This window comes from Schistocerca serialis, chromosome 9 (genome assembly GCF_023864345.2).
Source record: "Schistocerca serialis cubense isolate TAMUIC-IGC-003099 chromosome 9, iqSchSeri2.2, whole genome shotgun sequence".
Classification (NCBI taxonomy): domain Eukaryota; kingdom Metazoa; phylum Arthropoda; class Insecta; order Orthoptera; family Acrididae; genus Schistocerca; species Schistocerca serialis.
Genome location: NC_064646.1, coordinates 395466777 through 395538865, shown reverse-complemented (window position 1 = coordinate 395538865; position 72089 = coordinate 395466777). Strand labels below are relative to the sequence as shown.

Genomic DNA, 72089 nt, shown 5'->3' with positions numbered 1-72089 from the left:
GTAACATCTGGCCAGAAAGGAAAAGGCCGAGAGAACGAGAATTTCAGAAGTCATACAACAGCCTCTGTTGCTCATGGAACTGCTGAACAGATAGTGCGAGAACAAAAAACACTGGGGCCGCGAAGTATGAAGGAGCAGGGAACTGTGGCATCAAATGACTCCGAGCATGGGCGTCCACAGAAAGTTTCGCAAGAGGAGGCAAGATCGTAAAACTGCCACTTCCGATATAACTGATTTAGTTAGTTTGAAAACATGTCGTCCCTCATGAGCTAAATATGAGAATTACCTGAAACTTATCGTATCTCAAACGATTGATAGTTGTCGCCTTAGTATGTTGTGCTAGGAATCTTCGTGTCAGGGGCTGGACCAATCACTTTCAGTAACTCACTTAGTGCTGTATGATGGGGAGTCAGCGAAAAGGTTGAGGACACTATTTAAGACTGAGGGCACTGTTTCGGCGAGGTTCTGTTGAGTTTCGCAAGCATTTTGACTGCAGAAGCCGAAACCGCCGTCTTACCAGGGAATCAGCAAAAAATTCCCACGGAGGATGTGACAACCGAAATGAAAACAAGTTATGCAGGGTGATTTACCTGCTCCGGTCGATGACGTTTCATGCACTCCGCAATGTTATAGGTGGCCATCAAAACAGCGCGAGACGTTCATATTCTATCGCTCGCCACGCCCAAACTGTTATCCCTGCAGAAAAAAATTAACGATGCTTTTTTGTAAGAAATTTAATGCAATTAAATTTTGTACTGGGGTGCGTTTTCGCTAGAGGCTGTAGTTTTTCAGTTATTCGAAACAACGTACAAAAACGACCTTCAAACGAACCTCCACTCCCACGCTCAGCCCCCAACGGTCAGGATTACCAGTATGTTGTTCATGACAATCCGGCATTTCACCATACAAAAAAACTGCGACTGCAGGAATTATTTACCACATTCGATCTCTTGTGGTCTTCATTGGCCTTATTAAGCCACAGGCTTATTCGATCACTAACAAATTGTAAAACTGACTTTCGTGTAAATTTAACGTAACAATTTTGTGAATTTTGACAGCATAAAATAAACATTTACATCACTGTATTCGTCTGGCCTTCTGAGTACGGAAGGATTAAATCTGGACCGAGTTGTCAACGTAATTAGTTCTAGCGTAATATTTACAAAAATCGCTTTCTTTCACTATCCTCGTTGGCACGTTTAAATTAATAATATTAACGAAGTGGCCGATTATGTTGATTGACTAATAGCCCAATAAGTAGAGACAACAACAGGTCAACATCGGAGATAGCTCATGCAGTCAGAAACTTTTGTACAGCAGTAGGAGGGAGTGCCACGAACAACATACCAGAAATTCGACTGGTGAGGGAAGAGTGTGTTCCTTGTGTGAAGCGGGGAGGGGGGAAGGGTGCGTTAGAAGGTCTATCTTGTACGTTTTTCTTGAATAACTCGAAAATCTTGGTTTGCAGCCAAAACGTGACCCAGCAAAAAATTTAAATACATTACGATTCCTACAATAAAGTTTTGTTCATTTTTTTATAGAACTAATACACTGAAGAGCCAAACAAACTGGTACACCTGCCTAATATCGTGTAGGGCCCTCGCGAGCACGCAGAAGTGCCGTAACACGACGTGGCATGGACTCTAATAATGTCTGAAGTGCCCGCCCAGCTAGCCGCGCAGTCTAATGCGCTGCTTCCCGATCGAGAAGGCGTGCCGGTCCCCGGCACGAATCCGCCGGTAGATTAGTGTCGAGATCCGGTGTGCCGGACAGCCTGTGGATGATTTTTAAGGCGGTTTTACATCTGCCTCGGCGAATCCGGGCTGGTCCCCCTTATTCCGCCTCAGTTACACTATGTCAGCAATTACTGCGTAAACACTGACTCCATGTATGCATACACCATAATTACTCTACCACGCAAACATTTGGGGCTACACTCGTCACATATGAGATGTTCCTGGGGGGTCCAATGGGGCAATAACCCTGGGTTCGATGTAGGGCGGCAGTGGGGCACGTGGAGTGTTGTAGCCTGTTGTGGGGTTGTGAACCACTGAGGGCTACAGTGGGACAAAGCCCCTCCGTTGTTTCTAGGTCCCTGGTTCAATACACAATACACAATGTCTCAAGCAGGGCTGGAGGGAATTGATACCATGAACCTTCAGGGCTGTCCATAAATCCGTAAGAGTATGAGGAGATTTCTTCTGAACAGCACGTTGCAAGGCATCGCAGATACGATCAATAACGTTCATGACTGGGGAGTCTTTTGTATCCAACGGAAGCGTTTAAACTCAGTAGAGTGTTCCTGGGGCCACTCTGTAGCAATTCTGGACGTTTCGAGAATCGCATTGTCCTCCTGGAATTGCCCACGTGCATTGGAATGCACAATGGTCATGAATGGATGCAGGTGATCAGACAGGATGCTTACGTACATGTCACCTATCAGATTGTATCTAGACATATCAGGGGTCCCACTGCACACGCCCCACACCATTACAGAGCCTCCACCATCTTGAACAGTCTCTTGCTGACATGCAGGGCCCATGGATTCATGAGGGTGCCTCCATACCTGTACACGTCCATCCGCTCGATACAATTTGGAACGAGACTCGTCTGACCTGACAGCATGTATCCAGTCATCAAAAGCCCAATGTTGGGCTCAGGCGAGGCGTAAAGGATTGTATCATGCAGTCATCAAGGGTACAAGGTAGTGGACCTTCGGTTCCGAAAGCCCATATCGATGTTCCGTTAAATGGTTCGCATGCTGACACTTGTTGACGGCCCGAGATTGAAAGCATCAAATGGCTAATGGTTCCACTTCTGTCATGCTGAACGATTCTCTTCAGTCGTCGTTGGTCTCATTCTTGCAGGATCTTTTTCCAGGCGCAGTGATGTCGGAGATCTGTTGTTTTACTGGCTTCCTGATACCCATGGTACAGTTGTGAAATGGTCGTACTTCATCGCTACCTTGGAGAAGCTGTGTCCCATAGCCAGTGGGCCGGCTGTAACACCACGTTCAAACTCACTTAAATCTTGATAACCTGCCACTGTAGCAGCAGCAACCGTTGTAACAACTGCGCACCTGCTCTTTTCCTAAACGACAGCCCTTTCTTTCTGTGTTTTGTGCAGTCTAAGTTTTTCCAACTGTTTCTGCGTTTCCTCCTTGTGTGCTTTCTTACCCTAACGTCTTTGTAGTTCCTCTTAGCGTCACGTGCCTTGATGCATTTCTGTTACCGCCTAACTCACTGCCGAAGCAGGTCGGGCCATCTGGTGGTCCGTTGTCAGTGCTGCTGGTTGCCAAGACTTCGAATGAGCCTACTGTTAGACTGCAGCGACGCTTCACAGAACCGTAGGGAAGTCTGTTTTATTCGGTCTCTAACAATGGTGATCACTGTCTATTCGTGCAAGACCCTGGTCGGGTAGTCTCGCGGTAGGTGTAGGACGAGTCGCAGAGCTCTCCCTTGCATCCCTTGCAGCCGATGTATGTGGGTATCGGCTGCGTTCCATCCACACTACAGACGCATATTCTAGCACTGCTCGGATCACTGCCAGATATAGCGTAATTCCGCAGTGAGGAGGAAGCGTCGATTGTGGGTTGAGGAGGGATATAGCACCTTCACACGACCATTCGCTTTCCCCCAGACCTCACGGATATGCAGTTTCCAGGTAAGGTGCCTGTCAAGGGTTACCCATAGATATTTAACCGTGCGAGACTGGGAGATGGAGCCTCCCATGATTCGCAACGGCTGAAGGTCCATTGGTGCTCTACGTCTCGTTATTACGACGGCCTGACTTTTAGTAGCATTGAATTTCAGCCGCTATTTCGTTGCCCAAGCCCCCAGGGCGTCGCATGCCTCCTGCAAGTGGCTGCGAAGGACGTCGATGCTTAAAGAACGAGCGTGAAGTGTCATCCGCGTGAAGTACGAGTGATACTTTGTTGGTGCGTGGCACGTCGGATGCGTACAGGGAGTACAGCATGGGGCCGAGAACCGACCCCTGTGGTACTCCCGCTCGTATAGGCCTATCTGTGGAGATGTCGTCTTTGGCTCGAACGTGAAACGTCCGGTCGCTCAGGTACGACGCGATGAGTCTCACGTGTGGCGTCGATACTCCCAATACAAAACGCTTGTAGAGGAGATCCTCGTGCCCCATGCAGTCAAAGACCCTAGAGACGTCAAGAAATACCGCCCCTGAGTTCTCTCGACCCTCCAGAGCTCCCATCGCGTCCACGACAACACGCACTAGTTGGTGTTACGTGCTGTGGCGGCGGCGGAAGCCAAACTGCTCCGTGGTTATCAGCCTCTCCCTGTTCACGTGCTCCAAGAGCCGATTAATATAGAGTCCTTCGAAGACTTTGGATAAAACAGGGAGCAGACTTATCGGCCGATAGTTTTGTGGGAGCCTCGCGTCTTTGCCTTGTCTGGGAATTGTTTCCACGCAGAGGGGTTGTCGCTAGTCTGCAAAACATCTACATCTACATCTCCATCCATACTCCGCATGCCACCTGGCGGTGTGTGGCGGAGGGTACTTCGAGTACCTCTATCGGTTCTTCCTCCTATTCCAGTCTCGTATTGTTTGTGGAAAGAAAGATTGTCGGTATGCCTCTGTGTGGGCTCTAATCTCTCTGATTTTATCCTCATGGTCTCTTCGCGAGATATACGTAGGAGGGAGCAATATACTGCTTTACTCTTCGGTGAAGGTATGTTCTCGAAACTTTAACGAAAGCCCGTACCGGGCTACTGAGCGTCTCTCCTGCAGAGTCTTCCACTGGAGTTTATCATCTCCGTAACGCTTTCGCGATTACTAAATGATCCTGTAACGAAGCGCGCTGCTCTCCGTTGGATCTTCTCTATCTCTTCTATCAACCCTATCTGGTACGGATCCCACACTGTTGAGCAGTATTCAAGCAATGGGCGAACAAGCGTACTGTAACCTACTTCCTTTGTTTTCGGATTGCATTTCCTTAGGATTCTTCCAATGAATCTCAGTCTGGCATCTGCTTTACCGACGATCAACTTTATATGATCATTCCATTTTAAATCACTCCTAATGCCTACTCCCAGATAATTTATGGAATTAACTGCTTCCAGTTGCTGACCTGCTATATTGTAGCTAAATGATAAAGGATCTTTCTTTCTATGTATTTGCAGCACATTACACTTGTCTACATTGAGATTCAATTGCCATTCCCTGCACCATGCGTCAATTCGTTACAGATCCTCCTGCATTTCAGCACAATCTGCCATTGTTACAACCTCTCGATATACTACAGCATCATCCGCAAAAAGCCTCACTGAACTTCCGATGTTATCCACAAGGTACCCTCCGCCACATACTGTCAGGTAGCTTGCGGAGTATGGATGTAGATGTAGGAGGTCATTTATGTACACTGTGAATAGCAACAACGGTCCTACGACACTTCCCTGTGGCACACCTGAAATCAATCTTAATTCCGAAGACTTCTCTCCATTGAGAATGACATGCTACGTTCTGTTATCTAAGAACTCTTCAATCCAATCTCACAATTGGTCTGATAGTCCATACGCTCTTACTTTGTTCATTAAACGACTGTGGGGAACTGTGTCAAACGCCTTGCGGAAGTCAAGAAACGCGGCATCTACCTGGGAACCCGTGTCTATGGCCGTCTGAGTCTCGTGGACGAATAGCGCGAGCTAGGTTTCATACGATCGTCTTTTTAGAAACCTATGCTGATTCCTACATAGTTGAAGGCATTTTTCATAGACCGCAGTGCATCAGGTGGCAGTTGTTTCAGCATAAGTGCTTCCACCTGGTCATAGCTGCAGGCCTTCCTGATATTTAAGGAGCGAAATTGGGCGTCTACCTTTTCCTCAGTAATGAGTTCTATAGCGTCACTGCGTCTTCTACGAGGAAAGTGGGCAGCCGTCTTTGCACAGTTTGTGTGTGTTCTTCATCTATGTTGTCCTCTATCGGCGTGCAGTTATCCGCAAAGCTGTCACCCAAGACATTGTCCATGTCGTCAGACTCGCAGACAACCCCTCTGCCGACTTGTATAGGAGGAAGACGGTGCCCTCTTCTTAAAAACTGCTTGGTTACGCGCCAGGCAGAGCCATCTTCAACCTGAAGAATGGCTGTTTTACCTGCCCTGTTTATGTTCCTGCTGCTTTCCACGGCCACCTCTATCTCACGGCGTAGCCAGTTTAGGTGGTGTTTGGTGGCAGGATGGCGCGTAATGTGCCATTTTTGTCAGAGATGGTCTGCAATATCTCAGGGGGAAGCTGACGTGATCTGTCAGTAGGCCTTTGTGTACCCCTGGGTGTGGCAGCACCTACAGCACGGAGACTGTACACTCCGAGCTGCCGCAGTGACTCGTCTGCGCCGACGATATCAGTTGTCTGGGATGACAGCAAGTGTGTCCTGTAGCTACTCCATAAACTGTTGTGGGGGTGGCGAGGTGTCCGACTCCGCTCACCACCGCGATGCCAAGCACTTCATGCGGCCGCGGGCATTGTTTGGGTAGTGAGTCGCGTCATATGGCCCAGGACTACCGCATTGTGTTGCCACACTACGCGCAGTAGACGGCGACCATTGTTATTTGTGACTCTGGAATGCCACTCAAGAGTGTTTTGCATTAACGTACCCCGCGATAAAGTGTTTACCGCGGAGAGAAAGTAGTGCATCAACATCTCTGGGTTCAAGTGGCCTTCCAGGTGGCCGATAAAGTGAGATGAATGTAATTCGTCCTGACAGTGTCTCTACCGCAACAGCAGTGGCCTCAATTGTTGCTGCTAGTTGAGGAAACTGCAAAACATGGTGTTTCAGCGAGGTCTTAACGTAGACGGCAGTGCCCCGCCCCCCCCCCCTACCCCACCCGCTGTTGGCTTATCAGTAAGGTGGCAAAGGAAATTTGCCGCCCACGCACGAACGCCAAATTTAAGAAGGTTCCCTGGACGAGGCAGATGTCAATTGCCTCGTCACGAAGGAACTGACGGAACTCTCCTACGTGGGTACATATGCTGCATGCATTCCATGTGCATATCGACAAACCATGGATTGTATTAGGTATGGTGCGCCTGTTTTCCCTGTTGGTGATTGGCCGCAAGGGCCGTCTGCACTGCCGTCACTAGGACGGAGCAACTCTTCCACTCTCTTAATGAGAAAGCGATGCTCATCTCTTAAGTCATCGTTTGCGCCAGGCGCGAGTGTCCTCGTTTATGGAGGCTTTCACGTTTCGCGAGCGTTTTCGCTCTGTTACGTTCCCGTGAACGTCTATCGCGGCCTGTTGGCTAGGCGGGCGTTCCCCATTTGGTCCGTGCCCGTTGGCGACTTCAGTAGCGATCATTTCAGCTCGCTGGCTGGAGTGATTTACGTCGGCGCGCGAGCTGTGACCATTTACACGCTTTGCTACACATGGCTGCGCCGGTACAGCCTGAGGAAGGGGAGTGGGAGGGGGGAGGTTGCGGTACCATTGTCCTTGCCCTTCGTGACATTACTAAAACTAAGGTCAGGAGTAACTCATCTGCCAGGGTTGTTATTTGCACGCTACTTAGCGTCAGCCTTTCGGAGCATGTCACATCTACGGTAGCTGGTAACATGCTTTTGGGTGCAGTTGCAGCACTGGGGCGTTCCCTCTGGCTTTGCTTTGCACTCACGACTTTCATGCAGCCCAGCACATTTCACGCATTTGGGCGGCATAGTGCAGAACCTGGCTACATGGTTTAGGCCTTGGCACCGAAAACATTGTGCATTCTAACTCTTGCCTCGAAACTTTTTGACCCGTATTCCAGTGACATTCGCAATGCTTTCCAACTGGAAACCATAAGCAGTTGGGTCTGTTTACTGGTGTGCGGCATTTTCATGCGGGAGACCGCTGGACGCCGAAGTCTAATTCTTCCAGCTCCTCTTTGAGGTTGGCTGGTTCCATTCGAGAAGGTAGCTGGCAGATGACTAGCTTGGGCGGTTCAGACGAATGGGTATAGTATGGCAGACCATGGGTCTTAGCTACACCCATAACCGCATCGTAATCCTCACGCGATTTTATTATAACCTTGGAAGTATCGCAACCCGTTCTTTAATCACGACAGACGACTTACACTGGACCGCAGTATTTAAGAGCTGTTGAAAGCTCTTAAAATCACTCGACCATTGTATAACAATGGGAGGAGGTGCGGCCGTCTTCGGTCTACTCGGCTATCCTGTGAGGTCATCCGCTGGCACGTCAGTGAATGTAACGTACCTGTTTACAGTTGGTAACGGCTGTGCCTGAGTGAGCACAACTGTTATGGCATTGTGCTTTCTGCCTGGCACTTGGAAACCGTCCTCCATGGGAACACTGCCCTTGGCGGCCTTAGTGCCCACGGCAGAGGACTTCTTCTTCGGCCTTACTTTTTGAGGGAGCAGGTTTCTTTGCGGAGGTCTCTTCGCCGAAGACGCCGCTGGGCGTTTCCTCGTGGATGCGTCCGCGTCCGGTTGTCCCATCGCAGTGACATCCACCTCCATATCTTTCTGGTTCCCGGCCGGGATTAACCCCTTCAGGAATGACAGACTTTCACTGAACGCCGCTGTGGTCGTAGAAAGCTCTGGGGCGTCAGTGCAGCTATTAACTCCGCCATTCGCGTGCAAGAGAGATGTCTCGTCCGCGACGCACTGACGGTGCAGGGGGCAAGTACCACCGGAAAACAGCCAGGGTACGTCAGAGGCCTCCCATCTACATCTGAAGCTCATGCTACTGTGTTTGAGAGCAATCTCCCGCCCACCACATTCGCTGAACTACAAATCATGTCGTTTGCGTGCGCGTCCGAAAAAAAAAAAATTGTGGTAAGGTCTTATGGGATCAAAACTGTTGAGATCATCGGTTCCTAAGCTTACACACTACTTAATCTAGCTTAAAATAACTTACGTTAAGGACAACACACACACACACACACCCATGCCCGAGGGAGGACTCGAACCTCCAACGGGGGAAGCCGCACGGGCCGTGACAAGGCGCCGTAGACCGCGTGCTACCCCGCGCGACCGAAGCCGCGTCCGCCGACCTAGCGCTCTTCGTATTAGCGTCCCTAACAACTGCGCCAGACACTTGTTGTCTTATACATGCGTTGCCGACATCAGCCACGTATTCTGTATTATATACATATCTCCGTATTTGAATATGCTTGCTTATAACAATTTGTTTGGCGCTTCAGGATAGTTTGCAGGTGGCAGGCGATAGAATATGAAAACCTCGCGAGTGGTTTTTGAAGGCCAGGTAAAACATTGCAGGGTGCATAAAACAACATCGGTAGGGTCATCTTGCGAAGTGCCCGGGCTAGCAGTGTATTTAACACTAAATTCTTCTAGAATGTTCATATGGAAATGATGCTCTAAGCACCCCCTTTTCTAACTCCGACTTTTGCTGTTGCACCTGCATTAAGAAGAAAAGCGAACTGACTGTAATCGACCCTGCAAATGGAGTAGAAAAGAGTTTGGCACCTGCAATAATTTAATTGGATAGCAATTAATTTGATAAAGGAAAGTTTCATTAACGTAGTGAGAAATGAAAGGGTTGCTCTACTGATCAACAGAATGAAAGTTCTGTCCAAAATAACAATTTGATTTATTATGACTAAACTCAAAATAATAAACAAAACTCATGAAACATTTACAATATGTCAAACTGGATACTCAAATAAATGCTGTGAAAGTGAAGTTGTCCATAAACTAGATTGTGACATTTATGACCAAGTGGTATGTGGAGCCAATTCCTTGCAACTCAAATCTTAAGAGAAACACCCAGCCAAGCGAACATTAATTTCTGCTACAGTGCTGAGAACTAAGACAATGAACACCCAAGACAGAACCATGTTAGAAAAGACGGGAACAGGCGCGCTCTGCTGAGCTCTGATTGTCACATAGCAAGATTCCCTAATCTTCTGGTGCTGCAGACATACATTACCAAGCTGTCTTCTTAACTGCAAGGACACGATTTGGCATACCGGAGGCGATGGCTGATTGCTTCGACGTCCCGTCGTGACGATGATAATGTCGCGAATACAGCCCGAAACAAATTATCCTGGTCTGGTTGTTCCAGACTAAAGACTTCCTAGCAACCCAAATGCGCCTCTGAAGGAGACAAATAAGGCTCGCTACACAACCACTGACGGTACAGTGATTGATTCTAACAAGCGAAGTCACACCGTAACTCCGATGCAGTCAACTTTAGCCAAATCTGCTCAAGACGGACAACATAGGCCGTTTGTACGCAGAACGCTCAATTGCCAACTGTACACGGAAAGTTACGTTGAAGTCGAAACTTCAGCAACTTCGTCAAACAGGTACAATTAAATGAAAGTATATTAGACAGCCAACGGAAGGCAGGCAGTCCAGAGCAGTGAGAGCTCAGTCTTGTAACCTACTTCGACCGAAAGGCTGGAGCCGACTCCTTTAAGAGCACCTGTACAAGCCGAACACAGAACATTCCTGCCCCCACGACAGTGGCCATGGTTAAACGTTCCAATCAGCAACTCGAAAACCGGCGGAAAATTCCACTCTATTGCCGAAGCACTACTATTCCACCAATGGAGATACTTGGCGCCAATTTCTGCGCCGATTTTTCTACGTCACGGAGCTATCCCCTGAGCAAGCCAATCACAGTTATGATTTTGCAGAAAACGCTGGAATTTGCCTGCCAAGACTGCCTGGGAACACAAGTCATTCCCACGCCTAGCTGGTAGCCCGTCAGAAAGTGTTTTCACTAAGTTTCTGTGAAGTAACGCCCCTGTGGGCGTGTCGCCCCCACTCTTATGACAATGTCGGCGTCTAGACAGCATCCACTCAACTCCCTCACACCCGTCAGCATAGCCCTTTGAAGATCAGCAGACCCCGCCTGTCACCGGACCACCCGGGTGACGAGAGATGCTGCGTGAAAAGTCCGCGTGTGAAGCAATAACAAGTTTTCACCACATGCAGTTAGAGAGGAAAATATTCATATCTTCTGAGTTCTCAATACTAGCCTTGTAATGACAATACTCGGCCATACTTCCCCAAATCGAATTACTCAGAGTAAGATATAAATATGAGAGGGGGCAAGTCACTGTGTGCATCTTAAAGGCATGCAAGCTCTCAATCTGAATCAACCTGTATACTAATGTTACTGTATAACCTCGCGCTCGGCAATGTTAAATTGCAGTTTAGTAGAATCACGGACAATTCATCGTCGTAAATTCGTGAGAATTCTGCCAATGCATTAACATACTGTGCCCTGATTTCAGTAGGGGGTACAGAAGAGAGAGACATCATTATTGCTACGCGCTCGGCGGTGATCCAAGAACATAACCTCTCAAAAAAAAAAAAAGCACAGTGTAGTAAAAGTATTTATGTCACTATTTCTATAAATCTGCAAATTTCTCAATTAATGTTCGCGGAACAAATTAGCTTGACAGCCAACCATTCCGAAAATGGCAAGGATTCCACAATATTATGTACCTGGTATCAACAATAAATCCTATATTGTTGCATGTGTTAGAGCTAAAAAATGAAAAGAGAGAGAGAGAGACACTTCCAAAACGAGGCGTAAACGATGGAAAGAAGAGCATACTCACACAGCCGTATTCAGTAGACCAGTGTTCACAACCGTAGCCCCGAGTGAGACACAGATAATGGTGAGTGCACAATTATGAAGTTATCAAGGATGTGAGAGTTTGTTGCTCTTGCACTTCTTAAGTCAACTGTATCACATAACGGGAAAAACGCTTATTACTAGTATAAGGAGCCATAGTTACGTGTTCCATAGATCATTTCAACGATTCTTTTATCGAAATGACGAGGAACAAGTCAATTTACATGATATGCATACATGGTTAGTATTAACATTAATGAACACAGTTTTCTAGTCATACTCATACGAATACAATTTAAAAAAGTTTTTAGAACTGACTAAGTTTCTAAATAGAAATTCTTCAATGCTATAAAAGATGTCCTGGAGAATGATTTGTGCTTACATTTAAAACTTGCTTTGTTACCTGTCAGCCATTTTATGATATTGAGCAAATGACACAAATTTTTGTAGCTTCATACTTAACTTATTTCATCAATTAGTAATAAAGGTATTTTTTTCCTCTAGTGTTGTAGTTGTGAACATAACTCTTCTCAAATTGTGATGGAACAATTAAAATACCTAGCTTCTTGAAGAGATAACTTTATGACATCCTTGGGTGAACATCACATATTAGTTCTACTGCTCGTTTTTGTGCAATCAATACTTTCTTTCTCAATCCATACTCTCTTTCTAAGTGAAGAGTTACTTCATAAAATTATTCCCCAAGACATTATAGAGTGACAATGCGCAAAATATGCCAGGAGGTTAATTAGTTTGTTTCCAAGATTAGCAAATATACGAAGAGAAAAAGTAGCATTGTTTCAGAAGCTCAGTAGCCTAATATGCTTCTTCCAATACACCCAAAAATTTGGAACGTTCTGCCGTATTTACTGACTCCTATTCATGTGCTACCATAATCGCTGTTATGATTCTGTTAGTTGTACAGAATTGAATATAGTGTGTTTGAGTTTCAGAAGTTAGTGGGAGGCTATTTTTCCAAATAAAACATCATTTATAATCACTTCTGTTGCCTTCTCTCTAGTAGGATTTAGGATAACACTAGTATCGTCTGCAGAAAGTACCAATTCTGCTTGTTAAATGTTAAGTGTAAAGTGATTCACATACATAATGAGTTTTAGTGGACCCATATTTAAACCCTGTCGTATTCCCTTTGCAATTTCACCTCAGTCACTAAAATTTTCTACCTTTCCGACATCGTATGAATTTTTTAGTACAACTTTTCGCATTTTGTTTGTCAAATATGAATCAAACCAGCTCTGTGTAAAGCTATCAATTTCGTAAAACTTGAGTTTTTTAAGAGAGTAAGATGGTCTACGCAATCAGGCACCTTGGAAAGATCACAAAAATAACAACTGGCGATTTTTTATTATTGAATTGTACTGTTTGTTGAGTGAATCCATAAATAGCATTCTCAATCGATCAACCCTTCTGGAATCCAGGCTATGATATTCTAAGTAAACTCTTTTTAATTAAGTGTGAAACTATTTTTGAGTACACTCTGCCATGCACACTTAATTTCTTTGGTTTTAAATTGCCTGGAAGTGATGGGAACGATGTACTAATCACTGATGTAAACGTTAAACGTCTTATTATTAGAGCTATTATTATTATTAATTCTCACGTTTGGGCCCTACTGCACCATGCAAAATACAACAAGGGGCATTTTCAGTGTTTTATTTTAGGTTTACTTGGTGCCCATATTCTCTCACAAATGAACACTCTTCCGCTGGTCAGACGATGAATTTTCTGCCAGGCTAACTTCCCAGTCATGAAGTTTTTGCCTACAATGCTTACTGCCTGACACATCAAGTTTCATTATTCCAGCTTGCTTGAGATCTTTTCTTACTGCATTTTGCCGTTTCAGTCTTACCTGTGGTGTCTAAAATAATCTTGTAATATATGCATAGAATATTAGACTACTTTTTTGATATCCGATGAAATATTAGTATATCTTTCAAATTCTTTATTTTCCTCTTAGTCAGTATGTTTCTCTCCAGTACAATTTGGACCTAAAATATTGTCTTTTACATTTCTTCACTGTCTCTCCCTCTCTTCAAAAAGAGTGTCCAACCCCATTAAGGCACTATGGTTTGATGTTTTTTAGTGTCTCAGTTTGGTGTAAATTTCGTTAGAGATGTCTGTTGCAAGCCTGAGAACTGTTTCCAGTTTGTGACACCGAATCTCGTAACCAATCTTTAGCATGTTGTTTCCTGAATGGTTCCAGCTAAAATTTTGCGCCGAGACTCAATTTTCCATTCATTAGTCTTTAGAATTTTGGGTGTCACGATTTTGTTAGACACATATTTTGCTTTTTAAAATAATATTTGGAGGCGTACTGTTTCTGCTGTTTATTTACGAATTTTATTTGTTTTTGTGATGTTTGAATGTCCTGACTTAGGCTCACCAGACCTTCTACAAAAGCTAAGCAGTCGATCCATATTTTAGCTTCTTCCTAATTTGAACGATCCGGCAATTTTAAGCTATGATTTTAGTTTTCGCCACTCTGATTACTATTTCTAACACACTGTTGATCTGAAAAGTAACGAACTGAGTCCACCATTTTGTCTCACTCCTGTTTTAATTTTAAAATGTTCTGAAATTTCTCCCTTGAGTTTTCCCGTATACGCTGGTGTCCCAAACTAATGCAACAAAAGGAAATTTGGCAAGGTTGCGTTTATTTTGCCACAAAACAGTGTAAACAGGAATAGTAACGCAGAAACAATGTCAAGAATACAGGACACAAACAACTGCAACATGCACAACGGTAGACAAAAATGTTCTTCGTTTTTTCCAATTAACAGACTTGCACACACATACAACTGGTTAATGTGCTCAGTACGGGATGTGACCACCTATGGCAGCAATACAGGCCTGACAACGATGGCGCGTGCTGTGAATGATGTCATCAGTCTCATGTTGAGGCAGTAAAGCCAGTTCCTCCTGCAGAGCTGCTCGCAGTCTTGGAGAATGGTTGGTGGATACTGACGTGATGCAACACGTCTCCCTAGTGCATCCCAAACATGATATATGGGATTCAAATCGGGAGAGGGGGCAGGCACGCCACAATATCTTCCATTTCCAAGAAAACATAAATCTCACGTGCTCTGTGAGGTCGAGCATTCGAGCATTATCGTCCATCAGTACGACGTATGGGCCCCACAGCATCGCACGACAACCGCAAATGAGGTTCCAAGATCTCGTCACGATATCTGACAGCAGTTAAACCTTGCCGCTTCACCCGTGCAATTTCAATTTCATGAAGAGGGGGTTCGAGTGGTAAACATAATCCCTGCACATACCATTAGGGAAATTCCTCGATCTCGGTTCCTTTCCACAATGTTTGGGTCCCGAAATCATGTTCCACCTCCCTTCCACAGGCGAATCCAACGAGAATCACTCTCCAGACTTCTCCGCGGAAGATGGCATTCAGTCAACGGACAACCATGCCAACGATGACGTCAGGGCTCCTATAAAACGAGTTAGTGTGTGCCGGGTAGCCTCACATGAACAATCGCTGTGTTCAAGTCACAGACGGTAGAGTATGGCACAGAGAAGATCCCTTCCAGACTATGCAGTGAAGGCCATAGAAAGAAAGAAAGAAAGCAGGACGGTCGCAAACTGAGTTGGTCCGATGGCTTAATGTGAATCGTTCCATTGTTTCTCGGATGCGACGACGGTTTATAGAGACCGAAACTGTATCTCGACTTCTAGAAACTTCTATCGATCCAGAACAAGAAAAATTTGACGAATAGCACTTCTTAAGAACTCCCGACTGTTTGTGTTCATGATTTCTCCTGTTGCAACAAAATGATGATTTAACACTAGAAGTACCACGTGGGGTCACTATTGACCCACTAGGGTTTTTTGAGGGCCCTACTTCCCTCCTTAATCATCGCAGGGCCGGCCGAAGTGGCCGAGCGGTTCTAGGCGCTACAGTCCGGAACTGCGCGACCGCTACGGTCGCAGGTTCGAATCCTGCCTCGGGCATGGATGTGTGTGATGTCCTTAGGTTAGTTAGGTTGAAGTAGTTCTGAGTTCTAGGGGACTGAGGACCTGAGAAGTTAAGTGCCATAGTGCTTAGTGCTCAGAACCATTTGAACAATTTTGAATCATCGTAGGACCAAACGCTCCCGTGACTTTTCCATCATTTACGGGGTTGTACAATTCACCAAAATTTCATTTCCCTAGCCCACCCAGTAGTTCGAAAAATGTATTTGTTATACCACTATTTAGTACCATGTGGGTCATTTTTGACCGATATACATTTTAACGCACTTTGATATCAGTAATACCAATTTTCAGAAACTAAAAAGTTTCTGAACGTACCTTGACGTTATTCGCGAGACGTTGGAGTAGATTACGACACTTAGGGCCTAAAAGAACGTGAAATACGAAGAATTCGGAGGTCGGGCGATACTTTATACCAACGCGGTTTTCCGTTTTCTATGGACTGACGACATGCAAACCTATGGAGAGACACTGGGAAGCTACAGAGTAACATATTACACAGTGGTGAAGCCCCCTCCCCTTCCTCCTACACAGCTGTCTGGTGCACTGCTAACAGATCTCTTACACGACAGCAGATGTCAGGCGCGTCGCCCGTAAGGAACGTCACGGCTGACAAATTCTTCATCTCCGTGAAACTGGCAGATGAGCTGAAACAAAAAGGAACAAGTTTAGTTGGCACCCTTCGGAGATCACTCAAAGAGGTCCCTCCTGCAGCGCGAAGAGGAGACGAGGCATTGTATGCAACAGTGAGGCGACCATCTTGTCACAGTATACTAAGGGAAAAAGAAAAAAAAATCCTTATACTGAGTAAAATGCATGCTGGACGTCAGGTGAATGAGTACTGAGAAGTTTTATTATGAAACAAAGGGTAGAATCGATATAATTTACCAAATGACTAGAAATTACAGTGACCGAGCTGGCATCCACCGATGACCTGTGCATGTCTTTTACAATATGCTTGCCCTTGCCATGATCAACGCTCACAGCTTTTAAGTTACTTACCTCTAAGAAGTTTTCACGTCGAGACTTCAGCTTCAGAGTAGCAGATGAGCTAGCTGCCCTATACAAACTGCAGAGAGGAGCCAGTTTACCCTTGCAGGCACTAGATAGCGGCGCTGGGCAGTGTGGAAATAGAAGGCGTTGTCAAATTCAGGACTTTAACCTCAGAGGAGCAGATGAGATTGCTGCCCCTACAAACTGCAGAGAGGAACCAGTCTCCCCCTACAGGTACTAAATATTGGCGCTGGCCAATGTGGAAATAGAAGGTGGTGTCAAATTCAGGTTTCCTGCGGACAACAAAGAGAAATAAAAGGTCAAACGTATGCTTGAAGTGCAACACGTATATGTGCAAAAGCTGCCAAGCAAAAACTCTTGTCGAATGTTTGAACTGTGAACCCATTCCAGCTTAGGCAATTCTGTCAAGTCTTTGTTCTTACATATTTTCAAATATTTATAATTATAGACTGAAAATATTTGTTCTTATGTTTAATTTTCTTGATTGCAATAAGAAAGAAAACACGCGGAGCATTTTAGTCGCTTACTGCTTTTTAGAATGTTTCACAAATATTTCTTAGTTCCCTTACTTGTCAATAAAAGTAAAAATACTATTAGTTCTCACATAAACAATATGTTTTGATTCTGTTTCAATTTTTTTTTTAGAAGAAAAACATTGTACCATTGTTTTACTTACTTGTTTTAACGATGATTGGTGCAAGATTATGGAATTTATTTTGTAAAATTGAAAATTAATGTTTGGCAGTTACTATCCATTTTAGAAACCAAATTATCCTTTGGTTACACTTTAGAGTCTTCTTGAACGTATTGTCAACATGGCGACACTCAAAACACCACCCAAGTACGAATAAAACGGAGGTTTCCTACTGTAGGTCAAAAATGACCCACATGGTACTACTACTAGGGGTACGGCGAAGTCCGGTACTTCTAGTGTTAAATTAAGATCTTGGATTACGATGGAGGACGCTTTCGATGGAGAGAGATTATTCTCTGTCAAGCCGAAATAACAGACGTGTGTAGACGTTTCTTAGCAAACTCAACGAATACAAAACCCCAAAGCCATTATTAATTTCCTGCAGTGCGCTGAAATGCACGAAGCATTCAACAGTAGCTCGTTTTGTGAATGACAGTCTTAAAGTGCTATGGCTTGCTGCAATTCATGACGGACAAGTTCGTGTTACGTATTCGGATGCTGTGAACTATGTGGTGAAGGTGGCAAATTCCCTTTACATATTCAGTAATTTAATCCACTTCATCTGCCTGGCCCATGCACTGCAACGTATCGCCGAAGAATTGCGCGGCAGCTACACAGAAGAAAATAAAATTATGTAATGGTCCAAGAATGTGTTTCTCATATAGCCGCATCGTGGGTTGCAAATAGAGAACTGCTGCCGGACTGGCGTTGCCTGCTGAGCCTGTCCTCATGAGATTGTTTAAATGGACTGAAGCTGTCGGCTTTTATAATCACCATTTTCAAGCCGTGAAATCTGTGAACGGTACGTTTCCGACAGAATTTCCTGTTTCAGTGCGAGAGGCACAAAAGCCTTCCATAGCACCTAAAATCGAAAATGCTCCGGTGTACATGCATAACATCTTGGCTTTTTTTACCAGGGGCATGAATGAATCTGAATCTATCAGCATGCCTTGACAGAAAATCGTTTGGAACTGCTGAGAATGTCAAATGAGAGCTAACTCACATTATGGGTGAGGGTAGTGAACAAATTTCACGCTGTTTGGCATGGAATCCAGGCTATTTGACTTTTCCTGCTATCTGCAATATCCTCTGAGGAATTTATCCAGGAATATTTCATCTAAAATTTATGGCATCAACGTCTTCTGATGTGGAGAGATCACTTTCAACCTACAAAAACGTTCTTTCTGATCGGTGACACCCGCGCCCGGGTTCGATTCCCGGCGAGGTCAGGGATTTTCTCTGCCTCGTGATGACTGGGTGTTGTGTGATGTCCTTAGGTTAGTTAGGTTTAAGTGGTTCTAAGTTCTAGGAGACTAGTTACCATAGATGTTAAGTCCCATAGTGCTCAGAGCCATTTGAACCATTTGATCGGTGACATTCTATAATTGCAGAAAATTTGGAGACGTATTGGTACCTGGTTGTTCATTGCACTTCAGAATGAAAATTAAGTTTGGAACCAAAGTCATTTAAGTGAAGACGAACATTTTAGTCATTTGAGTGAAGACGAACATTTTAGTGAACAGATGGAACCGAAAATAATTTTTGAAGTGTAACTTTCAAAATCAAAAAGCGTAGCTTATTACTATTCTTTTTGTATTTAAGGTGCGTTTAAGTAATGGGGCCAACCGTTTCTGAGACGTTTCCCGTCCCACATTCAGTTTTGGAATTTCTTGCAAACCCTCCTGCTTTTTAGCATAAATAAAAAGTCCATTATTTATTTATCAGTTCAATTTATGTTTACTCCTAGCTACAGCAACAGTCTCTTTTTACACTGTTATCTACAATTATATTAACAGTTGGATGATCTAATACATAGGTATGTCTGTATTTCAAAGGTTAACTCTGGAACTTTAAGGAAATATTACATGATTAACATGCAACTTTGGTGGGGAAGAGCGTTGCAGAGGAATGGTACCAATATACGAGTAATAGTTGATTGGACTTAATTTTTCAAAGTGGATCAGTACTATTTCACCATACCTGCACATAATGCAGTGGCAGTGAGAATATTTTCTCTGTTAAATAAATGTTCAATGCACGGATGAGAGTAATAGGTTCACTGTTGAAAATGTGAAGCTGTTGTTGACCGTACTGTACAAAGTGAGAAATGTAACATGTGCTCTGTACTATGACAGAGCTATCTGTAAAAAAGATTTCTAAAAAAAGAGCCAAGGAAATGAAAAAAAATGAAATAAGTAACATTATCTCGATTCACTCAGTTTTTAAAAATTAAAATATGGTAACGCTAGTTTAAGTGCTTGTTAAGATGAAATAGTACGCTACGGTGTACCAGGTGTACTGGTATGAAACGAGCGTTTTTTTTTGTGAAAATGAAACACTAATTTTGAATTGAAAAGTAAAAACATTTTATTCCAAGTACTGACCATTGCTTTCTATACATTTTGACCACCTTTCTGGCAATTTGTGGACACCGCGCCAAAATAAATGATCGTCTTTTGAAGCAAACCAATCAGACACCCAATTTTCGACTTCTTCGTAGGAATCGAAGTGTTCCTCAGCCAATGCGTGTCCCATTGATGAAAACAAATGGTAGTCGGAAGGGGCCAAGTCTGGTGAATACGGCGGGTGGGGTAGCAGACCCCAGCCAATTGTTTTGATTGTATCCTGAACCAGTTTTGCTTTGTGTGCAGGTGCATTGTCGTGCAAAAAAATTACTTTGCCATGTCTTCTGGCCCATTCTGGTCTTTTTCGATCAATGCATGATTCAAATTGATCATTTGTTGTCTGTAGCGATTAGTATTCACAGTTTCACCGGGTTTTAGAAGCTCATGATACACCGCACCTTTCTGATCCCACCAAACACAGAGCATTGTCTTCTAGCCGAATCGATCTGGTTTTGCAGTCGATGTTAATGGTTGTCCCGGATTAACCCATCATTTTTCCCGTTTAGGATTCTTAAAATAAATCCATTTTTCATCGCCAGTAACAATTTGATGCAAAATTTATTTTGTTTCACGTCTTTTAAGCAAAATTTGACAAATGGTTTTTCGGTTTTCCATCTGTCTTTCATTCAATTCATGTGGCACCCATTTTCCACACTTTTGGATCTTTCTCATAGCTTTCAAACGGTCAGAAATTGTTTGTTGTGCATTGCTGCCATTTGCTTCTTACTCAAAGTATCATCTTCATCCAATGTTGCTTGCAATTCGGAGTGTTCGAACTTTTTTGGTGGTCTTCCACGTTCTTCATTTCTTACATCAAAATCATTATTTCTGAACCGTTGAAACCATCTTTTGCATGTTGCTTCTGATAGACCATGACCACCATATGCCTCGACAAGCATTCGATGCGACTCTGCAGCACTTTTTTTGAAATGAAAACAAAAAATTAATGCTTTCCGCAGATAATCACTTTCTGGTACAACATTCGACATTGTTAACACGATGAAAACATATGATGATGTTTGTTCCATGACTTGATGTATCCCAAATATCTTTGGCAGATGTCATACCAACCAAATAAAAAAAATTAAGGCTGGTTCACAACAAATGTTCCCTATCGACACATTTTATCTTAACGCTCATTTCATACCGGTACACCTGGTAAATCAGATGTTGATTTCGACAAAATATTTTCGTTGTATGTCAATATTTTGCTTGTTAGTAAAACACAAAATCTGCACTCTATTTATCACATGCGCAATATTTATACGGGGTAGTTTGAAAAGTTCGGAACACCACCAGAGGTCATCGCTAGCGCAAAGAGTTGTTCACGTGCTCGGTAAATACGTGCCAAGTCAGCGCTCTTGGAAGATGCTCTGTGACGGTGAAGCGGCTCTGTTGTTGTTCCCGCGTAGTGATTTGCGAAGATGGAAGAAATCGAGATTCGAGCAGTGGTTAAGTACTTCGTGAAGAAAGATATGAAAGCAAAAGACATTCTTGCCAATTTTCAGAATACACTGGGGCACTCTGTTGCTTCATATTCAATTGTTGCCAAGTGGAGAAATAAATTTAAACTTGGTTGGGACAGATTAGATGATGATCCGCGCAATGGTCCGCCAAGATGTGTCACTATTCCAGAAATCATTGTGAAAGTGCACAAAATGGTCATGGAGGATCGCCGATTGAAAGTGAGTGAAATCGCTCACGCTTGCCAGATGTCATCTGAAAGGCCATATCACATTTTAACTGAAGAATTAGAAATGAAAAAATTATCTGTAAGATGGGAGCCGCGACTCTTGACGCTGGATCAAAAACGCATGAGAATGGACATATCGGAACAATGTTTAGTCATTTTAGGAGAAATGAACAAGATTTTTTGCGCCGGTATGTGACCACAGATGAAACTTGGGTCACTGCTATACACCGCCGCGCGGAGTGGCCGAGCGGTTTGAGGCGCCAAGTCACGGATTGCGCGACCCCTCCTGCCGGAGGTTCGAGTTCTTCCTCGTGTGTGTGTGTGTGTGTGTGTGTGTGTGTGTGTGTGTGTGTGTGTGTGTGTGTTGTCTTTAGCGTAAGTTAGTTTAAGCAGTGTTTAAGTCTAGGGACCGATGACCTCAGCAGTTTGGTCCCTTAGGAAATCACACACATTTGAACTATGGGATGATAGGATACCCATGATCAAGCATGACTACACACAAGAACTGAACACAATAAAACAAACTGCACAGGAGAATGGATAAGACGCAAAGAGAGTAGACAAAATAAACCACAAAATACAAAAACAAACAGCACATAACCATGAAACACACATACAAACACAACTCATCAAACAACAAATCAGCAGACAGTAAGCAACAAATGGCACATAATGACTTACAACAATAACGTCACACACAGGGTGGGTAATATACTAACGAAACAAGGATTCAACATAGCGTACAGAACCAACAACACAATACAGAGCAGACTCGGAAGAAATACCACCATCACTGACAAATACAGCCAGTCCGGCATCTACCAACTTCCTTGTAACTGCTGTCAATCTGTATATGTGGGCCAAACATGTAGGACCTTCAAAACCAGATATAATGAACACCTCAGAGCACTCGAAAGCAATAGCTCACACTCAACATTTGCACACCACCTGGTAACACACAACCACCACCCAACAAACATTGAAACTGACCTTCACTTCCTAAACACTAGCAGCAGCCTATACCAAAAATTAACTATAGAAGGCAAACTACCACATCTAAAAATCAATAGCCCAAGGAAAGAAAGTACTCAACGAATACACATCACTGTGCAACAAAACCGTCTTCGTCACAATAGAAGAACTATACAAGTAACACACACACACACACACACACACACACACACACACACACACAAATCCTCCCTCTGCCCCAGTACTCATCACACACACGCAAACCCACATAAACCATACACCACTAACACCAAATACAATTCAAATTCGCGCGCCTCACCCAGCAGAACACGCTACAAAACAAATGAACGCCACACAGCCACAACAACACGTAATGGCAGCGAAAACTCCGCCTATGTTTTGAGTAATCGGAAAAACTGCATTGCCACGCGAACACAGGCAAAGAAGTAAAACTATTTACTTCGCCAACAACAGAGAAAAACGTACCACAACTTCAAAATTGTAAGTTACAGAAAGAAAATGTGATACAGTCTTATTTCCGTTCGTAAATGCATAACAAACATGAAAATAAATTACGTTTTGCTGTTTGCAGATGACAATTTGTATATTGTGTAGCAGAACTGGTACCAAAACAAGTGGACAATAACATCATGTAAGGTATGTTACTTAAGATTACACCTACTTTTCGCCAATTAAGTCATAAATGCAATTTTTTCATAATTTTGTAAACGATGCAAATGTTAGTATGTTAACAACAAATTTACAGTTAAAAATAAAAATAGAACACACTGACGATAGCACAAAAGTGCTGAAACATGTATGGGTGAAACAAAAGAAAAAGGGTGTCTTGCATAAGGCGGAACTTCTCATCCCACTTTCTTAGCAAGCACGGAGACAACAACAACAACTGCACCACAAGATGATTATTTGAACTATGCCCCAGAGACAAGACAACAGTCAATGCAGTGGAAACATGTTGATTCTCCGCCACCAAAGAAAGCAGTGTTTGGCCCGTTGTAGGAGAAACGAACAAGATTTTTTGAGCCAGTAAGTGACCACAGATGAAACTTGGGTCACTACTACACACCGCGCGGAGTGGCGGTAAAGGTCATGGCATCAGTGTTCTGGGATGCGAAGGGGATTCTGTTTGTAGATTATCTCCCCACTGGCCAATACTATGCGAACCTCCTGGATGAATTGCAGCAAAAGATCCGCGAAAAAAAAACCAGGTTTAGCAAAGAAGAAAGTCATCTTCCATTAAGACAATGCGCGCCCGCACACGTATGCCGTCGTCCAGGCAAAATTACACGAACGACGGTATGAATTGTTGCCACACCCGCCACATTCACCTGATATGGCTCAGTCACACTTCCATCTCTTCCCAAAACTGAAAATTTTTCTTGGTGGACGAAGGCTCATTCAAACTAATAGTTGATAGCCGGAGTTGACAACTGTTTTGCAGGCCTGGAGGAAACTCATTTCCGAGATGGGATCAAGGCACTGGAACATTGTTGAGCCACGTGCATTAATCTACAAGGAGACTACATTCAAAAATATAAGTAAACTTTCAGCGATGTAACTTTTTTTTGTATTCTGTTCCGAGAACTTTCCAAACCACCCTGGTATGTTGATACATCGGTTTCTAAAATTTCTTGCATTAATATTTATGGTACTTCCACTGATTACAGTTAGGTCTTCCGGGTTCGCATGTTTACTATTGAAGTCAGTTAAGCAAATGTACCTTGTTTAAAATAGCGTACTGAAAAATCAAAATGTTGCAAATAAAGTTAAAAAACACACCAAATTAACCTACTTCTTCTTCATATCATCCGATTATTTAGATTCAGAGATAAAAAATTTCTTAGCTACTTGGCAAATAGCAGTGTTTGGTAATAATTTACTATGAATAAGGATCAATGTTTGATTTCAAAGAAAATATTTTACACCTGCAGTCAAGTAAATACTAAGCTAAAAATAGCAGATAAACAGCAGCTTTCTCACCAAGTTTCATGATTACTTTTCGAAGTCATATACGTGAATAGCATGAAGCTGCGTCTTGTTAGTATGTTGTTGGTAAACCACTCAGGTTAAATTTATGTCTTCGTTTCATGTTAATGTATACGTGACAGCTCTCCTTGATATCTACGGTTCAGAATAAATGAATCATTAGGAGAAAGGCCAAGATGGATACTGAATATTACACGCTTTTTTGCTCTATTCACCAACCGGCCCGTTAGCTCAGTTGGTTAGAGCGTCGTGCTAATAACGCGAAGGTCGTGGGTTCGATCCCCCCACGGGCCATTATTTTTTTCCTCGTTTTGATCACAAATAGTTTCGTTTCGTAATGCGTCAATTATTAATTCGAGCATATGTGATGCGTAGACCAAATTGTGGTGAGCGTATGAGGACGTCGCAGCAAATCTATCGCATGAGTTTCGTACTATCGGTGTATTCCGAAACACAATTAGCTTCGTATTTGTTCGCATACACGAAGTGTTGCCGAGAGTAAAATTAACATCGAGTGATTAAAGAGAAAACAACGAGCCTATTTTACAGATCTGAATCATCCATGTTCCAAAGAACCATCTCGAATACTTGGCTTACATTACAACTCTAGTATAATTCAGAGTATTCACCGTCGAAACGATATATAATTATTAGTATTTTTTTATGCGTGGAAGAAGCAAAATCCACTCGCAATACCGTATTTACTTCACATAAAACAGAGTTTCGGGTTTCAACCGCATTTGGCTTATGATTGGAGAGAGAGAGAGAGAGAGAGAGAGAGAGAGAGAGAGAGAGAGAGAGAGAGAGGGGGGGGTCTTTGAAATCGGTGAAAGCATTTATATTTGTTATTCAAGCCGAGTTTCTATCTTCATGCACTGTGCGTAATGGAGCCGACATCTGAGGCGTTTTCCCGTAGAAAGGCTCACAGAATAAAATGGTTATCAAGATAGGGCAATTTAAATACTTACATTTTATATATCTAACAACTTGATTCTAATATACAAGTATATTTTAATAGGAACTATACTGGTATTAAGTAAATCTTTCCATAATACTAGATATTTTAACCTACGTTTTAATGTGAAAAATAATATTCCTGATTAACATTTGTACGCTCTCTTCTCACAAATCAGTGTCAGTAGGTTACAATGAGCCAATATTTATTTCAAACGTTATTTTAACACTCAGGACACATTAAAACAAATCAATATTATTCTTAATAATATCTACGATCAGGGAATCCTCAAGAAGGTACAAAAATAAAATAAAGGAAGGTAAAGTAATAACAAATAAACATCATTGTTTTGTTCTGTGTTCCATGCATTATAATGGACAGTTTATATGCTATAGTTTCTTGTTACTGAATGATCTTTCGTCCTTCTTCTTCTTCTTCTTCTTGCTGTCCCACATGTATATCTGTTTTCTAAATAATGTCTGCTTACAGGTAACTATCTTCAAGCATATCGTGTAACCACAATCTACTTAGATCACCCATGTACAGAAATAAATCCCCGACATCCGATTATTTGTCTTTCTTTTCACTGGATTAAAGTCCATTGTTGATAGTCTCGGGTTTTTCAATACACCATTAATGTATTCCTGAAGGCCATAATAGTGTCTATATGGACCACTGTATGTTAGTGAGCCTAGTACTGAACCATTTGCCATGCATTTCTGAACAAAATGCTTCTGAGTTTTAAACTAGTTCCCTTGACAATACGTTTCTTAAAGAAATATTTGTCAAGACCTTCTTTCCATAGCTTTATTAAGCTTCCGTCCATAAGAACAATAATGTGCGATGGGCTACTACTGCACATCAGCATTGCTGATAAATAAGGTTTTGCTATAGGAATGGTTTCTTCTTTCTTCACTTTAGCTTTAATCAGACCAAAATTCCTATCACGTTGCCCAAAGGAATGTCCACGAACTGGGAAAAGATGAGTAACCTCCACGTGAAACACTCGTGCTGTCCACATTGCCGTCGAATTCTTATTCTCACATGTATCGGACAATAGTACAATATGCTTGACGTGTGGAAAGTCTTTCAACTGGATTTCTAGAACTATATATATATAACCAATACAACTTGTGCTGGGTCCTTTTTAGACTGCATTTCCTTAGAGCATTACACATATGAAGAATCACCATCGTGTACATGGACGGTGAAAGCATATAACCGTAACAGACGTGTGTAAAATTGGCTGGTCACATTCGATTTTGGTAGACGCAGGTTCTGCGAATAATGAAACAATCACAGGAAGTGCATGATCAAATTGGGGTATGTGAACAAAGTCTTTCTTAATTGTAAGGTATCTTCCAGCATTCCTTTTTTGACTGAAGTTCTCTGCTAAGCAGAGGTAGTTTTTTTCTCAGAAGCTGTGCTAGTCACAGACACCCGTTTTAGGTTGTTTCAAGCTGCAGTCGCAGTTTAGCTTGAAATGCTTAAAATGAGTTACATACTTCATTTTAAGCTTATCACCTGTAGTTTCATAAAATCTCATTGAAGAAAGCTCATTCAATAATTTAATATTGAGAGTTGGTTTTCGAAATGACTCAAAGACAATTTGTGTTCGCAGTAATGACTGTCTACTCGGAATTGCGCCTAAGTGCTCTATAGCATCTCTCAAACGTCAACTATGGCTTTGTGAGGGCGATTATCATGTGTGCCCCTTCTCTCCTGAAACGATTGGTGAATTTTTTTTGGTACGGTTCACGGTCTTTTGACATCTGCTACAGGCTTAATATGTAAGCACTACGTACCTTCAGCTTAGAGCTATAAATACACACAAAATATTCCAGGTATCTTCCATAAACCGCTTTGGATTTACAATCAGCTGCTTGTTAGGCGTACTCGAGTTCTTCATTATGCTCTCATTTAAGACAGGCTATTTTAATGGTACCTTGATCTGTGTAGAAACTCTCAGAGCTCTTCTTGCTATCACCAACTTGCAAGTAACATTTTTTTCACAACACGATGAGACAAATCAAAATGTCCTTCCTGTAATACCAACGCCACTGGCATAACTGCAGCTTTCACCTTTCTGTCCCCATATTTTCTCAGCGTCTTTTTTCGTATTCGAATTTTCATAAGAGAAGAACCTTGAAACAGGTTTCTTAGTGCGGCAAGCAAATACAACACCGTAACTGCCGATGCTCAATGTAAACTGACCTGCCCCTAAGCGTGAATGAGAAAGTGCTGCGCGGACACGCACCAAGAAAACGCTGCCCTGACCTCTAGCACTGAGACGATGAAACAAAACCTTGGCAGAATATTCTACATAGCCCGCTTGTTAATTTTAAACAGTTTCCCGAAATAGGGCACATAGACGTATGCAGCCTTTCGAAGGGTATGGCCCCTTTGGCCCATGCGCAGCACCTGGAGGCTGCCTGATTTGAATAAACCAGTATCAGACGTGATTTCCCTAAATGGATTAAGGCAAATGCCGGGATGGTTCCTTTGAAAGGGCACGGCCGATTTCCTTCCCAATCCTTCCCTAACCCGAGCTTGCGCTCCGTCTCTAATGACCTCGTTATCGACGGGACGTTAAACACTAACCACCACCACCACCACCACCACCACCACCACCACCAGTATCAGAGCTGAGCTCATTAATACCCACCACTGTCAAATACATGCAAATGTTTGAATATGCGAATTTAGTTGTTGATCCTTTGCAACGTCACTCGAGTTGGATTAACGTCACACAAATAATTGTTAGAAAAAATCAATTGATATCCACCAAAATCTGTGACCAGGGGATGAGTCTTGACATCACAATACGATTTATTTAAATCAAACACGTTTGTGTAAATAGTGAAATGCACTTGAATATTAAATGAACGTTAATGATAAACGTCAAGCAAAAGTGGGAGTCCGAGACTCAATGGTTGACACGACTGACCACTGACCACTGATCCTGACTGCTGTCTGTGAGATGCTGTGCAGCCCAGTGTGTAGCGAGGGACAAGGAAATTACACACGACATGAATTGGCATACAAAGCACCAATGACTGATCACTCAGCAAAGACTAGTACGGAGATGCACAACTGATTTGTACTGCAGCCTCAGTATAGTTGAGTCTACTGCAGATGGGGCATTTAAACAGCCTATTAATTTCCTAAATGCTGGGGCTGCGTACATTACCACTACCATTGTCGTCGTTACGTGGCCAATGGTTGTGTCGGGTGCAGCCCGATACCGCACTCAGGGCAGCTGCCCACCAGGTCGATCAGAGGACTCTGGAGCAAAGTCAACACACTAAGCGCGTCCACGGCGTTTCTAAGTTTCGCAGCCAGCGGTATAGATGATGCCTGAAATACTCTCTCCGTCGGTCGGGAAGAGAACTGCCGTCCTTCTGCGCAGCAATCACCCAAAACAAATGATGCTGAGTGCGCCAAAAGCTCGTAATTGCCAATCCTTGCTGAGTGCCAAACTCTGCGCCAATTACGTCTCCGAAGCTTTGGACTCCCACCACACATGTACGAGGGTTGGAACTGTAATAGTGCAACTAATTATTTACAGCTCGTACAAAATAGATACGTGTTTCAAAGTTTTACTGAACTTCAAAGTAGTCACCAGCATTGTGTATATCCCGTTGCCAGTGATGTGGATGTCGTAGGATACTCTTAGCAGTGCCAACTGTGTTGACAGTTCGAGCGGCGCAGTCTATCGCCCGACGAATTTGTAGCAGTTCTGAAGCGAATACCGTGAAGTGTTTCCTTCAGTTTAGAAATCGAGTTGAACTCACGAGGGCTTAAGTCAAGGGGGTGCAGTAGGTGGTATAGCACTTAGCAGCCCCACAGTCAAACAAATCAGTAACAGCTTGCACTGTACGTGCTTGGATCTTGTCCAGCAAAATGACAGTCAGGTCCTGCAGAGAGTGTCATCACTTCTCTCTCTAAGCTGGTCGTAGGTTGTGTTCTAAAAAGAGCTGCATAAAGACAGAAGGGATGACACTTTCTGCAGGACCTGACCATCATTTTGCAGGACAGTGCTCAAGCACGTACAGTGCAAGCTGTTACTGATTTGTTTGACTGATGGGGCTGCTAAGTGGTATACCACCTACTGTCCTAACTTAAGCCCTTGTGAGTTCAACTCGATTTCCAAACTGAAGGAAACACTTCACGGCATTCGCTTCAGAACTGCTACAAATTCGTCGAACAATAGACCGCGCCGCTCGAACTGTCAACACAACTGGCACTGCTAAAGAGTATCCTACAACTTCCACATCACTGGCAACGGGTTATACAGAATGCTGGTGACTACTTTGAACATCAGTAAAACTTTGAAACACGTATCTATCTTGTACGAGCTGTAACTAAATTGCTGACACTATTAAAGTTCCAACCCTCGTATTTAAACAACATCCTCCAATGCAATAGTTTCTTGTCAGAGCAAACGGCGCCTGCAAGCGTGAGCTGACGTCACGGCCAAGGCACCATCGTCAGTCTCGCAGACTGCGCGTGCGGGAAGACAGGCGTGGGAGCACACAAACGCAATACGCAAAGGGGGCGAGAGCTACGGGTGGCACCAGGGGTTCACGTACCCCGCGGGACCGGACGTACAGTTCTAGGAAGGCCAACAACAAAGCCTGCTGGCTCTGTAGCCGGAGTATCGTCATTTCGCCAACAAACACCGTGCGTCCATCATAATACACCACCCTCGCTATAAGACTACTAGCGAAGGCGTCAGCCAGCGGTACAACAGAGGCAGCCAGGCCAGGATTTCACCTCAGCGCCCTGCAGGCCCGCTGTTGTCCATTCCCCCCGCCCATCCAAGTACTGGTCCGACGTCCTCGACCCCCTAACGCACCCTTCGGTTGCGGGTCGAGTAGACTTCACACTACTTTTTGTAGTCGTGACGTCAATAGTGGGCTTTTGACCATCAACTTTTGCTAGCGCGTGTGAAATACCCCTGTGTGAACTGCGTACATTTCGAAACCTCCTGGCAGATTAAAACTGTGTGACGGACCCAGACTCGAACTCGGAACCTTTGCCTTTCGCGGGCAAGTGCTCTACCAACTGAGCTACCCAAGCACGACTCACGCCCCGTCCTCACAGCTTTACTTGCGCCAGTACCTCGTCTCCTACTATCCAAACCTCACAGAAGTTCTCCTGCGAAACGTTTGGAAAGTAGGAGACGAGGTACTGGCGCAAGTAAAGCTGTGAGGACGGGGCGTGAGTCTTGCTTGGGTAGCTCAGATGGTAGAGCACTTGCCCGCGAAAGGCAAAGGTTCCGAGTTCGAGCCTCGGTCCGGCACACTGTTTTAATATGCCAGGAAGTTTCATATCAGCGCGCACTCCACTGTAGAATGAAAATCTCATTCTGGAAACATGCCCCAGTCTGTGGACAAGGCATGTCTCCACAATATCCTTTCTTCCAGGAGTGTTAGTTCTGCGTGGTTCGCAGTAGAGCTTCTGTGAGGTTTGGAAAGTAGGAGACGAGGTACGGGCGGATTTAAAGCTGTGAGGACGGGGCGTGAGTCGTACTTGGGTAGCTCAGGTGGTGCGGGCCGGTAGCTCAGCGTGTTCGGACAGAGTGCTGCTCGCCCTCTGTAATAAAAAACTGCGTAAAGGAATCAACGATCAACCTGAACGGATGCCTTGTGACGTCCGCCCATGAGCTACCCAAGCACGACTCACGCCCCCACCTCACAGCTTTAGTTCTGCCAGTACCTCATCTCCTACCTTCTAAACTTTACAGAGCTCTCCTGCGAACCTTGCAGAAGTGGCACTCCTGAAAGAAAGGATATTGCGGAGACATGGCTTAGCCACAGCCTGGGGGATGTTCCCAGAATGAGACTTTCACTCTGCAGCGGAGTGTGCGCTGATATGAAACTTCCTGCCATGAGAGCTCTGTAAAGTTTGGAAGGTAGGAGACGATATACTGGCGGAAGTAAAGCTGTGAGGACGGGGCGTGAGTCGTGCTTGGGTAGCTCAGTTGGCAGAGCACTTGCCCGCGAAAGGCAAAGGTCCCGAGTTCGAGTCTCGATCCGGCACACAGTTTTAATCTGCCAGGAAGTTTCATATTAGCACGGACTCCGCTGCAGAGTGAAAATCTCAAACTGGACTAGTATTTCGGACGACAGCGTGTAAAAGTTTGACAGCTTCTTGCTTGGTGGAGACAGCTGCTACTTTGTGTCCAGTTCGAAGAAAACAATGATTTCCATCTTGATCGCACAAGGCTATCAAGTTCGTCACTACTTTCAGTGGTATTCTAAATTGATTAATTAAGAATTGGCTATACCAATCAAACAGAAGGTTATCATCAAAAATTCATATATTAGAAACAGGAACTTTCATAACGCCCAGGATAGCCTTTACAAAAATACAGCAGCTAACTCTTATAGGGAAACTGGCACTGTTAGTAAATTACTAAACAAGTAGTGTTTACAGGGCGGCGGACAAAATGCTGATACTCTAGAACTCTACACTGGAGATCCAGTGAGAGAAAAGCTTTAGAGATAAATCATGAACACCGGAGATGTCATTGTACCACAAGAGTTCAGTCGAGGTGGCGACGGCGGCGGCGGCGGCGGCGGCGGCGGCGGCGGCAAGTTCCTATGGGACCAAACTGCTGAGATCATCGGTCCCTAGGCTTACACACTACTTAATCTAATTTAAACTAACTTACGCTAAGGACAACACACACAACAATTCCCGAGGGAGGACTCGAACCTCCGACGGTGGAGCTGCGCGAACCGTGACAAGGCGCCTTCACTAGAGGTGACGCAGGGGGATGTCACCTATGTCTTCTTACCACATGGTGATGTCGAAGGTGGCTTAGAGCATCGAGCAAGCTGCTTCATCCAACAGTCCTGCCCGAAACAGTTGCTCGGGCCGGGCTGGGTTAAAATAGTGCCACTTTATTGCGGCTGTCGTTGCTCATCTCCGTTCAAGGGAATGAACAGGAAAAATGTAACGAGACTCTAGGCGAAAAATGCTTGGAGCCAAATGCAATGACCACTGGCGTCTTCTGAGCGTGCCATTTAAATGCAATAGCTAATGTCCGAACAAGGAGAGTGGGGCTATATGACCGCGTCCTGGAGTCCTCGGTGTCCTGCAAACTGAGGTGAAACTTGCGCCCTGAAAATATCGAGAAAAGCTGCACTAATCCTGCTGTCTGAACTCCTAAACTTGCTCGGCAGATAGAAGAATCGAGAGTTGACTGGGACTGGAGATATTCGAACAAGAAATGTAATGACAATATTTTTGCAATATAAGTGATTACATAACGCTACTTAAAATCCGTCTTGATTGCAAATTTTTTTATTATTCATATGACCGGTTTCGGTTCATTCAGAACCATCTTCAGATCTGATATTTCAGTTACAGGAGTAACCCGTCCAAATCCAGCAACTTTCACATGCTACGTCACATGTGACATAGGGCCGGGAGAGCGGTGTGCTGACCACATGCCCCTCCATATCCGCATCCAGTGACGACTTTGCCCTGAGGATGACACGGTGGCTGGTCGGTACCGTTGGGCCTTCCTGGCCTGTTCGGGAGGAGTAGCATGTGAAAGTTGCTGGATTTGGACGGGTTACTCCTGTAACTGAAATATCAGATCTGAAGATGGTTCTGAATGAACCGAAACCGGTCATATGAATAATAAAAAAAATTTGCAATCAAGACGGATTTTAAGTAACATTATAAAATCACTGATTGCTGTTATCCCATAAGACATTATGTCTGTTTTTGCATAAGTGATTACAAACTAAACTCCTCCCGAACAGGCCAGGAAGGCCCAACGGTACCGACCAGCCGCCGTGTCATCCTCAGGGCAAAGGCGTCACTGGATGCGGATATGGAGGGGCATGTGGTCAGCACACCGCTCTCCCGGCCCTATGTCAGTTTCCGAGACCGGAGCCGTTACTTCTCAATCAAATAGCTCCTCAGGTTGTCTCACAAGGGCTGAGTGCACCCCGCTAGCCAACAGCGCTCGGAAGACCAGATGGTCACCCATCCAATTGCTAGCCCAGCCCTACAGTGCTTCTTCGGTGATCTGACAGAAACCGATGTTCTCACTGCGGCAAGGCCGTCGTCAGAAGGTGATTACAATTTCTTTAATTTTCTATCGGATGCAATCGTAGAAATTTTTTCTTACGATCCGATCTTGAGTAACTATAATGGAAAACGTAAAAACCAAATCACAAATACGGAATTTAAAAATTATTTCTCTTCTACTTGGTAAAGCATGCTCTAAAATGAATATAAAATAAAACAAAGTCTATGCCCGTGGATCAGCGTAGGATACATGTAATGTACATAAGATGTGTTGTCATACGAGCTAGAAGGTCAGGCTTATGCAGGAACACAGGTGACATAAACTGTACATTAGCTTCTTCTTCTTCTCCTTCTTCTTCTACTCCATACGCTACATGCGCGCTCCTCTCTATGTGACTGCTAAACATGATGGCTCGGACAGGGTGACAAAGTTCCTCATTGTGGACACACACGGGGGGTTTCCAGTCGAAGAGCACTATCAGGGTGCAGATAGGCTGTGCCTTAATGAGCAGGTAGTTCCCAAGAACACTGAGAGAAAATTCACAGTGCAAATTTCACTGGGCAAGGGCGGCGGCTATGTTCTACCTTGATGGACATAGAAAAAGATAATACCTAAGTTCCTCAGTGGTTTCTAATCCTGCCTAGTCGCCAACTGACGCAAAGGAGAATTTTTCTGTATCAAGCAGCGTTCAAATTTTCAACAGACTCTCTTTAGTTTTGGAGAAACTCATAAGTTCTCTCGTGGTGATTATACCATAGAACACTCATACACTACTGGCCATCAAAATTGCTACACCAAGAAGGAATGCAGATAATAAACGGGTATTCATTGGACAAATATATTATACTAGAACTGACATGTGATTACATTTTCACGCCATTTGTGTGCATAGATCCTGAGAAACCAGTACCCAGAACAACCACCTCTGGCCGTAATAACGGCCTTGATACGCCTGGGCATTGAGTCAAACAGAGCTTGGATGGCGTGTACAGGTGCAGCTGCCCATGCAGCTTCAACACGATAGCACAGTTCATCAAGAGTAGTGATTGGCTTATGGTGACGAGCCAGTTGCTCGGCCACCATTGACCAGACGTTTTCAGTTGGTGAGAGATCTGCAGAATGTGCTGGCCAGAGCAGCAGTCGAGCATTTTCTGTATCCAGAAAGGCCCGTGCATGACCTGCAACACGCGGTCGTGCATTATCCTGCTGAAATGTAGGGTTTCGAATAGATCGAATGAAGGGTAGAGCCACGGGTCGTAACACATCTGAAATGTAACGTCCACTGTTCAAAGTGCCGTCAATGCGAACAAGAGGTGACCGAGACGTATAACCAATGGCAGCCCATACCATCACGCCGGGTGATACGCCAGGATGGCGATGACGAATACACGCTTCCAGTGTGCGTTCACCGCGATGTCGCCAAACACGGATGCGACCATCATGATGCTGTAAACAGAACCTGGATTCATCCGAAAAAATGAGGTTTTGCCATTCGTGCACTCAGGTTCGTCGTTGAGTACACCATCGCAGGCGCTCCTGTCTGTGATGTAGCGTCAAGGGTAACCGCAGCCATGGTCTCCGAGCAGATAGTCCATGCTGCTGCAAACGTTGTCGAACTGTTCGTGCAGATGGTTGTTGTCTTGGAAACGTCCCCATCTGTTGACTCAGGGATCGACACGTGGCTGCACGATCCGTTACAGTCATGCGGATAAGATGCCTGTCATCTCGACTGCTAGTGATACGAGGCCGTTGGGATCCAGCACGGCGTTCCGTATTACCCTCCTGAACCCACCGCTTCCATATTCTGCTAACAGTCATTGGATCTCGACCAACGCGATCAGCAATGTCACGACACGATAAACCGCAATCGCGATAGGCTACAATCCGACCTTCATCAAAGACGGGAACGTGATGGTACGCATTACACGAGGCATCACAACAACGTTTCACCAGGCAACGCCGGTCAACTGCTGTTTGTGTATGAGAAATCGGTTGGAAACTTTCCTCATGTCAGCACGTTGTAGGTGTCGCCACCGGCGCCAACCTTATGTGAGTGCTCTGAAAAGCTTATCATTTGTATATCACAGCATCTTCTTCCTGTCGGTTAAATTTCGCGTCTGTAGCACGTGTTCTTCGTGGTGTAGCAATTTTAATGGCCAGTAGTGTAGATCTGATTCCGGTATACTATTCTGCAGTATCTAAGGAATCTGGTTATGAGTGCGTCTTTACACTCTGAATTTTCTTTGAAGGAGGAATCTGCATATACTGGCAGTCATCGGAATAAAACGCACCAAAATGTTAGTTTTAGGGGGTTAATACTCCATAGGAATATAAAACTGATTTTAGTTAACTGCGACCTCTTTCTACGTTATATGATCTTGCACGAGCGTTCATGAAAGTGATCGGCACTTGGCTAGCCGGGCTTGAATTGTGTCACTTGAGATTCAGATCCTCGTCCAGTCATCCATGTTTACATTTTTCGTGTTTTCACTAAGGATGGTGTCCGGAAAGGGCATGAACCTTCTCTCTCCCCGTCTATCCTCAATTCCATTCTATGCCCCATCACTAATGATGGAATGTTAAACACTGAGCTTCCTTCCGCTCTCCATTTTCTTAGCTGTACAACCGAAGTTTTAATAGCTATTATTCTGTAACTGCTTAAGCAGCACTCTTGGTAAGCTATGTAATGGTTTCCCAGACATCATGTAAGAAGCACGTATCATTTTTGTAGTATCATTTCCCGACGGAAACTTCTTGCCGAAAACAAATAATTACAGCAACAGAAGATGGATAACAAGCAGGATACAACGTGGTTCATCCTGGTGCTCTTCTAACAGTCCGTTGACTTTCCAGCTGTTTCTGATGGAGACGGCGAATTGTTCACCAGCAACAGATCCCCGCTGGTTGAGTGGACTGAGATTTGGAAGAACATTAGTTCTAATGTGCTCACGTCTAACATAAAAACGTCATGGTACAAGACAGTTAACAACATAGTTAGCACCAATGAAAGACTGCACGCAATCGGACTCTGTGAAACAAATTTATGTCAACAATGCCATCTAGTTGACACAGTAATTCATAGATATACTTGCAATGGTCACATGAATAGTTGGAAGTGGATCCGGGAGCAAATAGCTCTGATTACAAGAACATCCCCTGAGTATATATCGCTGTCATTGATAAACAGGCCTGAAGCACGCTATTTCCCAGAAGCAAAAAATAACGCTGTGTACTGGTTGCTGGGAAATTTTGTTAACTACGTCCTTAACAAATTAGGATCCGATAGCATCATAGAGTTCAAGGTACACATGCTGTGTGAGTTCCACAAAATTAGAAGCTATTCGAATCACAAGAAAAAGTTCGGTAATATGCTAAAAATTGTATTTGAAAGAATGGGCATTGGTTAATATAAAAAAGAAGACTGTGTTGACAGTGATGTATTATAGTTACCTTAAGGATACTATTTAAGATTTTACAGTATATTTATTATGTGTGCTTTCTCTACTTCAGAGAGTAGTTTTTTGAAATTTATAAGCTAATGTACAGAACTTATGTGACATTGAGATTGTGTGTCTAATAGTGCCAAACACAAAACATGAAAGGTGCATTATTGGCTTATACTAGAAATTTGGAAACAGACAGTTTTTTATAGAAATTTCCTTATCGATTGGTTAAAACCATAAGATTCTATCCGATAAATGTAATATTCAATGGCTGGCACATTGCCCTGTTCATTTTTGCAGTGAAAGACTGATTATATAGATCTGATCACTTGAAATACTTAGATTCAATTAATGTCCAGAAAGTGTAGTTGGAAGGCTAGTCAACTTTATTATATATCTCCTTTCCGCCATTCTCAAGTATTTATGTTTAATTTAATTCTTTCTGGTGATTTAGTCAGTAACACAATCTTCTGTTGTCTTTCCTTAATGTCAGCGCAATTGAAATGATCAAACCGCTTTGTTTAAATAACTTCATGTATGTATAACTTAGTATGTATTTGCAATGTGTAACATTGTTTTTTTTTAATAAAGGTTTTATAAAAAAAAAAAAAAAAAAAAAAAAAAAAAAAAAAAAAAATGGATAAGGCATCGGTCTCCTAAACCGGGGATTGTGGGTTCGAGTCCCACCAGGGGTAAACATTTTAAATTTAAGTGCTAGTATATTTATGGAATATTTCACACAGAAATCTACTATCCGAAGTGTAGACCTCTTCATTTCCAGCCGCTTACGTCAACAACTCTTTCAGTCTTTACACTACTTTCATTCTTCGTGACGCTGTTGTGTATTACAGCCATTCCGATTTACCACTTCAACTTTTTTGTTGCGCTCTGCTTGCACGCTCTTTGACGGAGGTTAATTTTCTTGCGCATTATGAATTTCATTTGTAGTACCTTATCTGAAAAACCTGTGACATTGTTTCACAAAGTATTTTAATTTTTCCCGTTGTGAGCACGCAAGCTTGACAATACTTTAGCTGAAACGTTGAGCCCTGCAGGAACTTTTAATTTCTTCGTTACTGAAAAGCCTCTACCCGTCCGTAACGCCAGCTTGTGTTAGTGAGTTGTAGAGTTCAGTCACAATGCTGGCCTAATATTCCGTTCGATCGTATTTTGTTGATTAGTCAGTAGTGCGGCATCAAAGGGGGCAAATGTATCTACTGCTTCTGTGTCTCGTGGACAAACAGAGCGATGGTTATTTGCGAATCCAACATTTCTACAGAGGAGATTTCTGGCCTGCAAAAAAGTCATCATCCGCGAGGTTCAAGCGTGTTTCAAAATTTAACAATAGACTGACAGTGATGTGCTTCTGTAGTTGCACGTGAAAACGGGAGTGACCTGCACATTTTTTCTATCACTTGGTACACTTACGTTCTTCCAGCGGCCTACGACAGAGGGGTAAGTTCTTTCTCATTTTCTACGTAGAACGCTGTACGTACCCATCAGGTCCAGTTGCCTTCTCTGTAATGAGCGACTTTAATTAATGTCGGACTGCTTATATTGGACTGTAACACGCATCGACTAGCAGATATATCGGCTCAGGTAACAATTTAGTAATGATGAAAAGAGGACTGGACTTTAAAAGAATCAACAGGAAAAAATCAACCTACCGTGAAGTGGGATATTTGAGTATTGACGAATAATGATGCGCGTTCAAAACTATCAGAGGCTGTGAATACTGAGGTACAAAACAGTGCGCAGTTCATTTGAAGAGGAGTGGAAATCTGTAAAAAGGGGAAAAAAAGAAGTTCGCCAGACAAATATGGGTAGGCTACAAGATGTACCTGCGAGGAAACCTTGAGTCACAGAACAAATACTTAAATTTACTTTCGAAAGAAGGAAAAAAAATAGGTTTAGGAAAAGAAAGGCATACAGCAATATACACCGATGAGCCAAAACTTTATGACCACTTGTTTAATAGCGTGTTGTACCACTATGCAAACACAATACAGCAGCGATTCTGGTCGGTATGGATTCTACAATTCCTTGACAATATTCCAGAAGTATGCGACACCAGATATCTGCGCGCAGGTCAAGTAATTCCCGCAAACTACGGGATTGTGATTTACGTGAACGCAACTGGCGCCCGATATGTGTTCCAATGGCTAGAGATCAAGCAAGTTTACTGGCCAAGATATCAATATGAATTCACTATAACGCTCCTAAAACCACTGCAGCACGATTCTGAACTTGCAACATGAACAGTTATCCTGTTGGAAGATGTAATCGTGGTAGGGGGAGACATGGACGCTCAAGTCAATTACCGCACAGCATAATTGTGCTCTCACCGGCTTCCATTTGGGGCCCAGTGCATGTTTCGCCCAGCCACTCGCCTGGATGAATGACCCAACCATCGACCTGGTTTAACAAGAAATGCGATTCATTCGACAGGCAACACGTTTCTGTTGAACCACGGTGGAAATCTGAAAGCCTTCTACTTACGGTTCAAATCTAAGACATTAATAATAAAATGGGAAGGTACTGTTAATCATAACTCAGGGAGACGTTGTGATCTAAATGACATCCTGAACATCACAAACATTTTTATGTGACAAACGATTTCACTAACATGGGGTTCATGGTGGACAAAGTGATCAGCTGGGGATCGACACACGACACTAACCGGAACACTAATCGCTTCATCTGACTTCATATACGTGAATCTGGGTTATGGCACAAAAACTGTGCCACCATCAAGCATCTGTATTCTACTATTCCAAAAGGAAAAATATGGTTCGAAAGAACAGGGTGCTGAGAAACATATATTGGAGCCCTACGCCGTAGCAGCGAATACCTTACCCTCCTGCTGGTCAGGGCGGCACACCACGATGCGTTCGGCGACTGAAGTCATGGACGGCTGCAATCTGTTATTAATCGCACGCGCCCGAAAAATGCAAGTATGCGGTCTCGCGTTCGGTTAATTCGGAACGCAGGTACTTTCCTATGAGCCTCTGAAACACCGGTGGATTTCAGTGTGCAGGTGGACCCGTTAGCTGGTCTTCCAAACCAATTTGACTCCGTGCCGGAATATGTCAAAATGTTTAGACGGCCGACTCAAGATAAATAAGTACATCCACGCATCACTCGTTGTGTGCGTGATGCTAGAAGCAGTACCCCTGACGGTTCAGAAGGTGACTGCCACAGGCTCTAAGTGGCAAGCTAGCAAAGGACACAAGTCTCACCGTTTAGGTAGGGTAGAGACCTGTAGTTCTTTACTAGCGAAACACCAATACAAGAGTGATCTTCTCTTTCTGTCCGCTTTCCTCCTCAGCTCGGTAGCAAAAACCCATTTCCATCTTAGACTTCCCCCACTTTAGCACAAGCCAATCACGAGCTGGAGCATGGCATTCGAAGCTCGGAGAGCGCCCTTTGCTCTGCATACACCGATTTGACCATCAGAGACTTTAAAGTTAATTGGGAGAAAAGGAAAAAAGATTCAGCTTTGCAGCCTCTTTCCCACATGTTTACACCATGACATTTGCTAACAACATGACCGGGATGGAACCACAGCCCTCTATAAAAAGCTTGTTACCTCTCCTGTTGCGTCCATTTCGAAGTTTCCAAAGAACGGCCATAAACTCGCTAAAAGCCTCGTGCTTTCAAAAATATGTTCTGTAACAGAGTCTGGCCGTTTGGGCGCCAGTGACCTGTCCCACAGAAATTCGCAGAACGCACACAGATGCCCCGTCGGCTTCCTGCCTAACAACGCCCCATCCTCTGCTTCATTGCCGGTCTACAATGCTCTGGCCACTACAGCGGCGACTTGTCAGTGCTAGTCATTCTACCTGGACGTAGAGGCCGGCCAACTGGCGCCAACCAACGTGTCTGCACAACGAGACCACAGAACTCGGCCGTCTGGAAATGTCTCCACCCAGGTTCCGCAGAAAAAACGCGCTACCTTCGGCCCACGGTCGCCGTGCTTTTACTGCCGTCGTTTTAAATCGGCGCCCTATTCCTTTGAAAGCAGGTAAAGCTTACCGTTACTCCTTTCCTATAGCACGCAAGCAAGAGCATTAACTACTGCCCACCACTTCATCATGATGTATAAAGTCAAATTGCAATAAAGATCATATTCCCTAAGAACATGAAGCCGCATAACACCAAATCAGAGTGCCCTGCAATCTCTCAAATTCACTGATACTGTATTCACTGCAGTCATCATTGACGATGCAGTTGGTTCAACACAGGAACACGTAGGGGTCGTGTGATGTTGAGCTCCATATTCAGCAGTGGCCTTTGAACGGTCTGCTCTGAAACACTTGTGCCTACACCAGCATTGTATTCTGTCGTCAGATCTGCCACAGATCGCTGCCTATCCGGGTTACACAGTGGTGGATCCTCCGACCTATATGCTTTGTGATGACACGTGGTCGTTCAAAATAACATACAATCTACTCATTATTTTACAATCCTTCCATCACTTTCCATAGGTGCTCACAACAATAGTACGGCAACAGGCGACCAGCTTCGCCGTTTCAAAGGTTCTCTTTTCCAGCCGCAGCGCCACAACAATGTGTCCCGTGTCAAAACCGATTACATCAATGGATTTCCGCATTTGCGGCTCATACCTTCGCTATAATGGTTGCCCAGTGTGTAGTGCCAACAGTAAAATTCGGAGGCGGTGGTGTTATGGCGTGGTCATGTTTTTCATGGAGGGGGCCTACACCCCTTGTTTCGCGTGGCACTATCACAGCATAGGCCTACAGTGATGTTTTAAGCACCTTCTTGCTTACCACTGATGAAGAGCAATTCGGGGATGGCGACTGCATCTTTCAACACGATCGAGCAACTGTTCATAATGCACGGCCTGTGGCGGAGTGGTTGCACGACAATAACACCCCTGTAATGGACTGGAATGCACAGAGTCCTGACCTGAATCCTATAGAACACCTTTGGGATGTTTTGGAACGCCGACTTCGTCCCAGGTCTCACCGACCGACATCGATACCTCTCCTCAGTTCAGCACTCCATGAAGAATGGGCTGCCATTCCCCAAAAAACCTTCCGGCACCTGATTGAATGCATGCGTGCGAGAGTGGAAGCTTTCATCAAGGCTAAGGTTGGGCCAACACCATACTGAATTCCAGCAATACCGATGGAGGGCGCCACGAACTTTTAAGTCACTTTCAGTCGTGTGTCCGGATACTTTTGATCACATCGTGTATATCAGCGCGTAATAGGTGTAAAACATAGCGTACGGCTATAGATAAATAAACATTGAATAAAACGCGTTTACTACCAGGAGAGCAATGCATGTTGGCTTCAATGACTACCGTAGTAAAACATTATCAAATGATATTTCACAAAACCCAAAGAAATTCTGATCGTATGTAAAGGCTGTTAGTGGCACCAAAGTTAGTGTCCAGTCCCTAGCGAATGAGACAGTAAGACAAGAACTGAAATTGAGTGTATCAAAGCAAAAGCTGAAATGCCTAACTATGTTTTTCAGTGTTCCTTTACAAAGGTACAAAGGAAAACCCAGGAAAATTGCCCCAATTTAACCCTCGTACCGCTGAAAAGATGAATGAAATAAGTTTTGTGTCAGTGGTGTTGAGCAACAGCTGAAGTTGTTAAAACTGAACAAAGCTCCAGGCCCCGATGGAATCGCAGTCAGATTCCATACCGAACTTGCGGCTGAGTTAGCCCGTCTTCTGTCTATTGTCTATCGCAGATCCCTCGAACAAAAAAACATGCCCAGTACTTGGAAAAAAGTGAAGTCACACTCGCCTAGCAAGAAGGGTAAAAGAAGTTATCCACAAAACTATCGTCCAATATTGTTGACACCGATTTGTTACAGAATCGTGGAATATATTCTGAGCTCGAACATAATGAGGTGTCTTGAACAGAATGACCTACTCAGTGCCAACCAGCATGGATTCCGAAGACACTGATCATTTGAAACCCAATTCGCACGTTTCTCACGATATACTGGAAGCTTTGGTTCAAGGCAACTAGGAAGATGTAGTGTTTCTTGATTTCCGAAAAGAATCTGACTCAGTACCACACGTACACCTATTGTCAAACGTAATATCATATGGGGTATCAAGTGAAATTTGTGACTAGATTGAGGACTTTTTCGTAAGGAGGATGCAGCATGTTATCTTGGATGGAGAGTCATTGTCAGATGTAGAAGTAACTTCAGTGCACCTCAGGGAAGCTTGTTGGAACCCTTGCTCTTCATGTTGTTTGTTAATGACCTTCCAGACGATATTAATAGTAACCTCAGACATTTTACAAATGGTGCACTAATCCATAAAGAAGCGCTGTGTGAAAGAAGTTGCATAAATATTCATTCAGATCTTGACAAAATTTCAAAATTGTGCAAAGATTGGCAACTTGCTTTAAGTATTCAGAAATGTAAAAATGTGCACTTCACAAAACGAAAAAACGCAGGAACCTATGACTATAATATGAACGAGTCAGTGCTGGAATCGTCCAATTCATAAAAATACCTGAGTTTTGTAGGGATGTTGTTGTTGTTGTTGTCTTCAGTCTTGAGACTGGTTTGATGCAGCTCTCCATGCTACTCTATCCTGTGCAAGCTTCTTCATCTCCCAGTACCTACTACAGCCTACATCTTTCTGAATCTGCTTAGTGTATTCATCTCTTGGTCTCCCTCTTCGATTTTTACCTTCCACGCTGCCCTCCAATACTAAATTGGTGATCCCTCGATGTCTCAGAACATGTCCTACCAACCGATCCCTTCTTCTAGTCAAGTTGTGCCACAAGCTCCTCTTCTCCCCAATTCTATTCAATACCTCCTCATTAGTTATGCGATCTACCCATCTAATCTTCAGCATTCTTCTGTAGCACCACATTTCGAAAGCCTCTATTCTCTTCTTGACTAAACTATTTATCGTCCATGTTTCACTTCCATACATAGCTACACTCCATACAAATACTTGCAGAAACGACTTCCTGACATTTAAATCTATACTCGATGTTAACAAATTTTTCTTCTTCAGAAATGCTTTCCTTGCCATTGACAGTCTACATATTTTATCCTCTCTACTTCGACCATCATCAGTTATTTTGCTCCCCGAATAGCAAAACTCCTTTACTACTTTAAGTGTCTCATTTCCTAATCTAATTCTCTCAGTATCACCCGACTTAATTCGACTACATTCCACTATCCTCGTTTTGCTTTTGTTGAAGTTCGTCTTAACCCTCCCTTCAAGACACTGTCCATTTCGTTCAACTGCTCTTCCAAGTCCTTTCCGGTCTCTGACAGAATTACAATGTCATCGGCGAACCTCAACGTTTTTATTTCTTCTCCATGGACTTTAATACCTGCTCGGAACTTTTCTTTTGTTTCCTTTACTGCTTGCTCAATATACAGATTGAATAACATCGGGGATAGGCTACAACCCTGTCTCACTCCCTTCCTAACCACTGCTTCCCTTTCATACCCCTCGACTCTTATAACTGCCATCTGATTTCTGTACAAATTGTAAATAGCCTTTCGCTCCCTGTATTTTACCCCTGCCACCTTCAGAATTTGAAAGAGAGTATTCCAATCAACATTGTCAAAAGCTTTCTCTAAGTCTACAAATGCTAGAAACGTAGGTTTGCCTTTCCTTAATCTTTCTTCTAAGATAAGTCATAGGGTCAGTATTGCCTAACGTGTTCCGACATTTCTACGGAATCCAAACTGATCTTCCCCGAGGTCGGCTTCTACTAGTCTTTCCATTCGTCTGTAAAGAATTCGCGTTAGTATTTTGCAGCCGTGACTTATTAACCTGATAGTTCGATAATTTTCACATCTGTCAACACCTGCTTTCTTTGGGATTGGAATTATTATATTCTTCTTGAAGTCTGAGGGTATTTCGCCTGTCTCGTACATCTTGCTCACCAGATGGTAGAGTTTTGTCAGGACTGGCTCTCCCAAGGCCATCAGTAGTTCTAATGGAATGTAATCTACTCCCGGGGCCTTGTTTCGACTCAGGTCTTTCAGTGCTCTGTCAAACTCTTCACGCAGTATCGTATCTCCCATTTCCTCTTCATCTACATCTTCTTCCATTTCCATAATATTGTCCTCAAATACATCGCCCTTGTATAGACCCTCTATATACTCCTTCCACCTTTCTGCTTTCCCTTCTTTGCTTAGAACTGGGTTTCCATCTGAGCTCTTGATATTCATACAAGTGGTTCTCTTTTCTCCAAAGGTCTCTGTAATTTTCCTGTAGGCAGTATCTATCTTCCCTCTAGTGAGATAATCCTCTACATCCTTACATTTGTCCTATAGCCATCCCTGCTTTGCCATTTTGCACTTCCTGTCGATCTCATTTTTGAGACATTTGTATTCCTTCATGCCTGCTTCATTTACTGCATTTTTATATTTCCTTCTTTCATCAATTAAATTCAATGTTTTTTCTGTTACCCAAGGGTTTCTACTAGCCCTCTTCTTTTTACCGACTTGATACTCTGCTGCCTTCACTACTTCATCCCTCAAAGCTACCCATTCTTCTTCTACTGTATTTCTTTCCCCCATTCCTGTCAATTGTTCCATTATGCTCACCCTGAAACCCTGTACAACCTCTGGTTCTTTTAGTTTATCCAGGTCCCATCTCCTAAAATTCCCACCTTTTTGCAGTTTCTTCAGTTTCAACTACAGTTCATAACCAATAGATTGTGGTCAGAGTCCACATCTGCCCCTGGAAATGTTTACAACCTAAAACCTGGTTCCTAAATCTCTGTCTTACCATTATATAATCTATCTGATACCTTTTAGTATCTCCAGGGTTCTTCCATGTATACAACCTTCTTTCATGATTCTTGAACCAAGTGTTAGCTATGATTATGTTATTCTCTGCGCATCAGTTCTACCAGGCGGCCTCCTCTTTCATTTCTTAGCCCCAATCCATATTCACCTACTACGTTTCCTTCTCTTCCTTTTCCTACTCTCGAATTCCAGTCACTCATGACTACTAAATTTTCGTGTCCCTTCACTACCTGAATAATTTCTTTTAGCTCATCATACATTTCATCAATTTCTTCGTCATCTGCAGAGGTAGTTGGCATATAAATTTGTACTACTGTAGTAGGCGAGGGCTTCGTGTCTATCTTGGCTACAATAGTGCGTTCACTATGCTGCTTATGGTAGCTTACCCGTACTCCTATTTTTTTATTCATTATTAAACCTACTCCTGCATTACCCCTATTTGATTTTGTACTTATAACCGTGTATTCACCGGACCAAAAGTCTTGTTCCTCTTGCCACCGAACTTCACTAATTCCCACCATATCTAATTTTAACCTATCCATTTCCCTTTTTAAATTTTCTAACCTACCTGCCCGATTAAGGGATCTGACATTCCACGCTCCGATGCGTAGAACGCCAGTTTTCTTTCTCCTGATAACGACGTCCTCTTGAGTAGTCCCCGCCCGGAGATCCGAATGGGGGACTATTTTACCTCCGGAATATTTTACCCAAGAGGACGCCATCATCATTTAATCATACAGTAAAGCTGCATGTCCTCGGGAAAAATTACGGCTGTAGTTTCCCCTTGCTTTCAGCCGTTCGCAGTGCCAGAACAGCAAGACCATTTTTGTTAGTGTTACAAGGCCAGATCAGTCAATCATCCACCCTGTCCCCTGCAACTACTGAAAAGGCTGTTGCCCCTCTTCAGGAACCACACGTTTGTCTGGCCTCTCAACAGATAGATACCCCTCCGTTGTAGTTGCACCTACGGTACGGCTATCTGTATAGTTGAGGCACGCAAGCCTCCCCACCAACGGAAAGGTCCATGGTTCATGGGGGAAGGTTTGTAGGGATATGAAATGAAATGATCACGTAGGTAAAGCGTATAGACTTTGGTTTGCCAGCCAGAGTGGCCGAGCGGTTCTAGGCGCTACAGTCTGGAACCGTGCGACCGCTACGGTCGCAGGTTCGAATCCTGCCTCGGGCATGGATGTGTGTGATGTCCTTAGGTTAGTTAGGTTTAAGTAGTTCTAAGTTCTAGGGGACTGATGACCTCAGAAGTCAAGTCCCATAGTGCTCAGAGCCATTTGAGCCAATTAGACTTTGGTTTGTTGGTATAACACTGAGGAAGTGCAGTCTGTCTACAAAGGAGATTGCTTATAAATCACCCGTGCGACCGGTTCTAGAATATTGCTGAAGTGTGTGGGTCGCATATCAAATAGGACAAACAGAGGATATAGGACGTATTCAGAGAAGGGCAATACGAATTGTCAGATGTTTGTTTGATACATGAGAGATTGTTACAAAGATAATGAAGAAACTGAACTGGCAGACTCTTGAAGATAGACATAAACTATCCCGAGAAAGTCTACTAACAAAGCTGCAAGAACCCGCTTTAAATGATGACTCTCGGAATATAGCACAATCCCCTATGTATAGCTCACATAGGGATCGTGAGGATTAGATCAGAATAATTACTTCAAGCACACGGCCATTCAGCCACTCACTCTTTCCGCGCTCCATACGTGAACGGAACTGACAGAAACCCTGATAACTGGTACAATGGAAAGTACCCGCGGCTATGCACTTCACGTTCGTTTGCAGAGTACGGATGTAGATGAAGATGCTGCCAACGTAACCTCTACATATTTGGTCGTTATATATGTGTAGTGACCCCAGCTCGCTGATCGCTCCACACCAACCAAACGTCGCGAACGACCAACGTCAGAAAACTGCGCTCTCCAGTGGCCACCTACCGTGGCGCGAGCATCGGAGTGTCTGCGGTTGTCGGAAGCGTACTACATGTAGTAACAGTGCTAATAACGTTGTAGATCAGTTTGTATTGTAGACTATCGAGGAAATAAAGTATCAGTGCTGTAGAGTGAAGTGTGCAGTTAATAAATGCCTGCAAAGTGGTGACCCCGACGATAGTATCATGGAGCAGTTGAAGAACAGAGACAAGAAGAGATGAAGCACTTATAGCAACAATTATGCCGCCAGGAACAACTTATACAACAACAGCAGCAGCTACTGTGCGATCAGCAGCGCAAACACGTGGAAGAGATGGCCGCCCTACAACAGCGACACGAGGAGCAGCTTCGAACGCAGCTGGATGAAAGGTGACCGCCTACCGCGGAACAACAAGAGCGGGCCAGGCGCGCTGGATTCGCGCCCAGAAAGGGTCGAGGACGGGTCCGCTAATCCCCTTGCCCTGCAGACAAAAGAGTTGAGGGACGCTACCTGGAGGTTTCCGAGCTGGAGTTTTCAGCCGTCAGAGAGAGAGAGAGAGAGAGAGAGAATTAAATTTCTACCACACACCACTTCAAACTGCAGTAAATACAAGAGATTACATTCTTTTGCTTCACTTGCAGTACCATTCAGCAGTCATTATCAATATCATTTTCATTATAACAACTACACTTCTTGAATTCTCAGAAATATCAAGTGACTCTATACTTGGCGATTAGTAATGTCAATGTTAACTTTTAATTTATAAAAACTAGCGAGGAATTGGGGTGGTGACTCTTGAATGAGAAGTATAATTGTAAAGGGTTGACTCTGAAAAGGGTTCGCTTTTGTTTTGGTGTATTGTAAAACACATATACTGCATTTTAAAAATAATCTCATTTCCTTCACATTTTATCCAGGCTTTGGACTGGCTAAAGAGCAAAAGTCATTTACGCGTGTTTAAAATCAGCTTATAAGCGTCGTCAATATTTTTTTAAATTTTTATTATTTTTTATATAAGTTGCTACTTAACACTATTGTATCTATATACATCTTCCGATAAATTCAGTCAAGTTTCTGTAGGTAGGATATGGCTTTCAAGCAATCCTTGATCTCACCATCGTATTTTTTTACTATTTTTCCCAACCTTTCATCACGTTTCATGTAGACTGTTTTTTCCGTTTACCTTCCATACTCAGTTCTGCCCACATTACGGCGCACGCTGAATTTTCTACTTCTTTTTTCAAACCCCTAATAACGTCATTAATTTTCGGATTTGGTTTAGCAATCATGTTATTAATTTTGTGGTGCCAACCTTCTACAGCGTTGGTTGTTCGGTGGCACCGTTTGTAAGCGACGACAAACTAGGAGAGAGGATAATAGTTTTTAGCGGAAGGGCAGGAAGAGAGGCTCTAAGGAGTAAACAAGACTTTTTTATGGATGGTACGTTGAAGTGCTGCAGCAAACAATTTTCGCAAATATACACCATTCACGCCGACTTCGGCAGTACAAATATTGAGACAAACATCTATCCAGTTGCCTTTGCAGTACTGCCAAAGCCCGCATCTCGTGGTCGTGCGGTAGCGTTCTCGCTTCCCACGCCCGGGTTCCCGGGTTCGATTCCCGGCGGGGTCAGGGATTTTCTCTGCCTCGTGATGGCTGGGTGTTGCGTGATGTCCTTAGGTTAGTTAGGTTTAAGTAGTTCTAAGTTCTAGGGGACTGATGACCATAGATGTTAAGTCCCATAGTGCTCAGAGCCATTTGAACCATTTTTGAGTACTGCCAAACAAAAGAAAAGAGACGTACGTCCGTCTTTTCCGAAATTTGATGGAAAAAATTCCAGAATGGAAACCTGCAAACGTGACTGTAGACTTCGAATCAGCTGCGATTTCAGCAATTAAAGTTGTATTTCCGACAGCTGAAGTGAATGGATGTTATTTCCATACGAAAAAGTGTCTCTGGAGAAAAGTTCAAGAGCTAGGACTTACTCGTGAATACAAAGAAAACGAAGAAGTGAGACATGTTCGCATGTGTGCTGCGCTGGCGTTTCTACGGCCTGAAGATGTATGTGATGGCTGGCTGGAGATACATTCACATGCACCGGATATCCCCAAACTATCTGAATTTTTTGACTACTTAGTAGATAGATGGTTGGAAAATAAAGTAACCCCTATCAACCTTTGGAGTAGTAAATCTGCCTTTCGGTCAATTTCTTCTCTTGTCTGTGGATATCTCTCATTTCCCTGTGGTTTTCCCGCTGATAGTACAAAGCTCTCTTCGTTGTTTGCTGGTCTGGCATTTCTGTGATAAAATCATAGCCTCGATTATGCAGGCAACCCAGCTCGTCTGAATATATGTTTGAAACAGACATCTCTTGCCCTCTTCTTTGCGTGGTTCAAAATCTTCCCTACTTCCAACCGAGCGACATCCGGAGGTCCACATTGATGCTCGAATGAAAATAGCACTGTCGACTCCTTCGTTTTCAGCATTCCTCGGCAGTGGTTTGCTCTCTGTCTTGAACAGCGCCATGTTACTGTTCCATCTTCTTTAGTTCTCTTCACTATGTAAGAATAAGCTTCGTAGTGGCAACATCGCTTACCGTGATTAGTGGTTGAAAATTCCATATCTGAACTACTGTGTGAAAAATACACGAATCGCGCGATGTGAACTCCTCGACAGCCAGAGCGACACTAAGGCTGTGTTTGTGTATCAGACAGTCGGCGGCTGTGCCTAGTACCGGTGAGGGGGGGGAGGGGCAGGTCTCTGTGTCCGAGGAGCAGGTAGTTTAGGGTGATTAGGACGGCCCGGGCGCGGGTAAGCACGACACAAAGGGAGCAGGTTTGGGCGCGAATCTCATACATTTCTGGTTGGGCGCGAATCTCACTGGGTGCGATTTTCATAGATTCGTCCGGCCTCCCTGGCAGCCCCCCCCCCCCCCTTGACAGTGGTTAACGACAGTTCTGTCTGCACCTCGGGCGGGACCGTCCCGTTACCTGTCTGCAGCCCCAAGGTCGCCGACTCCTTCAACCCGTCGCTAACCCCCGGGACAGCCCCAGCTGCTCAAGTGAACCGCGTGGTTTTCATAGCACCAGCCCTCTGGACGGAGTGTCCGTCATTTTGGTTCACACACATCGAAAGCCATATCGTCACTGCCGGGATAACGCAAGACTCCACAAACTATACACATGTGGTGGCACTACTGGACAGCCGCTCCGCCAGCGAGGTCAGCGATGTTATCACCAACCCGCCGGTTTCTAGGAAGTACGAAATTCTGAAAAGCGAGCTCATACGGCGTCTCTCCCTCTCTAACACGCAGCGCTTAAGATAGTTGTTGCATAGGGAGGAAATCGGCGATAGGAAGCCGTCACAGTTTCTGCGACATCTCCGCACCTTGCCTGTACCGGACGTCGCGGACCCTCTGCTACGATCCATATGGATATCGCGCTTGCCGAAAATGCATCGCACCCTGCTCACAGTGACGCAAGAGGAGAACTTGAGGAGGCTGGCAGAGATCGCGGACACAGTAACCGAGGCCGCGGCTCTGCAAGTTTTCACTACAACACCTACCAAAGACAGGCTGGACGACATCACTTGGCGCCTCGACGAGTTCACGCGGCAGGTCGCAGCTCTCGGCATAGACAAACGGCGAGACGGCACGCCACCACGCGGACGACGCAGCGCGCGCTCCTCGCCCTCGCCGGACCGGAACGAGTGCTTTTACCACCGTCGTTTCGGCGACAGAACACGAAGCCAGCAGCACCAGCCCGGGCAACCATCGCGACGTTCAGTGGTAACAGACAGGACAACTAAGTTGCAATTTTTAGTGGATACCGGCTTGGACGTATGGATCAAATGGTTCAAATAGCTCTAAGCACTATGGGACTTAACGTCTGAGGTCATCAGTCCCCTAGAACTTGGAACCACTTAAACCTAACGAACCTAAGGACAACACACACATCCATGCCCGAGGCAGGATTCGAACCTGCGATCGTAGCGGTCGCGCGGTTCCAGACTGTAGCGCCTAAAACCGCCCGGCCACTTCGCCGGCTCGAACGTATATGTGTTTCCTAAAGGCGTCGGCACACGGACCGTGCTGTCGAACGTTAACGTTGAGCGTGCTGGGTTCAACGTGCTGCTGAACGCTCAGGAACGATGCGACTTGTACATATGTGGGCCCCAACGTGGTATACGCGATCGCAACGCACTCTAGCGGCAGTTGAGGGAGGTTTCTAGTTCGAAAATCACACTGTTTACTCAACGGGCGCGTGTAAAATTCCCACGTTAGCTCTATTAAAACGCACATTTCCTCCATCGTCCACGAAAAGGAAGTACCATGTCCAATCAATGACACAGACTTATAAAAGCTTCATTACAAACAGTGCGGTACAAATTTGGAACACTTCTCCACATAAGACAGACATTATTTCATCATTCCCACATTTTAGTAAAACCCTAAGGTCAGTCTTGCTTAATCGCGGTGGTCGTGCGGTTCTAGCGCTGCAGTCCGGAACCGCGGGACTGCTACGGTCGCAGGTTCGAATCCTGCCTCAGGCATGGATGTGTGTGATGTCCTTAGGTTAGTTAGGTTTAAGTAGTTCTAAGTTCTAGGGGACTGATGACCACAGATGTTAAGTCCCATAGTGCTCAGAGCCATTTGAACCATTTTTTGAACCCTAAAAACGCGAATGTTAGGAAAAACAATTGGAAGTATTGAGACGCGAACCGCTGCCCCAACAAATATTCATTATAGGACAGAGACGCTACTCATTACGCTAAACAAACAACACCTTCCTTATCTTTAATCATATTGTGTTACCCCTTGCTAAAAACGTTAATTTTAGATAATTATTTTACTAATTGAAATTTAATTATAACAAATTGTACCAAGAACAATGCGTTTTGAGTGGATCTTCAGTGTGCAACCGCCTTCAAATAGCCTACTCTCATAATACGCAAGTCACAATAATTCTTTTGCAACGAATACGATGTTTCTCATTATTTTATTGGAACGAATCATACAACTAACAACGGGTTTTCCAGTGATTCTCAATTTCCTGGTGCTCAGGAACGGCATATATACATATAGGCTTGAAATGAATGCCAATATGGCGCCTCACAACTCTGTACTGAAGCGAGACGGTTCGCGTGTGACGTAGTTGGCGTTGTCCCATCTCATTGGTCAACGCTCAGACGCACGCTCAGAATATCTGACATGCCAGATATTGGTCTGCACGTTCAGAAAGACTCCTGAACGTGCTATTCCACGCTATGACGTCAGAAACTCGGCACGCTCAACGTTCGGATGCACGGTCCGTGTGCCGAAGGCTTAAGCGCCTGCTGTGGGAACCGCGACCGTGCGCAAATTACGACTTAGCAGCTGCAAATGGTTCGCTCATTTGTACATATGGACTTGTGACTTTAAATCTGAACATCGGGTTACGGAGGTCAGTCAAATGGCGGTTTATAGTCGCAGACGTGGCCCGCGCTATAATCGGGTTGGATTTCGTGTCCTATTACGACCTCATTCTGGAACGCTTCCCTTTTGGACCTTGTTACGTCGCTGAAGTTGGCATGCCAGCCTACGCAGTGCACAGCGTCGCCGGTACACTTCCTTGCGGCGCCAGCGCCGTTAGCGCAACTGCTAAACGAGTTCCCGACAGTCACGCGACCCGCCGTAGTGCCGTCATCGCCCCGCCACTCGACACTGCATCACATCAGGACCACGCCCGGCCCTCCAGTTTTCTCGCGGCCCAGAAGGCTGGCTCCCCAACAAACTGCGCATCGCAAAAGCAGAATTCGACGCAATGATCCAAGCAGGCACGGCACGACCATCGGAAAGCAACTGGGCGTCTGCTCTGCACCTGGTACCAAAGAAACCAGATGGCTGGTGTCCCTGCGGAGACTATAGAGGACTCAAAGCCCGTACAATTGCCGACCAACATCCTGTGCGCCACATCGAAGATTTCGCTTGCGGATTGTCGGGGTAAAACGTTTTCTCGACTTTAGACCTAGTTAAAGCCTACAACCAAATACCAGTGGCAACAGAGGATGTCCATAAAACTGCAATAACCACGCCCTTTGTACTGTTTGAATTCCCATACATGTCATATGGCCTTCGAATCGCAGCACGGACCTCTCAGCGTCTTATCGATCAAGTTTTGCGTGGATTGGACTTCTGCTTCGCATACAACGACGAAGTGTTGGTGGCATCATCATCCACAAAAGAACATGAAAGACACCTACGCATGGCTTTCCAAAGATCTGATGACTACGGAATCCTCATAAATCCGGCCAAATGCGTTATTGGGGCTAAGGAAGTGACATTCCACGGATTTCGTGTTTCCGCGAACGGTATGTACCCACCAGCTAAGCGTATCACCGCATTCACAACTTACCCAACTCCAAAAACTGTGTGTGAACTGCGTCGTTACCTGGGGATGGTCAACTTCTACCGTCGTTTTTTACCCCGAGCTGCTGAAGCGCAGGCACCACTCCATGCCACCCTTACTGGCCCCAAAGCGTGTGGCTCCACACCTGTCACGTGGACTGATGCATTGCAGACAGCATTTGAAGCCTGCCACACAAGCAGGCCACTCTCCTTGCGCACCCAATCGCCGATGCCCCATTAGTCATTTTCTTAGACGCCTCATCCTGCGCTGTTGGTGCTGTCAAACATTGGGTTTCTTCTCCAAGAAGGTCACGGAGAAACAGCGCTCTTGGCCCCCATTTTACACTGAACTCTTATTAGACTATAAGGCAGTCAACTACTTCAGATACATGGTGGAAGGGCATGCTTTCACTGTATACACAGATCACCGGCCATTGACTTTCGTGTTTCCACAGCCAAGAAATAACTATCTACCAGTGCAAATCTAGCAACTAAATTTAATTTCGGAATTCACAACAGACATCCGGCATGTAAGTGGTTCGAAAAACGTCACTGCTGACGCCTTGTCTAGAGTGGAAAGCATTTACGGACCTGTGAATTTCGCCGAACTACCTGCAGCACAAAATGGCGATGAAGAGTTAAAGGACTTGCTGAAAGGCGGCTTTGCACTTGCGTCACATACCACTGCCAGGTACTGAGCAGCTGTTATAGTTGTCGACTCAGCAGGCCGACAGCTGCCATACGTACCCGCCCCTCTACGACGAAGGGTTTTCGATTCCCTACATGGATTCAGCCACCCAGGAATCCATGCTACGAGGGCACTAGTAACGCAGCGTTTTGTGTGGGCTCGTCTACAGGGGAACTGGCGTACACGAATTAAGACCTGCATTGGGGAGCGTCTGCACCGTTTCTTGAAGGCCACCATAATGTGCCACACGGCAGACTCGTGGATTGACGACCTCCCAGGAGCGCTATTGGGACTGCGCAGTGCACTGAAAGAAGACCTACAGGCATCTCCAGCGGAACTAGTGTATGACGAACTCCTGCGTCTACCAGGAGAGTTTTTCACACAGCAAACTAGACCCCTGCACTCTACTCAAGACTTCCTCAAGGAACTCCGCAGGCAAATTGAGGACGTGCGACGAAGTGAAACAGGCTACCTTCGTGTTCAAAGATTTGGCAACGGCGAAGCACGTTTTCCTCCGATGCGGCCCACTGCGCAGGGCACTGGAACCGCGCTACCAAGGCCCATACGCAGTAACGGGATGGAATGACAGAACCCTCACTCTCCGCATTAAAGGGGTAGACACAGCAGTGTCCATCGACCGGTGCAAGCCAGCCTACCTTAGAAGACGCCGCCGAAATGCAGGCCAGCACCGGTCACAGGGCACCTGTCGAACTACAGCCGACGGCACAGCAACGTCACACAGAGCATCGCTGCCCGCTAGAAAACCAACCAGCCACCGGCCACCCAGGCGCAGCAGTTACTCCGCAACAACAGCCGACCCACCAATGTCCAGCCACAACAGAAACCCGATACGGACGAAAAGTGCGGTTCCGTTTCCACCCGGTGGACATTCACAGTTCAAGTCAGTAACGACATTTTTCTTTTCTCTCATTTTTTTCTCCCCTCTGGGGGTGTGGTGTAGTGACCCCAGCTCGCTGGTCGCTCCACACTAACCAGTCGGCAACGTTGTGAAAGACCAACGCCAGATGTCCGCGCTCTCCAGTGGCCAGTCGGCCTCTACCTACCGCGGCGCGAGCATCGGAGTGTGTGCGGTTGTCGGCAGCGTACTACATGTGGTAACCGTGCTAATACTTCTGTAGATCAATTTGTATTGTAGACGATCGAGGAAATAAAGTATCAGTGCTCTAAAGTGAAGAGTACAGTTAATAAACACATACACACGTATTATGTCGTTTTAATTACGTTAATATGTAGTGAAATGAAGGTGTAGTGTGGGATCTGAAGACCTAAATGGAGAGCTGTCTGAAGGGGAGGGATTGGGGGGGGGGGGGGGGGGGTGCAAGGTTGAGCAGGGCAAGAACAGTGAAGTAGGAAAAGGGGGAGGGAGATAGGGGAGTAGTGAGGAAATGGAGGAGTGTGTGTGTGTGTGTGTGTGTGTGTGTGTGTGTGTGTGTGTGTGTGTGTGTGTGAGAGAGAGAGAGAGAGAGAGAGAGAGAGAGAGAGAGAGAGAGAGAGAATGATCATGTTTTTGTGTGTGATGGTTTCAATGATTTTGTGTAGTGTCTGGTTACCAATATTTATCCACACATTAAGTAGACATAAAAGTCGAGCTTGTACAAATGCTTTAACATTTCTAGGTTTTTCAGGAAAATCCGTCATCTGAAGTTACTTAAGTTAATTATTACAATATTGTAGATCTTTTTCTTTTTTTTTAACTATTTCATCGAAAACCTATAAAAAGGCTTCAAACAATAATTTCCACAAAAGAAGTTCTGTTTTGTTATGTGGTGTGTCATTTGGGTGTAACTCTAGTATCTCTAATAGGATTCTCGCCAGCGTGAGTAGTTGGATCGATTGAACTCGAACGCTGACAATCGGTATTGCCTACTTTCCCACCCTTCCAACTTTGGACACCAGGCAACACTGTGTTTACTGCTCTTAACATATGAATAAATGACTCGAAGATCAATTATACACAAGCATTGGATATGGTGCTGGAAGTGACCATCTTCCATTATTTTTTGATACTTTACTGAAAGTCATTGCCCAAACTGAAGAACAAAAGCAAGCTCAAAAAAGAATAGATACTACAAAATCCAAACCATCACATTCTCCTGCACGAGGTCGATCAAACTACAAATAAAAAATGACATAAATGACTAAAATGACAAAATCGTTGATCTTATAAGAAAAGCGTGCATGACTGTTCACCTCAGATTAATATCACTCCAGTAAAACAGACAGTTCCTGCATATACTTTAAATAGTATTAAACGCAAAATGTATAACCTTTACAAGCAAATATATACTAAACACACTGGTCAGAAATCAACTCAAGGAATTCCGGGCCCAAAAATGAATAAACAAAACGAGTAAATTGGACCAGAGGAACTCAACTCTGTTCTGAAAAACTTTCAAAAATATCACGGGTAACAACACAAGAGAAAGTCGCCCTTTATTACACGAGAGCAATATTATAGCTGATGACAAAGGTAAAGCTGAAATCTTTAGAAACGTTCTGGACAGTATTCATCAACATCCAGAAGAGCAACGTTTCGATTCTATTCATGAAAAGCAAGTCAATGAAAATCAAGTCAATGAAAAGTGGCAAACCGTGAAGATTGTGAATTAAATGAAGATCAAAAACTATTAATGGCTGATACAACACAGCAAGAAATAGTAACGGCCATCATCACTGGCAAAAGTAACACACCAGATATTGACGGCATAACCAAAAACATGTTACGACAAGCACCTGGTGAACTAATAATACCGTTACAACATCTATTTAACGACGCTATAAAATAATAAAGAATACCTCTTCAATGGAAGACAGCAAAGCTTATAATGATCTTACAACCAGGAAAACCGTCAAATGACCGTAAGTCATATCGACCAATAACATTGTTATCAGTTATTGGCAAAGCTTTTGACGCAATACTAAGAGCGAGAATCAAGAAGTTTATAGATAAAAAAAAAAGGACTTATATCCTCGATTCAAGCAGGTTTTCGGCAAGGTCATTCAACCACGGATCCGATGATTCGAATTGCAAGCAACGTTACACAGGCTCTAAATTTTGGAGATTGTGCTCTAGCTTTAATGCTCGACATAGAACGAGCATTTGATAAGTATGGCATCCTGGACTATATTATAAACTAATAAAAAAGGAATTTTCCAATAAATTAGTCGAAGTTGTATCACATTGTCTGGATGATAGGCCTACTATGGTGTATGTAAACGACAGGAAATCGACACCACTTTTCCCAAAAGCGGGAGTACCGCTGGGAGCTATTTTGTCCCCATTATTATATTCTCTTTATACGACGGACAACCAACACCCAGTAAATCGAATGAAGATTTGGCTCTATATGCAGATGGCACTGCGTACTGGTGTCACTCACCAACAGCAGAAGGATTACTTCGGCTTATCTCTCAGGACATTAATACCTTGGAATCCTGGCTAGCAAAATGGCGAGTAAGATCTAACACTGAAAAAGAGTCAGCTTATAGCTTTCCACCACAAAAATTTAACGCGATGCAAACAAGATACAGAACATCTGTGTATCGATAGGGCGGGGGGGGGGGGGGGGGGGGAGGATAAATAACACCAAAAGAGACAGTAAAATACCTTGGCCTAGTATTTAACTCCACGCTGACCTATAGACCAGCAATAACCGAACTGGTAGTGAAGGTAAGAAAACGACTGTCACTACTTAAATTAATAACAGGCAAAGTTAATGGAGCAACTACAAATGCACTTGCATATACACATGGCAGTTTTATACGACCAATACTGGAATATGCGGCACCGCTGTGGTTAACTTCAAAAGCACATACACCTCAAATACTTAGTACCGAACGTAGAATATTACGGATAGCGGTACGAACAAGACCAAGCACCAGTAGAGAGGATCTATATCAAATAGCTAACATTAAACCAATAGAACAAAGATTGATTCAACTAACAGCCAAGTTTGGCGTATCAAGAATTACGGTAGAAAACAAAATAGCACAACTCTTAAGACAGCCGCCAATCTATTTAAATTTTCCAAGGTATAAATACGCATACCCGCCAGGTGCGATAACAAGAGCGATCCAAATAATTTATCCCGGACTACATAACTTAACGGGAATACTTCAATATGAAAAAACACAACATCTACATGATCCATAGGAACATGATGAAGAATGAATAATGAAAAAAGATGCAGAAATATCAACAGAAATGAAATGACCAAAACTCTGCTGAGGTTTTTTGGGAAGCTTTTTCCTCAGCAGAAATTGAACTTATGATTTTAATTATTTACGTCCCAGCCAGAAATAAGATAGTAATTTAAAGTAAGTAAAAACCAATTTTATAAAACAATAAAGAGTGTCATCACAGAGTAAAATAGTAATCCTTGGCTCAAACGAACCCATCAGTTCGAAAACGAGCCCGTCATTCCCAACAGGGCTGAAGTTTACATTAAAACCACTCCAGCGAGAAAGTCACTTCTACATTGAACGATGTTATCCGCTAGTTTACATCGGTAGCGGTCAGCACTCAGTTACAATTTGTCGATGTCATTTGATCTCTATTGATTCAAGTAGTCCACATCAGCCACCTCGCCGAAAGTCTCATTGGGGTGCGCATAGGTCAACGACTGTTACCTGTCGCTCTTGGCAGTCTGCCTCATTGACCCATTCGTGAAACGAAAATGGCATCTGATTTTCTCAGCTGGATTTATTTGGAAACTGTATTTGGAAGTGTAGTCCAGCAGAGCAATTACGGCAGATTTTTCTTCGCGTAGTTAAAATTTTACGCCCAACGTGGGGCTCGAACCCACGACCCTGAGATTAAGAGTCTCATGCTCTACCGACTGAGCTAGCCGGGCTACGATTATTGGCAGACTCATTATAGTAATTAATATTTAAAATACCAGATTAGCTTGCATACAACTGTCGTTCTTCTCGTAGATAAGGGTTATTTCTTCTACGTCTTGTCTTGTCCTATCAAACTCGACGTCAGATTAAATTTCTCTCAGATGACTCAGCATTGGTTCACTATCGCACTCGGCTCCGTCCATCACACGCTCACACCGCTTTCCTTTTCTGACGGCGGACAGTTGAAATTACGTAACTGTCCCTCCTCCTTTTCCGGTAGACCTATTGTACAAGTTTCGGAAAATGATAAATTATTTACAATAAGCAGCAAGGCTCGCAAGACTAACCACACAATTTCATATCTACCGAAGTCATGTAAATGATAGCAATAACCTTTTTGGGTTATTTAAATGTTGTTTTCTGTTAAATCAAAGATAGTATAGCATTTCGGGCATGGAGAGAGTTTCAGTATTTCTTACGGATGTGTAACCCGCCTCAGGCATGAAAACCGGTTACATTACCCCGCCACATATGATGACGGAATCTCGTTAATGCAGAATTAACTGATATCGGAGCAACGCTGTCTGTTATTCGATAATACCGCTACGAAACAGCAATTCCACACACAAAATTTATGTGTGAAAATATTTTATGTTATTAAACAGGGAATTCCTTCAATGGGAATTATAAGATTTAATATCATTTCAGTTCTCAAGGCGTAACACCAGGGATGAACTTTGGAGGTGCGGCCGAAAGCAAGCTACCGTTCCTCCATGACAGCGAACCTATTTAGAACGACACTCACGACAGAATATGAATACGTCTACCCACCCGATTACACAATTTCAAACCAAGCAAAAATTGAAAGAGCACTGCTGAAAGCTTAGGTCTCTTATTATGTTGATCTGAAATTCTGAAATCAGCAATCGATTACCCTCTCATACTTATTCTTTTGCTTATGAACCTACTGCATTTACATATCTCTTCACTGCTCTAATAACAAGGAAACATCATCAAATTGAGCTCATATTTTATGAAGAAAAAAACACGCTAGGGAGACGTTATCCCCAGCAATCGATGCTGTGTGAAAATTTGGACCATAATTGTGAAGAACACAGTTACCACCTAAGAGTTCAGTTTTTAAACATGCGCACCTACCGGTTGTCACTTGCTCCGCGCCACAGTCAGCCCTTAATGCTCTATATTGGTGTAAAAGGTTGTGAACTGCTGCTTCGAGTTGGTAACATGTTTTGTTCATTGACCCAAAGTGTGCGGTTTGTAACTTGTGGCTGTGCCACAGATCTCTCTGCTTTAAACATTTTTGTGTTGCGATGCACGAGTACAGTATAAATGAATGAAACAAATCAGTGTGTCATTACAGAAGTAGCGTAGCGCTATTTGATTATTAACATCGGTGTTGTGCGTTTCTTCTTTGGACTGTAAAAGTCACACCGTTAAACGAACGTACATTTTCAGGAGTAGCGCCGTTCTTCAAAGTGACTGGCTTGACTAAACAGTAAATCGAAAATTAGTAAATCCTTCAGTTGCTTAGGTTTATTCATTTTGATTTTGAGACGTGTATTGCGAGAATGTTGTTAAAATACGACTAATACTGTACGTCTCTGTGTGGGAAGTACACATCTTACGACGTGGTCCTCCACCCCCTCCCCTCCTCTCGCATTCGACATTCCGGGAATAGGAGGGTTCTGGCAGTCACTCACGCTGTACAGTGCTGCGGGCTCAGGCATTAGGGCTGATTGGTTATTTTTCCTTGTAAGACGTAATTCAATCTATTTTCTGACACATCGTACAGACCTTCCCAAAATACGCCTTTGTATTTTCGTTCAAGATTAGAGACGTAACTTCCCGGCAGATTAAAATTGTGTGCCGGACCGTGATGCGAACCTGGGATATTTGCCTTGACGTACAAGTGTGAGGGTGGGTCCTCAGTCGTATTTGGGTAGCTCAGTCGGTAAAGCACCTGCCCGCGAAAAGGTCCCGGGTTCGAGTCCTGGTCGCACGCACAGTTTTAATCTGTCAGGAAGTTTCATATCAGGGCACACTCCGCTGCAGAGTGAATAATTCGTTCACCCTTAGAAATATTAGTACTGATGTTTACTGAAGATTCTATTAGTTGCAGTATATTTCCTCTTCCAGTCCTCTTCAAACCGCCACTTTCATGTCGCTAACGTCTGTCTACTGCAGAATATTTGAAACTTCAAGATTACATCTTTCTCTCATGGAACCAACATGATTACAGGGCCACTACTGCGAAACATAGCTCGTATTATTCACACACGACATGCAAATAAGAGATGCATCTGAACAGCTACATTCTGTCTTGTTAGATGTCTGAAAAACGTACTGTATTGTCGACTGATAACAAGATACACTCATACGTAATATCATTGGTGGTATACGATCGGCTCGAAGACTGTTTAGCTATTTTACACTGCAGCGCGAATGTGCAACAAAAAGTAAATTTGGACGCGTCCCAAGGAAGGGAAATAGGTCCACTAATCTTCTCATTATATACAAACGATTTATCGGGCCCAGCACCACTGTCGAAGTGTTCACTGACGATGCTGATGTTTATGGGAAAATATCGTCGTAAGGAAATGCTGGATGACTTTGGCGTAATTTACATTTGGTCTACTGAAAGACATCTCTTAAGTGTGGATAACTGAAAGATAATGTCTACAACACACAGGAATAACCCGAATAATATCCGATTACACGATCAGACTCGAACGTCTGGTGTACGTCACATCGTTTACATATTTATGGGTTACATAAAAAAAAGATGAAATGCAACGATCACGTAAAGTCAGTATTATGGATGGTAAATGGTAGATTTAGGTTTATTGGAAGGGTTCTCGGAAGGTGCAGAACTTCAAAAACAGGTTTTCCTATTGCCGAACACCTTTGAGGGCATGTTTATTGTTCTGACAAGAGATTTCTTTTCGTTTTCAATCCATGCCTGTTTTCGTGCATTTTTTCGCCAAGTGGTCAAGAATCCTAACATAACTTTCCTAGTTATTGCAAGCTAATATCCTACAAGAATGCAATTTGTATTCCAGAAAATACCTCTACAGCAGATGAAATGGACTTCGCATTTTTGGTTTGAGACTACTGACTTCTGACCATCGCTTTGACTGCTGTTTTATTTCTGGAGTGAGATAGACGAGCACTGCCTTATTCACAGCAAATGACCAGTACACAAAATGAAACGTATTGCATTTACAACGATCGAAACCTTGGTTCGAAATACGATTTTGCATCTGTTACAGAAGCTTCTCAAGAGACGTCAACTATGAAAAGACTTGCATAAGGCAGTAAGCCGCATGAATTTATATACGAAATTAAGAACTTAGTCTATCCTTGAAAATTAAAAGGAGTAGGAGTAGTAGTAGTAGTAGTAGTAGTAGAAGTAGTAGCAGAAGACATACGCTGTTAAGTAACTGCCATGACTGCTGTAGATATTCAGATACTTGTGAACACGTCCTGCATCGTCCTCCAATCACCAGATTATAGGATCGTCACTGATAACAAGTGCACAATGTAAACAGTGGTCCTGAATTAAAGGCCTTGGAACGTCCTCCTGTATTAAACAGGAACAAATATGAGTTACTATCGTTTTTGAAGTAGTTAATATTATTTATTTATTTATTTATTTATCGCATGAGGAGATGAAAAGTACTAGACAACTACACTCCTGGAAATGGAAAAAAGAACACATTGACACCGGTGTGTCAGACCCACCATACTTGCTCCGGACACTGCGAGAGGGCTGTACAAGCAATGATCACACGCACGGCACAGCGGACACACCAGGAACCGCGGTGTTGGCCGTCGAATGGCGCTAGCTGCGCAGCATTTGTGCACCGCCGCCGTCAGTGTCAGCCAGTTTGCCGTGGCATACGGAGCTCCATCGCAGTCTTTAACACTGGTAGCATGCCGCGACAACGTGGACGTGAACCGTATGTGCAGTTGACGGACTTTGAGCGAGGGCGTATAGTGGGCATGCGGGAGGCCGGGTGGACGTACCGCCGAATTGCTCAACACGTGGGGCGTGAGGTCTCCACAGTACATCGATGTTGTCGCCAGTGGTCGGCGGAAGGTGCACGTGCCCGTCGACCTGGGACCGGACCGCAGCGACGCACGGATGCACGCCAAGACCGTAGGATCCTACGCAGTGCCGTAGGGGACCGCACCGCCACTTCCCAGCAAATTAGGGACACTGTTGCTTCTGGGGTATCGGCGAGGACCATTCGCAACCGTCTCCATGAAGCTGGGCTACGGTCCCGCACACCGTTAGGCCGTCTTCCGCTCACGCCCCAACATCGTACAGCCCGCCTCCAGTGGTGTCGCGACAGGCGTGAATGGAGGGACGAAAGGAGACGTGTCGTCTTCAGCGATGAGAGTCGCTTCTGCCTTGGTGCCAATGATGGTCGTATGCGTGTTTGGCGCCGTGCAGGTGAGCGCCACAATCAGGACTGCATACGACCGAGGCACACAGGGCCAAAACCCGGCAGCATGGTGTGGGGAGTAATCTCCTACACTGGCCGTACACCACTGGTGATCGTCGAGGGGACACTGAATAGTGCACGGTACATCCAAACCGTCATCGAACCCATCGTGCTACCATTCCTAGACCGGCAAGGGAACTTGCTGTTCCAACAGGACAATGCACGTCCGCATGTATCCCGTGCCACCCAACGTGCTCTAGAAGGTGTAAGACAACTACCCTGGCCAGCAAGATCTCCGGATCTGTCCCCCATTGAGCATGTTTGGGACTGGATGAAGCGTCGTCTCACGTGGTCTGCACGTCCAGCACGAACGCTGGTCCAACTGAGGCGCCAGGTGGAAATGGCATGGCAAGCCGTTCCACAGGACTACATCCAGCATCTCTACGATAGTCTCCATGGGAGAATAGCAGCCTGCATTGCTGCGAAAGGTGGATATGCACTGTACTAGTGCCGACATTGTGCATGCTCTGTTGCCTGTGTCTATGTGCCTGTGGTTCTGTCAGTGTGATCATGTGATGTATCTGACCCCAGGAATGTGTCAATAAAGTTTCCCCTTCCTGGGACAATGAATTCACGGTGTTCTTATTTCAATTTCCAGGAGTGTATTTACAACAAATACGCACATTTCTACACAGATACACACTATCCCTAGTTCGTAATGGGTTCACAGTTCAAGGCCCAGGTTTGAAATCCAGTCGGACAAATTGTGAAGGCTTCCATTGACCCTTTGAATGCTGTGAGGAAACATTCAAATATTATATGATGTAATGTTTGCTGATTTTTGTTGCAGTCACGTTGAGGAGAAAACTTCCATCCCCATTGGTGCAGCAAAACTCCGCAACTGCCACTTTCAGTTATGATACGATGCAGTATGCATCAGTGTCTTGGGGGAGATGGAAAGCAGCACGTCGTTCCCAGAGAGTTTTACTTAGTTAATGACGCATCAAAGAAGTATGCTCCTGCCTGTAATTGTTCCAGTCATCATGCATGTTGAAATAACTCTTCTCCAAACTGATTACTGTGCTCCGTGATGGTGTCCCAGACTTCAGCCGCTGGAGTTCCGATAATGATTATTCTGAATGAATTGGTAATTCAATTTAATTTATTTTTATTCTTTTTTATTATTCTTGTCCACACGTTCTGCAACGACTAAAAAATAGTTCAATGGCTCTGACCACTATGCGACTTAACTTCTGAGGTCATCAGTCGTCTAGAACTTAGAAGATTAAACCTAACTAACCTAAGGACATCACACACATCCATGCCCGAGGCAGGATTCGAACTGCGACCGGAGCGGTCGCTCGGCTCCAGACTGTAGCGCCGAGAACCGCACGGCCACTCCGGCCGGCTCTGCAACGACTCCTCTACTGAATGGTCGGGGAATATTACCAAGAACCGGTAGTGTGTTTGTGGGACGAATACACTCCGTGATGAGGCGAAAGGCCTTATTGAGCAGAGTGCCAATTATTTTAGTGTGCGAACTATTTAGGAAGGTGGAGCGTCAGTACTCTGCGATTGAGGACGAAAGAGCTACGGCTGAACATTTGAGAACTGTTGTTCATGTTTATTTCTGGAGCATATTGTTCAGAGTTTTGATTTCAGCTGCCACGTTCCGGAAATGGATTTTGCATGTATTTTGGAGTGCTGCAGTATTGGAGAGTCTGATCTCTACATGTGATGATAGATTCGTAATTTTTTGCTTGTTTATTCCGTGAATGGGAGGTTGACACAACTAGTTTTCGAGTAATCGGTCGGAGAGAACTGTGTCCGTCGTATTCAAAAATTATCTTCAGGTCTGATGTTAGTATTGCAATTAAAGTTGTGTATAGTGTTTTGCTACATTCACATAGAAAGTTCTCATCTGTAGTAAGTCTTGTGGTTTCTGAGACGCTTGGTTAGAATGGATAACTACGCTGTTCAAGCATCGTTGTGTGATAGGAGATAAACATGTTTAAAATGTCATTTCGTCACTAAGAAAGTAGACGCCGCTTAAAAGTCGTAACAGGACTACATACTCGCAGGCCCGTTAGCTCAGTTGGTTAGAGCGTCGTGCTAATAACGCGAAGGTCGTGGGTTCGATCCCCCCACGGGCCAATGTTTTACCCGTCAGTATCAGAATACGTCCACTGTTTTAGATACCAGTGTATGTTGTTTTCGTACAGGAATCGGCGGAAAACGTTTGAATTATTCTTCTTTTTCATTTTGTGTAGATTACATAACGCATTATTTCTAACGATTGACAAATGTATCCTATTGACACTCCATATCGTGAAGTATGAAATAGGAACTTATTTCGTAATATGTACTTCATTCGAAAAAATGGGGTTGTTCTTGCTGTGATATGAATCGCACGCTGGTAATTTGAATGGTACTTGATTACTGACTGACCTGCTGGCACCCTGCCATGTCACTGTACGGTGAGCACTCTGGAGCCCTCGATCTTTTTCGTATGGTGTGCCGTATGTACCAATCTTGGAATGCGCGTATTTTGTCACTCGGGCCATGGCAACATCCACTGCGACGAATAAACGCACTCCTGCTACCCAGAAAACTTAGATACGTACACTTACTCAGTTTCTTGCACAGATTATCAGTCCCGTAATTTGCCGAGTTGTGCGATCTTCAGTTACGACCATCTTCGAAACAACAAACCGTAGTGTTTGTCCAGAAACAGGTAAGCAACAAGTGAAAATAGCTACAGTGTTCCACTCACTCGTTTCAGTGTTTATCTGACTTGACATAATCACCATAACCATCCGCAGAAGCAAAACGAAGGCTTAAAGCAATTCTCTCCACCCTCGCATATCTTGTTCCGAAAGTCTTTTCTTCAAATGTCCAACCTTCCTGTTGCGTGGTTGTGTAATTGAACAGTGTCTCTGTAATTTCCTGTGGTTTATTTCTATACCAGATTAGCGCCAACTGCTTTGCTCGGGCAGACTATATGGCCAACATACATCTTTTTGTTTTTACTTAATCGAATTTTTATGTTGTTCACAAATTGCAACACCTTCCAAGGTTTTCACGCTAATTAAGGCCAAATAAGGACGTTCTTTTGCGAATGTACTTCTGAACAAAATGCGATTCTGGTAGCTGCTGTCGTAAGTTTTAGTTAATCATGCCTTTTGCGATCTTATGGAGACATTTCCATAGCAACTTTCATACCCTAGCAAACATTTCTTTATAGCTAAAGCATAGATACAATTCCCTGTTCCATTCGTAACACTTCTCCATTATTTGCCGTAAGCTAAAGATCTGTTTGTCAGGACCAGATCTTTAGCTTACAGCAAATAATAGAGAAGTGTTAGGAGTGTAACAGGGAATTGTATCTATGCTTTGTAGATCTAGAAAAGGCCGGGTTCCTAGGAGGAAGTCATTGTCTGTTCTACGAGATTATAGAACAGGAGGCAAACTTTTGCAAGCAATTAAAGATCTTTACATAGATAGTCAGGCAGCAGTTAGAGTTGACGGTAAATTGAGTTCATGGTTCAGAGTAGTCTCAGGGGTAAGACAAGGCTGCAACCTGTCGCCACTGTTGTTCATATTATTTATGGATCATATGTTGAAAACAATAGACTAGCTGGGTGAGATTAAGATATGTGAACACAAAATAAGCAGTCTCGCATATGCGGATGACTTAGTTGTGATGGCAGATTCGATTGAAAGTTTGCAAAGTAACATTTCAGAGCTAGATCAGAAATGTAAGGACTATGGTATGAAGATTAGCATCTCCAAAACGAAAGTAATGCCAGTGGGAAAGAGATATGAACGGATTGAGTGCCATATAGGAGGAACAAAGTTAGAACAGGTGGACGGTTTCAAGTACTCGGGCTGCATATTCTCACAGGATGGCAACATAGTGAAAGAACTGGAAGCGAGGTGTAGCAAAGCTAATGCAGTGAGCGCTCAGCTACGATCTACTCTCTTCTGCAAGAAGGAAGTCAGTACCAAGACTAAGTCATCTGCGCACCGTTCAATCTTTCGACTAATTTTGTCGTATGGGAGCGAAAGCTGGGTGGATTCAGGTTACCTTGTCAATAAGGTTGAGGTTACGTATATGAAAGTAGCTAGGATGATTGCAGGTACTAATAGATGGGAACAATGGCAGGAGGGTGGCCACATTGAGGAAATCAAAGAAAAACTGGGAATGATCTCTATAGATGTAGCAGTCAGGGCGAACAGGCTTAGATGGTGGGGTCATGTTACACGCATGGGACAAGCAAGGTTACCCAAGAGTCATGGGTTCAGCAGTAGAGTGTAGGAGGAGTCGGGGTAGACCAAGAAGAAGGTACCTGGATTCGGTTAAGAATGATTTTGAAGTAATAGGCTTAACATCAGAAGAGGCACTAATGTTAGCACTGAATAGGGGATCATGGAGGAATTTTATAAGGGGTGCTATGCTCCAGACTTAACGCTGAAGGGCATAATCAGTCTTAAATGATGATAATGATGATGATGAGATAACCGAGAAATAAAATACCAATTTTCATAAATTCAACTTTAAATTTTTTAATGTCACTATATATTTTCTTAAAAATTTTGATCCCCTATTGCACTCCCTTAGGGGTTGAATTTCCAGAAACACTGAAATCATTTTTTTTTCCTAACCGAGGAGTCAAATACCAATTATTATAGATGTAGCTTTAAAATATTTTAGTAGTTCTTTAGTAATTATTTATTTTCAAAAAACTTGCATCCACTATTTTAGCCTCTTAGTGACTGAATTTTCAAAAATGCTGGAACACGAATTTCTGTATTTCTGACTGAGAAACCAAATACCAGTTTTCGTAGTTCCAGCTTCAAAATTCCGTTTCATAAGGACTTTCATGCCCTATTTCACCCCCTTAGGAGTCGAATTTCGGACAGTCCTTTCTTAAACGATGCCTAATTCCTACAGTATAAGATCCACACACTCTCCAAATTTCATGTTTCTGTCCTTAGCGGTTTGGGCTGGATTATGATGAGTCACTGAATCAGTCAGACCTTATTTCACCCCCTTAGAGGTTGTATTTCCAAAAACTGTGGAACACTTACTTTTTCATCTCTAACTGATAAGCCGAACACCAATGTTTACAGATTTAGCATTAAAAATGTTTTCACAATGAACTATTTTCATAAAATGTTTCATCCCTTTGGGGCTGAACATCCAAATCAGTGACATGTGTATGTTTTACTTCTAACAGAGAAGCCAAATACAAATTTTCAAGGTTTAGCTTCAAAAACGCTTGCACAATGAACTTTCGACCCCCATTTCATCCCCATAGTGGTTGAATTTCCAAAAACAATGAAACACGTATAATTTTATTTCTAAATGAGAAGCCAAATTTAAATTTTTGTGGAATGCTTTCATAATACAATATTTTCATATATCTCATCCCCTATTTCATCGCCTTAGGGTTTCAATTTCCAAAAACAATGAAACCCGTAATTTTTTATCTGTAGCCGAGAAGTCAAACACCATTGTTCATAGACATATCTTTAATAATACATCAGTAGTTCTTTCATAATGACACACTTTAAAAAAAAAGCCCTCGCCCGCATGGGGTTAAATATCCAAAAATGCTGACACACGTACTTCTTCATTTATGACCGAGAACCCAAATACCAATTTTCGTCGGTCTATCTTCAAAACTGCCGTAATAGCGAAATTTTTCAAAAAAATCTTCATCCCCTAAGGGTTTGAATTTCGAAAAATTCCTTCTTAATCGACGGCTACTGTATAACATACACACCTTCTCCAAATTTCAAGGTTCTATCCTCAACGGTGTGGGCTGGGCGATGACGAGTCAGCCAGTCAGTTACTTCGTCAGGATATTGCCTTTCATACATGCAGAACTTAACAATTCGCCACTCTGTATCACATGCCTGATTCTGATTTCTATTCTTTCCCAACAAAGCCGAAGGTCTCTACCCTTATGGTCATTAACTGCCATTACGTTGTAGAATTTTCTTTCAGATCCACGAAGAAATGTTATCACTGCCTTTACCTTGTAGAATACAACCAGTCGCCCATACGCTGCTTAAAATCTCCTCTTGATTCTTCTCAGAAATTACCATATTTAGATCGCACTCTTGTCCAGCTTTCGTTTTTATGTGCAGTCCCCATAGAGTGTAGGCAGATTCTGTGAAAATTTCTTCTTATCTTACTGTCTGAATCTCCCTCAGCAGACACAGCCTTAACGAAACACTGTCCGTTTGAGTGAAACAGTTTGTGTTCTCCAAAGAAATGGAAGGATTTGCTGGTGGTAATATAACTACACACACCGAAAAAAGTTTTGCATCACCTCGGTTCTGAGAGTTCCGGAACCTGTACAGAAAATTGAAATAGAGAGCAACATAAACATCATTTTCGCCCTTTTTATTGCCCATGAAAACCACACATTGCTTGTTTTACCACCACACAGCGAGACCTTCAGAGGTGGTGGTCCACATTGCTGTACACAGCGGTACCTCTGACAGCCAGTAGCACGTCGTCTTGCATTGTGATGCATGCCTGTATTCGTCGTGGCATGCTATCCACAAGTTCGTCAAGGCACTGTTGGTCCAGATTGTCCCACTCCTCAACGGCGATCCCACGTAGGAATGGTGTAGCGTCCTTATTATCTAAAAGTTGCGAAATGATCTTACAGGAGTGAAAACTAGTCTCAGACAGAATAATAACTGCGCACTTTACAACAAATGTGCGAAATACCACTGTAATTCAGTGCTATGCACCTACCAAAGTGGCTCAAAGAAATTTAAATGATGCGTTTTATAAAGAGATAAATAGAGTATTTAGGCAAACTTATCGCACAGAAATACATTTAATGGGAGTTTTGAACGTCAAAGTTCTTTCAGATAATAATGGGCTTGAACACATCATGGATGTCTACGGCATTGAGAACAGGAATTTAAATTCATGGACGTTTGTACCGTCTTTGCAAAAAAATGAAAGGCAGGTTGTTTTTTGCCATATGTGTTTCGATTCTTTTATTTATGAAGCATCTTCAGTAGCCCATAATACTTGTTTGTTTTATATAACAAACAAATTATATAGTAGTTACAAATATGTTACTGTGTTGCGTTTTTCCATGTTTCCTCTTGTTTTTCAGATTAGAAACAACTATCGCAGCGCACGTTTCGTGAGGTTAAATTATCGCTCGGTGTTGCTTACGATTTCCAATGCTGCTACTCCATGTGTGTTGTCCTGGAGACGTGTTCATTCGGTCCCCATACTCCAGATGGCCGATTTCCGGCGTTTTTTCATCCACATTTATTATTCATCGTGTGTTCAACATGCGTGTTTACACTATATGGACTTGCCAACTGTCGCTGTGGGTTTATCTTTCTTCTTTTATTTTTGTTGTATGTGTGGTTTGAAATGTGAATATATATATATATATATATATATATATATATATATGTGTGTGTGTGTGTGTGTGTGTGTGTTTTACCCGTTTCTCTTTGTTATTATTTTAGTGGCTAAAGCCATCAGTGAGTTAGTCTCGTGTTGGTTTGGTCATTAATTACTTTGTTTTTCATTGTAAAAAATCTTTGTATATGGAAGTTTTACGGTAATGCCAGGAGTTTTTTGTTGAACAGTTCATTCTAATAACTTTCATGTTCTGTTCCAAGTTGAATGGCTCATGTCGATGTTTTATGAGATGCTGGGCAAAGGTAGGATGGCTATTTTCATACTTCCAGCTTCTTATATATTCTTTACACCTAGTTTTGAAATTCCCGCCTGTCATTACCAGATAAATTAATTTACATTCTTGGCATTCTGGTTTACACTTGCTTCTTGGTTTTTATCTGGTTTGTCTATTGTTGTTTGCAAATGTCAAGAATGTGAATCAGTTTGTCTGTGGAAGACAGGCAGGAATTTCAAAACTAGGTATAAAGAACACAAAAGAAGCTGGAAGTATGAAAACAGTCATTTTACCTTTTCTGAACATCCGCTAAAACATGGTCATGAACCATCCAACATGGAATGGAATTAGAGTGAATAACAACAACAAAAAACTCCTGATATTGCAGGAAAACATTCATATATGAAGAGCTCTTGCAATGAGGAAGAAAGCAACTAATGACCAAATCAATATAAGCAGTAACTCACTGATCATGT

At 43.7% G+C, this 72089-nt stretch overlaps 1 long non-coding RNA gene and 3 other non-coding genes across 4 annotated transcripts; 3 read left to right on the top strand and 1 right to left on the bottom strand.

The window, feature by feature from the left end:
* Positions 1-22730: 22730 nt before the first annotated feature.
* LOC126418992 (uncharacterized) lies at positions 22731-64895 on the top strand. Its single transcript, XR_007575924.1, has 3 exons — positions 22731-22859; positions 22951-23015; positions 64779-64895. It is a non-coding gene; the product is annotated as an uncharacterized LOC126418992 (long non-coding RNA).
* On the top strand, positions 24586-24659 carry Trnai-aau (transfer RNA isoleucine (anticodon AAU)). Its single transcript has one exon. It is a non-coding gene; the product is annotated as a tRNA-Ile (tRNA).
* Trnak-cuu (transfer RNA lysine (anticodon CUU)) lies at positions 59398-59470 on the bottom strand. The gene has a single exon. It is a non-coding gene; the product is annotated as a tRNA-Lys (tRNA).
* Positions 64896-66008: 1113 nt separating the features above from the next.
* On the top strand, positions 66009-66082 carry Trnai-aau (transfer RNA isoleucine (anticodon AAU)). The gene has a single exon. It is a non-coding gene; the product is annotated as a tRNA-Ile (tRNA).
* Positions 66083-72089: the final 6007 nt, after the last annotated feature.